The sequence below is a fragment of the Cupressus sempervirens genome, chromosome 10 (genome assembly GCF_028749045.1).
Source record: "Cupressus sempervirens isolate cs-2001-9-10 chromosome 10, ASM2874904v1, whole genome shotgun sequence".
Classification (NCBI taxonomy): Eukaryota; Viridiplantae; Streptophyta; class Pinopsida; order Cupressales; family Cupressaceae; genus Cupressus; species Cupressus sempervirens.
Window position 1 is genome coordinate 24,717,157 of NC_143127.1, and position 72,089 is coordinate 24,789,245.

Sequence of the window (72,089 nt, forward strand, 5' to 3'; positions counted from 1 at the left end):
GAATGCAATAGTATGTTGCCTTTGACAAGAACTATTTAAAAAAAAAAAAAGAGTTTTTACATTAATCCTTTTTAGTAAAACTTTTGTACTATAAAATAAATAAAATAATATACAATATCACTTACCAAATCTCTCTCATTACATACTTAAGGGCTAATTTGGAAACTGGAATTATACTAGAATAGGCATTTATAAATTCTTAAAATTTCTAATCTTTTGTTTGGGTGCACCAAATTGAAATTGAGAATAGGTAATGTGTTCCAATTTTGGCCAAAAAATGAGCATTTGTAATTCCACCTAATAAGTGGAATTGGAATACATATTCCTATTCCAATTTTACCTTTTCAAATTAAGAACTTGGTATAGGAAAATAGCAGGCACTCGTTTCTATTTCAAGGGCGATGAAGTAGAGAATGGACCATTGGAATTAGATGAAGCATTATTCTTTTGTTCTCCCTACGATGCAGAGGGCCGCGAAGTTCACACAACCTCCATTGCAGGGGGAGCATTGGTAGATAATGCAAATGCATATGGTTTGGGGAGAGACACAACAAGGGGAGGTGCTCCTGGTGCTCGCATTACCATTTACAAATCATGTTGGTTCATCCTTTGCACCAATGTTGATTTGCTTGCTACTTTCAACGATACCATAGATGATGGAGTTGATATCATCTCCCTGTCAGTGGGCTCTGGTCTTCCTTTGCGGCCCTACTTTGAAGATGTTATCTCCATTGAACTTCACTTCTACGTCTACTAGAAACAATGAGCTATCCTATTGCACTCTATCCTACACCATTTCTGCTATATAAGTTTCTCATCTTCCATCGGTCGAAGAGCAGTTTCACAATGGTTGGGTGTCTGATTGAAGGAGCTATATTGGGGGTTGTCTTTCAACAGACATATACATGAGGTATGTGTTTATCTAAGTTTTTAGAGGTTCTCCTCATAAGGAATTGAAAGAAATCATGAAGAAATTGTTGCCCGCTATTCAAGAGATATGTGACGTGGGTTTGGAAGTGCCATCGAATTTCTCATACAAAAATTTCAATTTTGTCTAACCAAAAAAAATAAGAATATGTTTTCTCCTTTTCTATTTAAAAATAACAAATCTAGAATACCTATTCCTATTCTCCAAGCCAAGCGGACTGTAAGTTTGAATATTTTCTTTACACGAATAGCCATTCAATACAATTAATTGAAACGAATGATTTTCATGGAAGATCTAGACCTATCTTCATGAGTACCGGTCGAATTTAGCAGAATAGACTTGTTACGCACACAGTACATGATTATCACAGCCATAGAACCGGGCGGATTCACCATCACAGAAAAACTCAATCATTTAATTCAGTTGCAAGCATTTGTGTGAAGATGGCGGGGCTCGTTGGCAGGAGCACGCTCTTCTCCTCGAAAGCAGCCATTATCTCTTCCACCAACAAATTCCACTCAGTACGAAGACATTTTGCTGTCGCCCAAACGCAGGGTCGGCGAAAACTGCTCCTCTACAGCAAAAAGGGTTGCTGCCTCTGTGACGGACTCAAGGAGAAATTGCATTCCGCATTTCTCATGGGTGGTCCTGATTCACTAGCCGATGTGCAACTAGAGGTAATTTTCCTTATATTGTACGTAATTAATTCAAAATTCCACTAGAAAAACGTTTGTTAATTAGTTCAATTAAACTGCATTTGCAGGTGAGGGACATTACTACTAACCCCGACTGGGAGAAGGCCTACCAATACGAAATTCCTGTGTTGGCTCGACTCCTTGCCGATGGCTCCGAGGTAAAGTGTATAGAAATACATACCCTGATTCAGTTTTTCCTTCTCTTCCTGAAAATTACAGAAATCAATTCTTATTTTTCTAAATAGCAGACGTCCAATTCACGTTTTATTGCTCTAGTTTAGTACGAGCCCTTTTTTGCCAGTACTCAATTTGGTCTAATTCGCAGGAAACCCTACCCAGAATGTCACCTCGTCTTACTGCCGATCAAGTTCAGAAAAAACTGGCATCTTTACTATCATGATATGCTGTTCACAATTTGTTTTTTGGATTTCTAATTCTTAATGGCGTTTGTAATTTACTTCCACATTACATTAAATGTGTTGCGGGCTTATAATTTAAAAATTTTGAAGCATGGATTTTCGGGGGCTAATTTTAATTTTTACCAGTTCTCTGTTTATCCAAAGATAAAAAAGGCTAATTTTCTAAATTTGCCCAAACAAAGAGCTGGTGGCCGGTTTCTATTGAGTTTGTTCAAGTCGAGTTTAATGGTAGATTCCCTGTTTTTATGGATATCTTTGTGTAACTCTTTTATATATTTTACGTAATGTACATCAAATTTTCGATAACTATATTTTTTACAAATAGTCGAGGCGTTTATATAAGTATTTAACTGTAAGAAAATAAAAGATGACCCCTTATGTCCCTACAACAATCTAGATCTAATTGAACTGTTCAAACAATGATAACAGTGAATCTAATCGAGTGTAAAGATCTGGGTAACTGATGCAATTGAGGACCAATAAGTTGCTTAACTGTTTTCCGCATGATGTCAATTTGACTTTGTTGATTTTCTGATACACTACTATAAATTATTAGGATAGAAATTCAGTTCAGCAGAACTGCATAGAATGTCGCTGCTGTCTACAGGTCTACGTGGTTTAGTCCTGGACCATGTTGCATTTGTGTGGATTAGTCCATATGATGGAGCCTGGTCTTGCTGATATAGTCCCCAAAATTTATTTTCTTGTGCTTCTGATCTGGTTTGGAATGAGTTTATGCTTAGAAGCTTAGTGGGGCTTGCTTGCAGTGACGATGAGGGATCTTTAGCTTATCTTGTTGGCAGTCAAGCCCTTAGAGATGAACATTTTGCTGCAGTATTGCCAAACAAGTGAGGCACATGCAAAGTTTGATGAACAACTGTGGTAATATGCAGCTTTGAATGCGTGATTTGATTTGATGCTACCTGATTTCTAATGATCTAAGAATGTTTATAAACAAATGTTCATAGTTGCTCAATACTCAACCTAGCGGGATAATGGCTAGTTTCCAATAGGGTTGTCTTTGAAATTTTAATGAGGTGGAATTGGTTGTGCCGTGTGGCTTAGTTGATCTGTTGGGTTTGACACATGCCTTAGTCTAGGGTGTTTGGCAATTGAGGGATGGGAATTCTAGGTTCTCTAGGCTCACTTGCGATTCTATAAATCTACTGAGGAAAAATACTCCCAGTGACATGTCAAGCACATGTTGAGTGAAGATTTCTCAACAAATTGCAAGTAGAGTTAGGTCAATCAGCAAGACTTGCTGAAACTCTTCTACACTTAGTTTCCACTAAACTTAGGAGGGTATTCCTTTGGATCTGATCGGAGAATTAAAAGAGACAAAAAAAATGCATTAAACGAAGGCTAAACCTGCCTGTGCAAAACTAATCCAAATTTTGTTGCTATCTATCTTTTGTGCTTGCTATTATACAGTCTGAGGCCCATTACAACAAACTTTGAATCGAATAATTATTATTATGATTTATCAGATTTGATTAATAATATTTGCCACAAATTCATGATTGTGCATCCTCATACTGACTAACAGAACAATGGCTAGTTGCCAATAGGGTTGGCTTTCGAATGCAGGAATTGAAATTTTAATGAGGTGGACTAGATTCTACCATGTGGCTTAGTCGATATATTGGGGCATGGCCTACTCTAGGGTGTTAAAAATTGAAGAATGGGGATTGCGGTGGTCTAGGCTCACTTGCATTTCTCTACAAATTTACTGTGAAAAATACACCCAGGGACATGTCAAGCATGTGTTGACTGAAGATTATCAACAAATCACAAGTGGATCTAGGATAATCAGAAAGACTTCCTGCAACTCTTTGTCTCTTTAGGCTTTGCTAAACATAGGAGGGTATTTCTTTGGATCTCATAGGAGAATTAAAGAGATACAGAAAAAGCATTAAACAAAAGCTAAACTTTGGCAGCACAAAACTAATCCAAATTTTGTTGCTATCTATCTTCTATGCTAGCCTTTGTAACTGTACAACCAGAGATATATTGCAACAAATGTTGAATCAATGATTAAAATCATCAGATTTCATTAACAATTGTAGACATAAATTCATCATTTTGGTACCCCACACTAGTCAGTATCGGGCAACAAAGAATCATAATTTATTAGAATAATTTTCTGTAGTCTTGAAGGGTAATTATTTTCTGCTATGAGGAGTGACTTACCTACTAGCAACATTTCTCTGAGTTCTCAGCAAGGAGTTGTGCACATACAAAAGTTGTACAAAACTGAATAATGAATACATAATTGAGAACACAATACAAAAATTGTTTAACAATTGTTGTAGAAATGAATTATTTACAACATTAAATATAGGCAGTAGTCTTCCACAATCCATTGAATTGTATGCTGTTACTTCTGGAGACAATTGTATATTCTTTTTTGCATTGACGTTATGGATCAGACTCAGTGATCCATCACCAGGATTACTGAGTGTGGTCTTCCGGAGATGATTGTCTAACCTAGTGTGATCTTTTGGATATGATTATGGTTTCTCTTTTGCATCAACGTATCGGATCACACTCAGTGATCCATCATCAGGATTACTGAGTGTTGGATGGATCATTGAGTGTGATCCGACATTTTGATGCAAAATATAACACACAATCATCTCTAGAAGTAGCAACATACAATATTGTATGAAATGATTCTTTAATTTAACTAGATGAGAAACTGAACTAATGATAATATAGAAGACATTCATCCTTTGAGCAAAATTCAAGAAATAATTTGATATATCACTCACATGCACACACATACACAAATTGTGCATTCACATTGCTCAAAACTGAATAATGAAGACATGATTGAGAACAAATTAATTGGATGAGAAATCAAACTAATGATAATATAGAAGTACACGAACATTCATCCTTTGACCAAAATTCAAGAAATAATTTGATAAATGTAAGGTGGTATACAGTAAGTAATTCAAGTGGACAACTCAAGCCACCTTTAAATATATCACCCACTCCTACATTATAGTGATACAGTTTAGCTTATTGGAAATAAAAATCTTCCTTTAATAAAGTCATTACATATATTTACAAAAACTAGGCATTGAGACTCATTAATCCTGGGCAGCTCCTTATTCATAATACTTCTTTGTAATGAATAACTTGCACAATGGAAGAGATAATATGAAATATTCTATAAATACTTGATAATAACTGAGAGTAATGGGCCACTTCGAGGGGGCAACCTCCAAATATCTCCAATGAGAACACACTTCACAACATGATGTGGAGATAAGACTCACAACCTCCTATATATACCTAATTATGCTTAGGCTGAATAGACACAACCCTACATAACACCTAGGCCGACCTACCTACCTAAATAATAATATAATAATGATAACATGACTTAATTAAGGATTAAGATAGCCACAAGTTGACTATTCATAACCCTATATACACCAATATTAAGGGCGTAGCATGCCCCCTTTCTTCAAAGAAGCATTGTCCTCAATGCTAACCAAGTGTGGATTCTTTTGAATGAACTCCTCATCCTCCCACGTGGCCTCTTCAACTAGTAAATTCTTCCATTGAATGAGATACTAGGTAGGGTTCTATTCCTCAGCTTCTTCGTCCGTGTTTGAAGAATGCAATCTAGTTCCAAAAATTTTCTTCCTTCTTCATCAAGCTTTGGTAGTACTGTTTGAGTAGTAATAGTCTGCCCAATTACCTTCTTCAAATAAGAAACATGAAAAACTGGGTGTATCTTTGTTGTTTGTGGCAACTCTAGCTTGTAGGCAACACTACCAATCTTTTGCATGATTTGGTATGGTCCATAATATCTTGGAGACAACTTATTATTCTTTTTCTGTTGCTTCATTGAGATTTGTTTATAAGGCTGCAATCTCAAGAAGACCCAATCCACAACTTCAAAATTTCTTTCACTACAATGTTGGTCTGCCTGTTGTTTTATTCAATTTTGTGCCCTAGATAAATTCTCCTTGAGTCCTAAAAGTACTTTTTGTTGATGAAGCAAGTGGTCCTCTACTGCCTGAACTCTTGGCGACAATTTTAATGATGATGTGATGGAAGGAAGATGAGATCCATAAAGTGCCAAAAATGGAGACATATTTGATGAGCTATGAAAAGAAGTATTATACCACCATTTTGCAAGAGGTAGCCAATCTACCCATTGAGACTGTTTCTCTGAAGTGAAACAACATAGATATCCTTCCAAACATTTATTAACAACCTTAGTTTTGCCATCTGATTGAGGATGGTATGAAGAACTATGAGCCAATTGAGTACCCAAACATGAGAATAAATCTTTCCAAAAGTGACTAGTAAAGAAAGGATCACAATCACGATCACTAACAAGAACCTTAGGTGTACCATGTAGCTTTTGGATATTCCCCAAAAAAAAATTTGCCACTGTACTTGCTGTAAAAGGATGTGATAATGCAATGAAATGTGCATATTTAATGAGGTGATCAACTACGACCATGATGACATTATGACCTTTAGATTTGGGAAGCCTTTTGATGAAGTCCATGGATATCTCTTCCCAATGTTGGCTAGGAATAGATAAAGGCTGCAAGAAACTTGGTGTCTTAATTGTCTCCCCCTTATTTCTTTGACAAACCAAACATTCAACCACAAATTTTTGAACACCACCTTTTAGCCCTTCCCAAAAAAAATCTTGCTTGATCTGGTGATGTCTTCAAAAATCCTAAATGACCACCAACTAGAGACTCATGTAGCTCTGTGAGAATCTTGTGTTTAAGAGTGGAATTCTTGTAGAGATACAAGCACTCTTTATACCAAAGAATATCCCCTTTTAAACAAAACTTATTTGAATACTAGGGTTACTTTTTACTTGTTGCAACATCATTTTGTCACTCTGCTTTGGCTTCTACCACCCAATTTGCTTGTAATATTGAAAGGGCACACGATAAGGCTTCATCTTTTTCATCCTTCCTGGAAAGTGCACTGGCCATAATATTTTCCTTGCCTTTCTTATATACAATCTCAGAGTCATATCCCAACATCTTAGTGACCCATTTTTGTTGCTCTTCCAAAGATAGTCTTTGTTCCAAAAAATATTTTGGGCAATCATGATCTATCTTAACCTTGAAGTGTCAACCCATTAAATAAGGCCTCCATTGTTTAACTGCGTGAAGGATTGCTAGCATTTCCTTCTCATAAATAGGTTTGAGTTTATTTTTACCTTTTAATTGATGACTCTCAAAAGAAAATGGTCAACCCTCTTGCATGAGAACTACTCCTAGCCCATTTCTAGAAGCATCACGTTCCACAATGAATTCCTTGGTGAAGTTCGGAGTGGCAAGCACTGGAGTTGTACACAGCCTTCTTCAATTGCTCAAATGCTACATTAGCAGATTCATTCCAATGAAAAGAATCCTTTTTCAATAGAGTGGTGAGGGGTGCTACTATATTACCATAATTCTTCACAAATCTTCTATAGTACCCTGTCAATCCCAAGAAACCCCTCAACTTCTTAATGGTTTTTGGAATAGGCCATTCCATGATAGCCTTAATTTTGTTAGGGTCCACTTTTACTCCTCCATGCGAAACTATGTGTCCCAAATACTCTACCTCCTTAAGACCAAAAACATACTTGGATGGCTTAGCATAGAGTTAGATCTTCGAGTAATTGTAATGCTTGATCTACATGCTGCAAATGGTCTTCCCAAGTCTTGCTATAAAGCAATATATCATCAAAAAATACTAACACGAACTTTCTCAAGAACTTTTTAAAAATGGAGTTCATCAAACTTTGAAATGTAGATGGTGCATTAGTAAGACCGAATGGCATCACCAAAAATTCATAACGACCCTCATGAGTTCGAAATAAATTGTCTTACAAATATCTTCCTTCTTAATCCGAATTTGGTGATAACCTAATCTAAGATCTAACTTGGTAAAATACAAAGCTCCATTTAAGTCATCTAGCAAATCATCAGTGACTGGAATAGGAAACTTATCTTTGATGGTGTACTTGTTGAGCACTCTATAATCTGGACACATGCGCCAAATTTCATCCTTCTTACGCACCATCGCCACAGGTGAGGAGTAAGCACTTTGGCTATGCCTGATAATTCTTGCCTCTAACATTTCCTCAACAATTTTTTCTATCTCATTTTTTTGCGTGTGGGTACTTATAAGGCCTGATGTTTGGCGGCTGGCTTCTTGGAACTAGTTGTATGGCATGGTCATGATCCCTCTTAGGAGGAAGTCCTTTAGGCATATCTCCAAGAATCACTGAGTGACGATTAATTATTGCTTGTAAATCTAGATGAGTAAGAGCATTAGATTGAGAGACTTCTAATGAACATAGCTGAGCTACAAATCCATCCGCTCCTTTCTTACGAAAATTTTGCATTTGATGAGAGCTTACCATCTGTGGGGATTTTGCCTTCAACCCCCTTAGCTCCACTACCTTTCCTTTTGATTGAAATCTCATGAATAGTTCTTGGAAGTTCATCTCAATTGTTCCCAATGTAGTAAGCCATTGTATTCTCAAAACAATATTTGTTGCACCCGTGGATATCACATACATTGGGGTATCAAGTTGATAATCTCCCATGGATAATTTGATGCTATGACACTTCCTTGAACAACTAATTGTACCCCTATTTGCAATCAAAACCTGAAACTCTGGGGCTAGATATATAAAACAATTTAGAAGAGTTGCCAACTTTTTGTTGATGAAATTATGAGTACTACCTGAGTTGATCAACACTGTTACTCTATGATTCTTTAAGAAACCCACTAACTTGAGAGTTTGTGGTGTAATGAAACCTGAAAGTGCATGACAAGAAATGATTGGTTGAGAATCATGTGATTCCTCACCTGACTCCCTATCCTCCTCTAATATGGGTTCATCCTCTTCTTCCTCACTTGGACCTTCAATAAAGAACAATTTCTTTTCACTACATTTATGTCCTCGACTGTATTTGCTATCACAATTGAAACACAACCCTTTGGCTCTTTTCTCCTCAATTTGTTGTGGAGTCAACCTAGTAGGTTGAGGAAGAGAAAGTGTTGAAAATCCTTTTTTTGTTGTCACATTAGCCCCTTGCTTTCTAGGAATCAAGAACTTCTCCTCTACCTTGCATGCCAATATAAAAGACTCATTTATTGAGCTAGGACCAAACATGCGTACCTCATGTTGAATGTGATCCTTGAGACCACTCATGAATAAATCATTCAAGTTCTCCTCTGTGATTTTATCCACTCTTAAGGATAGATCTTTGAATTTTGGAATATAATCCTTAACTGATCCTGTTTGTTGAAGCTTATTAGCAAGTTGGCTAAAGAAGTTGTCTGTCACACTATTTCTATATTGTGTGTGGAGTTCTTTTGTAAAAATTGACCATGATACAATGAGACCCTTTTTCCTCCGATGAGTACAAAGCCAAAGATACCAAATGAATTGATCTAGTTCTAGATATAAGGAAGCCATTGTGCCGTTTTGTCCATATGGGGTTTGATGTACTTCAAAAAAATTCTCCATTTGGTTTATCCATGTTAGAGGATCCTTGCCATCAAATTTGCGCATATCCACCTTTGGAAAAAAATTCCTAGATCTCGTAGGAGTATTAAAATTTGTGTCATTATTAGTCGACTTGAAGGTTTCACCATGATTGCTTGAGAACTCCTTCCTTGGTTCATTCATATAGGTACTTAGCATGCTTTGTATATCTGATATATCGCCTTGTAGGTCACACATATCCCTCTTAACCTCTTCCTTGAACTTACTTATTTCCTCATTGGGATTACTATCCTTTGTTGTTTCCCAATCCTTATTAGAGAATTTCCCCGGTATGGTAGCATTCTTTTTGCCTCTTGTTGGAGGCCCCTTTATGATGGAAACCAATATTTTCGAAACAAATCACATAAATGAAATGTAAATTCTCTGATTTTTAAAATTTTTTTACTATAACTTATTAGGGCCAAGATACCTTTACTCAGAAAAAATCCAAAAAATTAGCAAATTTTGCTGCCTTGAAAGTGAATTTTCACTAATTTTGCAATAACTTGCTTATTTTTGCTTCAATTTCTCCAAACTTTGAAATGTAGGCTCCTCTACTATGTATTCAAAAACCCAATACAAGTTATACTCCAATTCAGCAGGATGTGAGATATGTAGATCCGATTAAATTGTGTAGAAATAGTAATTCTACAATAATTTGCTCAAATTTGCTCCAATTTTTCTGAAATTTGGACTATAGCGTCTTTAATATGGTCTTCAAAAACCCTTTAAAAATCTTTAAAAAATTCACTGAAATCTGAACATTATGCTCTTTCCAAAATTGCCTCCATTTTTGAGAAAAAAGCTTGCCTCTATGGTGCCAAGAGCATGCTTTAATACCACTTGTAATGAAATAATTTGCACAATGGAAGAGATAATATGAAATATTCTATAAATACTTGATAAAAAGTAAGAGTTATAGGCTTCTTCAAGGGGGCAACCTCCAAATAACTTCAATGAGAACACACTTCACAATATGATGTTGAAATAAGACTCACAACCTCTTATATATACCTAATTATACTTAGGCTGAATAGACACAACCCTACATAACGCCTAGGCCCACCTACCTAAATAATAATATAATAATGATAACATGACTTAATTAAGGATTGAGATAGCCACAAGTTGACTATTCATAACCCTATATACACCAATATTAAGGGCGTAGCATTCTTCAAAACCTTGAGTACATAAACTTGAAGCAGAAAATAAAACAAATCAAAATACCAAAATGGTAGATGTGCTATAGCCTGCTCGTTTTTTTAATCTAGGCTTCATTCTTGCCCATTCCACAACCATGAAAACTTTCTGTGTGTTGTATAACACAGGCACAAAAGCTTTGGTTAGTGACCAAAAAATTGGCTAGAATTAACTGTTACATCCTTCTAGAAGCTCTGGCCTGATAACAGAGGGATGTCTAGGATATTAGGGACAACTTGGCAGGGGTTTCTCTTTGGAGGAGTTACTTGGAGACATTCCCCATGTGGAGTAGGTTTCCCTAAAACTCTCTAAAAAATTTATAAAATTAAACCAGGATTGGGAAAGGATGTTTTATCCCCTTCTCCTTCACTCGATATCAGCTCCCCACTTAGAAATGATAGATAACAGGTGGGGACATTTGTGAACACTTCTTATTGGGAATAGAGTGAAGATTAACTACATTAAAAAAGGCAAAATAAATTCTTTAATTTGAACCAAAACATGCTTTACAGTATAGACATTCTTGCTGTAAATTCATTTCAAACATTGAACAAGAAATTGAAAACATCAAGTAGAGAGAAATTTCATAATGATACATAGACAATTCGTTATGTCAAGAAAAGTAAATTTACATGTGGGAAATTAGTTCTTCACAAGGTTGCATGGGTACGTGGGTACGGGAACGGGAACGGGTACGGGAGCGGGTACGGGTACGCATATTTTTCAAAATAGAGGACGGGGGTACGTGTGTAAGCCTAACTTTTTCTATATAATTAATATTTTATAGAAAATATAAAAATCAAAATATCTGTCATGAGTCATGACATTGAGCATTCAAAACAAGAAATTTGAAAATATAAGCCATAAGTCAAATATATATATATATGCTATTGCTGAATGTTTAAAGTATTTTTCATAATTGGGGACGGAGGTACTTGGGTATGTCAAACTTACTTAAAAATTACACTTTTATATTTATAAAAAATCTGATTTTATGAGTCATGACAATGGTTTTTCAAAACAAGAACAGTGATAAAGTTTGCAAATGTAATGTACTGTTTTCAGTTTCAGATTTGCTATATGTTTGAAATAATAATACATGATAAATACTTAGATGCATAACAAAGAAGGCAGACTTTAAACATGAACAAGAAGATCCTAAACCATATGACAATGACATATTGCAAATGATAAACTTTTAACTTGAACAGTGATAAAGTTTATTGTTAATGAGTATCAAAGTTTCAAACTGATTTGGTATTGAATTAAGTTTGATAAACAACAAGCTAATACAAAAACCAAAAACCAAAAAAAAAAAATCAGAATCTTAATCAAGGTCCTTAGCTATGATGCTCTCCACCAAGTACCCGGTACGTGGGATACGTGTACCCGGTACTTGGGTACGTGGGTACGAGTACCAGGGGTGTGGGTACGAGTACCCATGCAACCTTGGTTCTTCATTGTAGAGAATACATAAAAGTCCAAAGCTAATCCAAGCATATAGGAACTCAGAAATTGGGACCCCAAGGCTACATAAGATAGGCTTGCCCTAAAAACACTAGCATACCTCTGAAGTATTCATCTCAGCTAAGAGGCTTCCAATTGACTACCTTTATAGGAAAATGCATGCATATTTCCTTGTGTAAGTAGCCAATTAGAATAAAGCTGAAAATTGTAATAACCCTCAACAGGTGATAGCTTAATTGGACGCCAATTTTTCTTCACAAGATTAGTGGTTTGACATTTTGTCAAACACTTTGCATGAAACTCTATCTTGCTGTCCTCTATTTTCAGATTACTTCTGCTTGCTTGTAATGGTTCAAATTTAGATTAGATGCTTGCAAATGGTTATTAGATGTCCAAACAAAGAAGGTGAAGTACAAATGCAATCTTTTTTGAACATTCAAATACATACATATGATTTCAGCATGTGAAATGTGCATCTACAGCAAGTAGACATTTCCTACAAACAGTTTGCATGCAATCTAATGACTGAAACACATGACTACAACTTGGCCTTTTAACAAACAATTGTTGTGCAACCTTATAACTCCTTATTTCAATACCAAACTGTTTACAATGGACCACAAATAATAATGTCAATATGAAACTATTGATTCACAATTATAGACTTGCAAATTATTACTACAACTCTCATGAAATTTGCAATTAAATGAAGAACCTATAGGTGACTGTTGTAGGTGTCAAATTGCAGCAGATTTCTATGTATACCACACCCAACTCTATACAAATCACAGCTCCAAAAGAATCGCTGCCGGTAATGAAAAGAGTAACACTGTTGTAGTTGAAAGGCAGCTAGTTAATTTGGGACGTTGCCAAATATGCAGCGTGGCGTCCAGTTCTGGAAGTAATAAATGCCCAACAACAGCTCACAATGCCAAGGTAAAGCCCATGCTGAAATCTCAGATGCTAAACATCCCAAATCAGTAATGATAAACTTCAGAATTCAAATGCAAACAAATAATAGCTTCAGCAGTAGCAAAGTCTTCCTGACCATAGTAATCACAGAATTGGAAGACACAAACAAATCCTCTTCTCAGCCATAGTAGCAACAGTATGAGAAGACACCAAAATCTCAATCCAAATCCATTATACTTCAGCAAAGGATTTAATTCACCAAACTTAGTCAAAACCGTCACCAAGTTATAATAAAAAGGCAATAGACAATTGGATGGTCTATTTGCTTCATGAAGCCACCTTTTATAATGCATTTGTTTTCACCAACACACCATTAATTAGAAGCTTTCATTAAATTCTTTTATTAAATAAATAATCTTTTTTAGCACATGGCTTCATGAAGACGCTTTTCACTTAAGAGGCTTTAACTTTTAAATATAACAACTCCTTGCACTTTTATATTTAATACTTGACTTAGGCTTATAATTAATTAATAAAAGGCCCCTTCCAATGACAACTCAACCCTCAACTTAAGTGATATTATAAAGTTAAATTATAACTTTATAATAAGCTATTTAATGATTTAATAATAATTTGGCCACTAAAATAATAATAACTTCCAAAATACTTATCCTTTAAATATGTCATCTAAAATAGGAGTCACTCCTATTATTTCCCTATGTGACCAAATGCACTTTCCAAAAATAGAAAACGTTGTTGGAAGCATGAATGCTGATGACATTCCTATGGGGGAGTATTATATAAACTTTATTTTGATGATATGTTATATTCATGACTGTGTTTGTTATTTATGTCAACATAACAGTTTTCTGTGGTATCTGATAGAAGAACAGCAGTAAAGATCAAGTTGGTGCCTACAGATCATTGAGTATTTTCACTAAGCGAGGTTAAAGGGAGATACTACTAAGTGTCTAGTGTATGCAGCTAATCTCGGGAGCAAAAGATATCGAGTCTAGAAGAAGTTATGCAAGTTTTGGTGAAGACTGTTTTGAGATAGAGTTTACAGAAGCATGTTCTAGTAAACTTGTTATATCTCTTAGCAGAATTGTTATTCTGAGAAGCAAGGCTAAAGGCGTGTAGAAGACATCTTGGAGATGACGTGGCTAAGTCGCTCGTCATAATATTAAACGAACAGAAAGTTATTCAAGTTACAAGGGTATAGATTAATGTTATCGCTAAATATAACATGTTCTTAATGAGGTCCTATAATAATCAATTGAGAAGGTGTAATTGTTTTATGGATTCGGTATAAAGGAAGGACATTTTCCTTTGTTATGTGTGAATGTATGAACGATTCAAAAAGCACAAAGAGCGGAACAAAAGAGAAACAAGTTGATATGCGAGGATAAGTAGAGCCAAGCGAAGTTGGTGAAAACTTCATTGTTGAGGTTTTATTTTGAGATGCGAAGTTTGGTATTTGGATCCGAGGTTTGTGACCTGGTCTACAAGGTCTGACAGTGATTGGTCTGGTTGACAGGACAGAGGAAATAGGTTAAAGCATAGTAGGAACAAATATTCTACAAGGAATAGTTGAGAGATCAATTGGACAATGAAGGTCAATGGTCTTGCCCCAGAAGCTGTTTGGATAGTGGGTCCTTCTAGCTTCTACAACTCCTAATAGGGTTGAAATCTCCTAACAGGGATTCAAAGTCTCATAACAAGGACTTTTATGTATTGAATGTGTTTATAGACTCCTAACAAGGTTTGTCCTCTAGCAAGGAATATATATATATCTTTGTGGGCATCATTCCCACTGGGACTTTCCCTCTAATCAAGGATTTCCCTAGTTAACAAATCTGGTGTAATTGTGTATGTGCATCTTGTTATGGTTGTTTACTTTGATTGGATGGTTAAGATTAATTAAGGTTAATAAATGTTTTAATTGGATAACTGATTCACCCTCCCCCCCCCTCTCTCAGTTATCTTGGTGGACTATTATTTCTAACAATTGGTATCATAGCATCAGGTCCTTGAAGATAAAGTTTAACAGTTTTGGGAGATCAGTGGCAAGTTATTTAAGAAAAGATAGTCCTGAGTCTGATGGAGAAAATTTCGACACTCAGAAGATGGAGCTTCTTGGTAAGAAATCAAAATCGTGTATAGATTTGAGCACTGAGTTTCTGGATAGAGGCACAAGTAAAGATAGATTGAGATCCAAAGAAGACATAAAGATCAAGGAAGGTATTGATCTCCTCATGAAAAGAGAGCCAAATGGTATGAAAGTTTTTTCTTGTTGGACATGTAATGAATTTGGTCATTTTTCATCTACATGCCCTAAGAGAGTAAGAAAAACTAGAAAGAGTTCACTTTCTGATGATGATGAAGAATTTAAAGCTAGTATGGAAAGATTCTTGAATGATTGTGATAATGAACTTGAATTGGTTAAGGAAAAGGAAGTAATATAAGAGATAGCTTTGGTAACTATTATTGATGATGATGAAGAAGAGGATAATTCTGGAATTGATAGACAGAATGATGAAGTATTCTTTGATACTAATAATGATTTGCAGAATGAAGGTGAGCAAAGACAGGAGCAAAGTTCAAAACCTAGAACTAAGCTAAGAGTTGAGATAACAACTCCTACTTCTGGTAAGAATATGACAAAGAATCATCCACCAGAGCATATCATCGGCAGAAGAGATAAAGGTGTGATGACAAGAAGCAGAATCAATGAAGAATTGTATCTGATAGCTCAAGTAGAACTAGAGAATGCAGATGAGGCATGTAAAGATGACTATTGGAAGCAAGCTATAAATGAAGAATTGGATCAGATAGTGAAGAATGAGACATGGGAATTGGTCCCTAGACCAATAGACAAGAATGTGATAGGAACAAAATGGGTATTCAGGAACAAGATGAATGAACAAGGTGAAGTTGTAAGGAACAAAGCAAGATTGGTATGTAAAGGTTACTCACAATAAGAAGGAATAGACTATGATGAGACCTATGCTCCTGTGGCAAGAATTGAAGCAGTAAGGTTATTCTTAGCCTATATAGCACATAAAAAAATCAAAGTGTATTAGATGGATGTCAAGTCAACATTTCTGAAAGGAGAACTCGAAGAAGAGGTATATACATAACAGCCTAAAGGTTTTCCTTTAACAGATGACAAGGACATGGTATGCAGATTGAAGAAAGCATTGTATGACTTAAAACAAGCACCCAGAACTTGATATGCAAGGTTGGACAAGCATTTGATAAAACTTGGATTTAGCAAAGGTATGAGAGACAGTAATCTATACTGGAAAGAAATATATGATGGATTGATGATTTTGGTAATATTTGTTGATGATATCATATTTGGAGGAGATGATGATGAAAGTGACAAGTTTGCAGAAGAAATGAAGAAGGAATTTGAAATGAGTATGATAGGAGAGATGAAATACTTCCTAGGATTACAGATTGTGTAGGATAAAGAAGGAATCTTTATTTCTCAGACTAAGTATTTGAAATATTTATTGAAAAGGTTTGGTTTGGAAACATGTAAACCAATTGAAACACCTATGATAACTGGACACGAGTTTTCTACAAAAGATGAGACACCTACTGTTGAGTAGAAGAAGTACAGATCTATGATTGGAGGATTGCAATATCTAACTCACACAAGGCTGGATATAGCAAATGCAGTTGGAATTGTTGCAAGATTTCAAGTTGATCCCAGAGAAGCACATTATGTAGCTGTTAAAAGGATATTTAGATATCTGAAGGGAACACCTGAGTTCGGATTATGGTATGACAGATCTAATGATTTCACTTTATATGCTTATACTGATGCTGATTGAGCAGGCAATATGGATGACAGAAGAGCGCCAATAGTGGAGCATTATTTCTTGGAGGAAGATTGGTTTCTTGGCTAAGCAAAAGTGGGATTGTATCTCACAGAGTACAGCAGAGGCAGAATATGTTGCAACAACAAACAATTATAATCAAATTGTTTGGATGAAGTAGATGCTAAAGGATATAAGGATAGAATTCAGTGAACTTGTTGTCGTACATTGTGATAACACAAGCACAGTGAATATGCCTAAGAATCTAGTGTTGCATTCTAAGACTAAGCACATTTCTATCAAATATCACATGTTGAGAGAGAAAGTTGCAGAAAAGGAATTCAGATTGGAGTATGTAAGAACCAAAGAGCAAATTGCAGATATTTTCACCAAGCCTCTTCCCAGAGAGACTTTTGAGTATTTGCAAGGTATGCTACGAGTTATGCCCCTACCTACATTAGAATAAATGATGCAAGAGTGTGTCAGTCCAATGATACAGAACACTATTGTTTGTCCAGACTGAATGCTGATGCTTCCTGTATGGGGAGTATCTGTGATAGGACAGAGTCATCTAGGACTCTTGATAAATGTTGTTTTGAACAGTGTCTTTGGACACTTGAGCAGGTCAGAGACAGTTGTTGCAGTGATGGATGGTTGGTGAAACCTTTGATATTGATGTCAATGGGGGAGAGATTACAACATGAAAAACATTTTGATATAGAGAACATTGAGGTATATCAATGGGGGAGAATAATTGATGAAGAGAATTTGAAAAGAAAGGATAACAGTCTTTAACAGTTGGTATTCTTGGAACTAGAGGTTTTTAATCTATATTGCCATCAATGCCAAAGGGGGAGATTGTTGGAAGCATGAATGCTGATGATATTCCTATGGGGGAGTATTATAGAAATGTTATTTTGATAATATGTTACATTCATGACTGTGTTTGTCATTGATGTCAACATTGGAGTTTTATGCGGTATTTGACAAAAGAGCAACAGTAAAGATGAAGTTGATACGGACAGATTGTTGAGTATTTTCACAAGGGAGGTTAAAGGGAGATACTACTAAGTATCTAGTATATGTAGCTAACCTCGGGAGCAAAAGATATGAAGTCTGGAAGAAGTTATGCAAGTTTTGGTGAAGACTGTTTTGAGATAGAGTTTACAAAAGCATGTTCTGGTAAATTTGTTATATCTCTTAGCAGAGTTGTTATTCTAAGAAGCAAGGTTAAAGGCATGTAGAAGATATGTTGGAGATGATGTGGCTAAGCTCGCTCATCATTTGGTATAAAGGAAGGACATTTTCCTTTGTTATGTATGAATGTATGAACGATTGCAAGAAGCACGAAGAGTGGAATAGAAAAGAAACAAGTTGATATGCGAGGATAAGTAGAGCATAGCGGAGTTGGAGATAACCTCGTTGCCAAGGTTTTATTTTGAGATCCGAGGTTTGGGATTTGGATCCAAGGTTTATGACCTGGTCTACAATGTGTGACAGTGATTGGTCCGGTTGTCAGGACAGAGGAAAGAGGTTACAGCGCAGTAGGAACAATTATTCTGCAAGGAATAGTTGAGAGATCAATTGGACAGTGAAGTTTAGTGGTCTTGCCCCAGAAGTTGTTTGGATAGTGGGTCCTTCTGCCTTCTACAACTCCTAACAGAGTTGGAATCTCCTAATAGGGACTCTGATGTACTGAATGTGTTTATAGACTCCTAACAGGGTCCATCCTCTAACAAGGAATATATATATATATATATATATATATATATATATATATCTTTGTGGGCATCATTCCCATCGGGGCTTTCCCTTTGATCAAGGGTTTCGCTAGTTAACAAATCTGGTGTAATTGTGTATGTGCATCTTGTTATGGTTGTTGTTTACTTTGATTGGATGGTTAAGATTAATTAAGGTTGATAAATGTTTTAATTGGATAATTGATTCACTGACCCCTGTCAATTATCTTGGTGGACTATTATTTCTAACATGGGTCACTCTCAATCATCATCCGACTTGCCATAAATAGCAGGTGCATGAAACTAAGCCCAAACAAAGTCCAATTTGAGTCAAACGAAGGCCAAAATGGAACATACTGAATCATGAAGAAGACAAAACCCTCTCATAGCCAAGCCTCTGCCTCAGAAAACCCTCTATCCACAATAATTAGCCTATGAAGATCACAATAATAAGCTAATCCCTCAAACTTTGATGGTGGCAAAAATAAGGACATTACAATCCGCCCTCCTCAAGATTGCTTGTCCTCAAGCAATCATCAAAACCAAGGGTTCGTTTGGTTCTTGGAAGATGACAGGAATTGGCTTTTTCAAAACTTGGATTTGAAAATTTGTGCGTTTGTTTCAAAATTTGCAAAATGGAATTAGTATACGGGACTTCCAATTTTGCCTCAAAACTAGGTTTTCCAACTTCCTAAAAAAAGTAGGAATTGAAAATCAAAACCTGGTTTTGTTTTTTAAGGAGTGTAAAAACAATAGATTGGAGTACTTTTTGAAATTTACCTTCAACTTCAAGCTTACGCATAAAAATGTGTCTTCACACACATCTTCCGAGTGAAACAAACAGTTTCAGTAAAATCCCAAAAATCACAATGAAGATTTAAAAAACCTTGATTTGGCTAAACCAAGGTTTGTAGAGATCCAGGTTTTTTAAATTCCACGAACCAAACGGACCCTAAAGGCATATATCAATCCACCCAGATCCCAAGGAAAAGAACTTGTGATGTCGTTGGCATCATATGCAAACTTTTGTGATAATAATTTTATCCATAAAGCTATCCTGAGTATACTGTCACCATACCAACGATGGCGTCTCAACCAATCTACAGTGCTAAACTTGTCTCCACTTGGATCCCCATAGAGACATAACTCACATTCATCCATAACAAAGAGAAGTGGATATCCAATATCACATGCTAGATTAAAAGTCCCTGTAGACCCTACCAAATTGACATTAGTATGAAGCCTATTTGTGCGATAGGAACTAGTACTCCCAAAAGTATCTGTGTCATAACGTTGATATCTATCCACTGCAAATCCATCGTGGATATGTTGACTCTAGAAGTAGCATGTTACTAACTTGCAACTACCAACTCTATTAACTGCAGATGGTGCAAACCCATCCCATAGAGGATGGTATGGAAATCAAGCCAACCCACACTTGCATGAAATCAAATCCTCCTCTACCTGTGGGTCAAAAGTAAAATGATGAGCACTCAACACTGTGTAATGTTAGTGAAATGCCCCAATCTCTGTTAATGGCCAATTGGTACCAAATTGGGAATCAAGAGACGACACCAATCTTTGACTCCGAGCTACTGGTCGGGCAAGATCTTGGTCAATCCTCTCAACAAACCCAACTATGAAATCCTTGTGGGGAAGCATGGTAGACAAGTTCTCTACAATCTTTCCCACCAATCATCGTATAGCATGAGAGCCCCGAATCAGAGTACCCTCAGACACCCTGTACGAATCCTTCCACAAATCTGTACTCAAGTAAATACTCCATGAATGACTCAGTGCAGTAGAAATTATATGAGGAAGTATCAACTTGATCCCTCGCGATCCACAACCGATCCCTCTGAAAATGCAGCATTGCCAACTGCCCAATGCTACTAGTTGGATGAAATGAAGAAATAGATTTGTTTTTTACAGAAGGAAGCAAATCACCACGAGAGCTTGTCTCCGTTGATGCTCTCACCTCCTCTATACATACTACACCCCTATCTTGGACGAATGTGTCTGTCGCACCATCATGTTCATCATCCCCAACTGTAGAAACAAACTCACCACCAACCACCACAATATGCAACTGAACTGGATCTAAGGCTAGTGTTGATTGTACCCGCTCTAACTCTACAACAACTTTATCCAAACATGACTATGACTCCTTGAGAGCCAACTGTGTACACTAAAGAGAGTCCACAGTCACCTCAAGCTCTTGGGTGAGCTTAACCACCTCCTCCTCTTTCCCTAACGATGCCTCATAATAGGTGCTACCACACTCCATAAGGAAATCCATTTCAGCAACTAACTATGAATAATTACGCTTTAAGATTCTAACAGCCTCTCAAAGTGCATGAACCTTTGCAAGGGAAAGACTACCATCATCGTGCTCAACTGACATAGGAGCATACCAACCATATGTGGCTAACATCTAACAAATCTCTATTGAAATCAACTATTCAATTGTATATTGTCATTGATGTTACACAAATGTCAAGCTTTAACTGAGTACAATTAGTGTAAGTCGATCTTAGTAGGCCACCAAAGGAGATTCTAGTATCAACCGAGCAGAAGTTAGTGTCAACCGAGTTTGGTCGGTCAGCAAAGCAGATAGTGTTAACCTAGTTGGGTCGGTCATCAAAGGAAGTTCAATATTAACCGAGTGTTCAATCCAGTGTTAGCCGACTGACAACAGATTACTTTTGTTAATTATTTGGTTAATACAAGCGAACTAAATGGATGTTTATTGATATTTTGAAAGGGTTTTCAAGTCAAATTTTCCTAGCTTATGATATATAAGAAAGGTCAAGTTGTGAGGACAGTATGTGTATCAAGTTAGATATGAAAGAGATGGATACGTGAGCGAAGGCAAGGTAGAGCAGGAAGTGTGAAAGTTAAGCTGCAAAGAAACATTTGGTCAGAAAGGATCTAAAGGTCAAGTCGGAACACTAATCTGAATCTGCAAAGTTAGTTACTTCAACAATCAGGTCACTCTCTAACAATTGTAGTAGTGAAGAAATCTCTTAATAGATTTGACTTAACAGTCATTGTGTGAATCCTCTAACAAGGTGGCATTTCTTGATTGAAGTGTCTAAAGACCTCTAACAAGGGCACTCCTAACAGGGTGATTCAAATCCTCTAACAGGGTCACACTTAATCCTGTATTTTGTAACCTTTAACAGGGTTGGCTCCTAATAGGGCTCATTTCAGAAGAGTGAAAAATTGTAACTAGTTGCATTGGTGGTTTTCCAAAATTGGGTTACCTCGTTAAATCTTGGTGTCTCATGTGTTCATGTTATTTGCTTTATGGTTTATGATTCTGCAACTAAGTTACTAAAGGTTAATAAACATTAATATATTAAAACTGTTTTGTTAACCGAGTTACAGTAAATATCTAATTCTAACCAAGCAGAGCAAGAATTTGGACTGTTAAGTAAAAGTTTGTGTTGACATCTAAGGGACTTGGATTTGTTTTTGTGGTAATTGATTCACCCCTCCCCTCTTAGTTACTCCTCTTACATTTCCAATAATCAAATCATAATGTTGAAATGCTAAAGAGATGTCACCATCACTCACCTTTAGACTCAAAACCCTCACCAAGACATAATAAAAAGGCAATAGACAATTGGTTGTTCTATTTGTTTCATGAAGCCACCTTTTATAATGCACTTGGCTTCACTAATATACCATTAATTAGAAGCTTCCATTAAATTCTTTTATTAAATAATCTTTTCTAGCACATGGCTTCATGAAGATGCATTTCAGTTGAGAAGCTTTAACTTTTAAATATAACAACTCCTTGCAGTTTTATATTTAATGCTTGGCTTAGGCTTATAATTAGTTTAATAAATGGCCCCTTCCAATGATGACCCGACCCTCAATTTAAGTGATATTATAAAGTTAAATTATAATCTTATTATAAGCCATTTAATGATTTAATAATAATTTGGTCACTAAAATAATAATAGCTCCCAAAATACTTATCCCTCAAATATGTCGTCCCAAACAAGAGTCACTTCTATTATTTCCCCATATGACCAAATGCACTTTCCAAAAATAGAAAGGGTCCCTCTCAATCATCTCTTGACTTGCCATAAATAGCAAGTGCTTGAAACTAAGCCCAAATGAAGTCCAATTTGAGTCAAACAAAGACCACACTGGAACATATTGAATTGTGAAGAAGACAAAACCCTCTCATAACCAAGCCTTTGCCTCAAAAGACCCTCTAACCGCAATAATTAGCCTATGAGGATCACAATAATAGGCTAATCCCTCAAAGTCTGATGTTGGCAAAAATGGGGACATTACAAAAATAAAAGATGATTATTATGAACTATTAAAATTTATTTTAAAACCATGCAAACCATTGATGGAACATGAAGTGGATATGCTCTTGATTTTAATGATCACGTTTGTTGCTCATTTGGACATCTAGTTGCTCAAAATTAGGATTGAGGATTGGGATGAAATTATGGATTTGATCTAAATATATAGAATTTTGATGAGACAGAAAAGTGGATAAGGTTTGATCTTAAATCAAGAGTTTATCCCATTAAAGGTAGACGGAATGCGGGGAGGTAACATCTATCATTAGCTAATCTGATCAATGAGTTAATTGATTTGATTCACTGTTTTACTTGATTTTTCTTTTATAAAAATCAAGTTAAGTTGATTGGTTGATATTGTTAACTATATTGATCAATGAGTTAACTGATTTGATTTATCATGAACTATATTAGATTAATGGATTTGTCATAAGATTTTGAATACTCAAAGTTTTGTTTTGGAAAAGGGGGGTAAAAATTTATTGAAAGAGAAAGAGCACAACAACTACTAAAAGCACTAACACACAGATGATCTAGAAAGGGCCAGAACTAATCCATCATGTCATAAAACAGTCCTATAGGGTACACTCCTGTGGTAAGACAACCTCTCCCCTAGTATTCCAGCCGGCCATCCTCTTAGAAGCCCACTTTGTCAAACATTCAACTACCGTATTCCATTCACTAGGAATATAGTTGAAGGAGACTGACTCCAAAGAGTCCTTTAAACTCAAAATTTGTCTAACTATGACTGCTAGATGCCAATCAACATCTTCCAAATTCTGCCTATTCAGTATATCCAGAAAAACTTGAGAACTTGATTTGCAACTAACATTGTTCCAGCCAAGGGCATACCCACGTTCAACAGCATAAATAACAGCTAAGGTCTCCATTAGATTATTAGTCTGCTGCCCCTTAATTAATAGAAAAAATAAAAAAATAAAAACTCCCAAACTATCTCTACCAATACCGCCAATTCCCTGGGTTTCCTTGAGAAGAGCTGTTAAGAACACCCAGGGGCAGTGGAGACCACTTATGAATCCATTGAGCCTTGTTAATGTTTTGCCCAGAAATAAAGATCCAAAATGAAGAACAATAATACACAAAGAGACACACCAATTTGTTCTAGGAAAACCCTCCAACTTGAGGGAAACCGAGCCACACCAGAAAATGTCCCGTTTATTTAAAATAATAAATGTCCAAGTAGAATGTTGTCTTTTAACTGAATACAATACTTATGACACAAAGCAATCATATATATATATATATATATATATATTTTTTTTTTTTGAATTGAGAGACTCTTCATATCATAACTGAAAAGCTCTTCATTTTCCAAATGCAAGTCTCTTCATATTTCCAAACGCATGTCACTTTGCATGTTGCATATCTCTCCATTTAGTAAAATGCCACATATTTAGGATGAGATACCTAGCACACCTTGAATGCCACATCATACTCACTTGGTTATACAGAAATATGATCATAAATCTCTTCTCTAGCAATATCAGAAGTAAAGATCTCTATCGCAACAATATCTTCACCACTCCCTCTTAGCAAGATAAATCTTTAGTATAGCAGGCACATATAGCTGCAACCAAAAATGTCAATAACGATTTCTCATCACAGATTATCTCAGCATAACACTATTCACCATAGCTACTTCTAGAGGGTGAAACATAAAAACATAAGATTAAAGTCATGGAGTCATACACGACTTTTAAGATGCCTACTCGTAGAGGGTGGATCCACCATACCTACTCGCGGAGGGTGAAACAGGGGATTTCACCTTAACTTCTCCTTCATAGAGAAGAACTTATTAACAATATGTATAAGAAAGTCTCATCAAAGTCTCCCTCTCAACAAGAGCAATACTTTCACAATAAGAGAGTTGATTCCAAGTTGACCAAATAGGGAGCTTTAGTAGTCAAACTACAACACAAGCTTCCCAAGAACTAGGCATTCTCTCTCTATCACACAAGCTCCCTCTAAATCCGATTTGTGCAGTTGAATAGTCTCCCTTTGAATATCATTTCTTCCTCTTCAAAGAAACTAATCATAATAACAACTTGTATATGATCTTCCTCTTTAATAAAGATATGTACCATCAATTTAGGCTCATGACTGCAAGCAGCATTCCTAGGTTCATTTCTACAGCCTCCATGACTTTGCATGTAATCTCTCATCATGTCATTGCTTCTCAATCTATCCTGCAATCAAGAGAGATTAATAATAATTCATAGAATCAACCTATCATGAAGAGAAATATAGAGATCAATGCTAAAAGCATACGCTATTCCTAGTGATATAACAAAAATCATGATCAATGTTCAAAGGTATAATCATGTAATACTTGTCTCTTTGTAATCCAATTCTTAAACCTATTGATATAACAAAAATCATGATCAATGTTCACAGGTATAATCATCTAATACTTGTCTCATTGTAGTCTAATTTTCCTTGAAAAGATATCAACATGCACACAATTATGGATCATAATCTCTTTTAACAATATTGAACAATAAACGTATACCAACATTCATATGATGATCATAGCACTTGCTAAGCTGAATGTGGCCATAACATAGAGACTCATGAAAAACAAATTGCATATATATGTAACAACAACAAACAAAAGTTTGAATACGTAACACTTGATATATAGGAGTATAAATATATATCACCTAATTACACAGGAGGTCCTTTATCTTCCACATATTGAGCTTTCTGTCCGCATGAGCACAATAGAGAAAATTGCCGTGAATGCTTATGAACAAATCAAAAAATAGTGATAGAGACTCGAGAGAGGTGCTCCATATTGCAAATCAAAGATAATAATCTCTCTTGGAAACATCACATATAGTATGTGTGACCATTTTAGTGAAAACATTAAACGAAAATATTAGGGAACAAAGGCAAAGTCGGAGATGATGAGGACTAATTGTTTCATGTTTCCTTGTTCTTTCAGTTCCCAATTTCACTTACTTGAAGCTGATATTCTTTGAGCACCGCATCATTCTGTTCATCCCATGTGACCTTGATGGATAGAAGAAGGCCTTTGAGTCCAAGGATGCAAAGTTGTCTGAAATCAAAAGGATCATAGCGGATGAAAGCAAGAATATCAAGAGCCGCATCGTATTTTCTAGATGCAATGAGTGTTGTGTGTTCCAAATGGCCAACAATGATTGCCCATGAATTGCCATCAAAACCAGTTGCCTGTAGGGCATAATAATACAAATGATGCAATTAAAGATAACTAATTTGGGGTTGGGTAGTTAGGTAGTGAGGGGATGTGTTGGTTGATCTTCCTAACCAATCAACCACTATTTTAGAATATTGGAACATGAATGATGTACTTGTTATTTTTGGTAATCAATAAAATATATTGGATTCCCTCACCAACCTTGGTACATGTGATATTGGTAGGAAATGCTTTGTTATTAGTAGAATTGAATACATGCTTTATTGTTTTGGTTGATAACCATTCTTCATTTTGGTGTCATTGCCTAAGTTCGATCCTGGAGGTCATATAATGGAGTAATGGGCAGATTGTTTCTACCACGAATACAAGTAACAAATAGTGTCGAAGAAGAGGAGGAAATAACAAGGGAGGATTAGGTGACACGAGATCTAGAGGTAGCCTGGGAAGTCTCTCTCGACTAGTACGTGCAAAGGGAAGCCCGAGAGAGCAATTCCAAAAAGCACGTTACAGGACAAATTTTCAATACCATCTGTGATGTACGACCTTCTTGGACAAATTGCTTGGTTGTTGGCAAGGAACTTGGTATGTGTGGAGGAAGAAAGAGTTGAAGTACAAAGAGAGTGGGGAAGGCAACAAGTTCACCAACAATTGTCTTAAAGAAGTACATGAGAACTTTAGGAGCAAGAAATTCAAGGATAAACAAGCAATAGAATAATTCATGCCCGTACTTCCAAATAAGGACCCAAGGTGAGTATGAGAAGAAGAAACTGGGGGGGAACTGCCTTGCGGCGGTTCCTACAAAATAGGGAACAAGAAGAAAGACGCCACCACTTAAGAGAACTTGTTAGTCAATCCCAATATACAAATAAACTTGAAGAGAATTTAATTGAAAATACAATAAAGGGCATCACAAATTTGACAATCTTTGAAGAATGGGGAAGGAAGGAGGGGTGGATGGACCTCGAGACCTCAACACGTGGGGAACACCGTCATACTCAAGAGCAAAGCTCTAGTCACGGAGAGGAGGAATTAGGGGGAGAAGGAGAAGTCTTTAGACTAAGCACCCAAGAAACCCTCCCGATAGGAGGGAACACAGTTTCAACAGGAGGAAATAGTCGAATGAGTGGGAAAAGGATGGCCATAGAAAAGCAAAAACTTTTGAGATTCACAGGAGAAGGAACAAAAGACCCTGCAAGACATTGTAAAACCTGCATAACTATATGGCAGACGAATGGAGAAAATGAAACCGATGAATGGGTAAAGACATTTCCTGCCACTTTACGAGGGGGTTGGGGTATGGCTATTGATTCGCACACAAACTTGGAGGGTGGAAAGAAGCCACATGGAAGGATCTTTGCACAACCTTCGAGAAAGAATTTAGACTCTTATGGGATGATGATGAGAGACAAGGGAAAAAGAATCTGTAAGAGCATATAGTAGGAGGCTGAAGGACTTGATAGGGAAATTGGATAACGAACCCGTAGATGGGCTAAAGAAAAGGTGGTTTATTGAAGGGTTAACCTCGTCCCTACAGAGAAAAATGAAAATTGTCTCGCCATCATCATTTGTTGATGCGTGATGGATATAGAGAGTGAGAAAAACCTCTAAAGGAAGCAGGCACGAAAGCGAGAGTGAGAGTTTTGAAGAAAGTGGGGATGAATCTAAAACCATCCAAGCATTGCGAAAAGACATGATGAGGATGATAAAGGAAATAACAAGAAGCAAGGAGCAGAAAAGAGAAGAAAAATAACTATGGTGTACAGATTGTGAAAAGGAAGGACACATGAAGAACACTTGCCCTGGAAAGGCATTTTGTGACATGTGTCAAGTAGTGGGGCACACCATCAAGGATTACCCCTATAATTTGAAAGCACACAATGCCCAGGTATTTTTTACTCAAGGAGAAGCATCCACACCTCCCTCGATTCCTCCCATGCAACACAAACATGCAAGCATCACCTGGAGAATACCGAGACAATAGCAGGGGTAGTAACAACAATAGTCATAACAACACACCAAGGAGCCGAATTCAATATGACTCCAGGGGACGACCCATGATACAATGTAGGAGATGTAACGAATGGAGACACTTTGCCGGTGACTGTCGGAGTGGAGGACAAAATGGGGGGATGCTCTACAAATGGTGCAAACCGGGTAATCATGAGGATGCCAATTACCCCCAAATAGAAAACTGTGAACATGTTGGAGGTGGTAGAGCCAAAGGAGGAAGTATTAGCGATCACCCAGATGTAAGCTAGAAGACTCACATATCCGGATCTAGGTATGGAAAAGGAGAGGTTGGAAGAAGCCAAGAGGGAGATTTAAGATTTCATGGATAAGGAAGGAGAGGTAAGTCTCCTAAGCCTTCCTCCACCAAGTCCATCTTGGAAACTAACATCATGAAGCAAGTCCTGGAGACCACTATACCAGTAAAGATTGGGGATCTATTGGAGACCCTACCGCACTTAAGGGCGGTCATAGCATAGGAACCAAGACAAATGAGGAACCAATAAAGGAGGAAGTAAAAGCGGGGAAAGACAATAACTCTATATTTACTATAGGGATGGGAAGGACACCTACTATTCTCTGTTCTTTATCTCTTCAAATAGGTGTTGAGACAAAGGAAAACCAAATATTATAGGTTTATATAATAACTAATAACTATAGGAAGTTTTATGTTTCTCAAAAGACGTTCTGACAGACATCTAGAGTTGACAGCATAAACCCCTCTCCTTCTCTTTGGATATCCCACATGCACCTTTGAAACAAGTTATTTTGAAGAAGGGAGACCAATATCGAGGGTCAAGGAGCAAGTTTCAGGTTAAGTATAGAGACATCCTTATTAAATCTTAAACCCCAATTTTCTACAATATTATCAATATAGACATGTGTGTGTGTGTGTGTGATGTATAATTAATCAATTTCAATGTAGCTGTTGGCTATAGTAATTGATTTAATAAGCATTTAAGAGGTCAGTTGGGGTGTTATGTGACACATTGACACTTGTTTAAAAAGGTAAAGAAAAATTAAAAAAATGCTGTAGATTTGGCAATTAAGTGTAGTTATATAGTCTGTTTACGGATTCCTATCTAGTCAAACATAGTTTAAAGTTCAAAGATGTATTCAGTGACTTAGGAATGGTTGCATTAAAATTTGGCATGTTGAGATACAATCGATTGGGTTTAATATTTTTATATGAAGATTTTGTTTGATGACTGCACAAGGTCTGGTGATGAATGAATCAAAATTTTCCTGATTTTCATTCACATTATTTGCAAATCCATAAATTCTACATTTTTTTAAAAATAAGTTCTTGGTAAACTTTTTAACATGATCAGTGATGTTGACACAAGATGCTTGCTGGGTCCACGTGAAATACTTTTAACCTGGAGCTATGAACCAGTGAGGCCACAAATGAGGGACTTCATCCCATTTAATAAAGCTGAGGGCCAAACCCGTGAGCACATTGAATTGACGAAAGCACACGCCCATGATCACAATTGCCTAGCGGAGGTTTTGATGAAGTACGGCTTTGATACCACTGATGAAGTACTGTTCTGATACCACTAATGAAGGTACGCTCTGATACCACTGATGAAGGGCCGCACCACCCTTACCAACTCACAACCAAGAATGCAAGAATAAGGAAACAAAGAGATGACAAAATACTTCCCAAACAATTTTATTATACTTGACAATCCAATAGCAATTACAATAACATTTCTACAAGATCTCTCAAGATCCAATCCAAACCCAAGCTAGTCCAAATCCACACTCTGGTAGAAACCTCTAAGTTCTCAACTTGTGCTCGCAAGCCACCAAGCAACCTCCTTGTTTCTAAACCACAGTCACTAGCTCTTCTCCAACTTTATCCAAGATCCAAGTGTAAACTGCCTCACATTCGACGCTCTATCTACACTCACAACTCCACCACAATCCTGCTGTAAACTGCCTCACATTCGGCGCTCTGTCCACAGACTCAAGAAAACTCACTCTTCACTTCCTCCTTCTCTTTCACACCTTGAAGCCTTCCAAGCTTTCCAAGCTTCACCTTTCACAACTTCTACTTCCCGAGCTTCTCTTTCTCGAGCTTCCACTTCTCAAGCTTCCCCTTGAGCTTGATTAGAAATGCTCATATGCCTTGCTTAAATAGGCACTTACCACCCAATGCATGACTTATCCACAACCTTCTAGAATTCCTCCACAACCTTCTACAACTACCACAACTTTCTACAATATTCATAACTTTCTAGAATTCTACCCACACACCTCGATAAATGGAATGACAACCATTTTTATTTTTTATTTTTTCTGTTATGCCACCTATGCACCTCAAAAATAGAAATCCCCTTTTCCTTTCTTTTCTCCTTTTTTCCCCTTTTTATATTTTTTATTATTTCTCCTCTAATTTTCGTCACTTTCTCTCTCCTCCACAATTTTTTTTCTTTTTTTTCTTTCAATAATTTTCCCATGCAAGATGCTCCTGCATCAGGTTTGAACTTGGGTGGGGATAACAACACCACCACTTAACTAATATACTAGTGGTAAACCCCATAAATTCTACTTTGTTGGAAAGATATTCCGTTTGTGATTTTTTTTAACATTAGCATATTGAGAATTAAAAAATATGATGAAAGGATTTTGAATTAAAGCATCTTGTGCTATATAACTGACTAGTTAATGTGCAAGACGCAAATATTCCTGGTCTATTACAATCAGTCACAAGGGCAACATAAGTTCTAATTGTCTATCCATCAATGTGGTCTGAACATGACTTTCTTCTGTCAAAATAGTAACTATACTGGCCATTTATGAGCAATAACATACTTTGTAACCAATAATAGAACAGAACTCAGCAAAAATTGTGGGACAGTAGTCATTACTTCCAGTTGCTTGGATAAATACCACCTTAAATCTGTGGTATCTGTGTAATTTATTAAAGTTTCTTCGTTTTCCTTAAGCGAGATTATACAAAAATGTTTTTTAATAGTAAATATATTCATGATTTGGTCTGTGTCGTAGATAGAATATATTCCATTTGATAAGATTATTTCTTTAATTGTTTTTCTTTTGAAGTACTCTATTGTTGGGATGATTGTCTCTTCAATATTATAAACAATCTTTGCATTTTTATTGCACTCGTTACATGCCTAGTTTTGTGTATCTTGCACTCAGACTGCAATTATTGTGATGATATTGAGTGTTATGATCTGAATTGCAGTGACGAAGTTATTATGGACAACTAACTATTTAAAACCCTAATTCTCTTGATTTAATTATTATTCTTGAGCTTTCCGAGGTTTAATCATTATAATTGCAATGCTTTATAAGTTTCAGAGGTTTGATGATTCAAATAGCAAATTTTTCATACATTGACAGCACTGTAATTTATCATAATCATTAATATATGTGAACTGATATCTCTTGGCCATGACTTCTGTTATAGTAGATAATGCTATATTTGTGGAAGAATAATGTTTTCTGATTTTTAGTGGCTGTGAAACGATGAACCATATAAGACCAATCCCACTGTTGGATATTGGCTATAATGTCAAATAGACTGGAATAATTGGTTTTGCTTGATTGAAGCTGTGTAGTTTACAACTGTAAAATAACTTGTGAAATTTGTCAGCATGGCATTGCATGCTTTTGCCACCCTTATAGTTTCTGTCTGTTTCCTTGGATTTTCAGTGTGATTGTGGGCAGGGTATGTTATGCCCCTAATCCTATAATGTGTATTATTTGGCTTGTGGCTACCTTAACTTTTGAATAAGGTACACAAACATTATTATGCATTTAGGTCGTTTTAGCCTTTAGGAGCCATGTTTATGATTTAAGGTGGTCTATAGGTGGTATCCAAGGTGTAATATTGTATGTATAGGAGGTATAGGCTAGTTATTATCATGATGTCGTGTATTGAGTTATTATTCACTACTGTTGGAAGGTATTCCTTTGAAGTGGATTAGGAGGTTGCCCCCTCGAAGTATCATTTCATCAACTATTGCAACATATCTCCTATTATATTATCTTGTCCAAGTTATTTGATTACAAATGGCATTGAGAATTATCTTGGCACTATGAAGCTAAGGCTTGGAGGTTATTATGGAAATCACACATCTTCAAAAATTCATTCAAATTTGAAAGATATGCGAGTTCTTAATTAATCTCCAAAATTGATGAAAAAGCCGTGTGTTCATGGTGCCAAGAATATGCTCTGGTACATCTTGTAATGAAACAGCTTGCACAAGATGAATATAATACAAAATATGTTGCCAATGCTTGATCATAATATGCCACTTCAAGGGGCAACCTCCTAATCCAATTTGAGGGGAATGCCTCCCATAGTTCTCAATAATCAACATGATGATAATAACAAACCTATACCTCGTATATATGCCATGTTATACCACCTAGGCTAATTTAGATACTTAAATATGTCTCCTAGGATGACCTAAATACACATGATTATAATAATGGTTATGCGCCTTATTCAAGAGTTGATAACCACAAGACAGCGACTTATAAAACAAGACACACTATAGGGTTAGGCGCGTAGCAGGATACTGTGCAATTCAATAAATGGATTGATGTTTTTCCTTTTCATTTAAATGTGTAACTCTTTGGCTAATCTCCAATGTTTCCACGTTGTTACCCCTTCCTAATACTTGTAATTTTAATCGAGAAAAATGCACTTAAAAGAACCTATTTCTTGGGGTTGGAATAAGGAGCTTACTAAACCTAAAAGCTATTTTCATTTATAGATATTTGATTTGAAGAAATTATCTGCATAACCTGCAACAGGGTAAGAAAGATTAAAGGGGGTTGCACAAACTTCAGTGCATGTGATGAGCATGCCTGGAGCAAAAAGTTTTGGATGCTTATTTTTGTTCCATGGCACTCCTTTTCAATCCTCCTCTTTTGCTGCACAACAAATGTCTATGCTTCTACTTCCTCCTTTTTCCACTTTCTATCCCTAGGATAGTGATGATTTTTATTCCATTTTCATCAATAATGGGATTCTAGATATTCTTCTGCAAGTTAAGTTCTCTGAAACCAAGAAATCTTCATCACATATGGGCACCACAGATCTTCATATCTGTTGGAATTATTTCTCTTAAGTGAATCTAATCCACTACTATAACATCTTGTCCCTCCCTTTCTAATAAGCTACATTCCTCTTCGTTGCAGTCTTCAAACTCTTCCTCCTTGTATTTGGTTATCTTCAATACTTCCCCCTTCCTTGGGGTTGCACAACTCAACAGCTTCATTGCTCTCATCCTCTCTATCTTCGTCCCATTCATCCAATTATGTTCACTGTAACTCTTGGAAGATTGGATGTAGGTGTTGTCTTATCCACTAACAGTTATGCCAACCCTTCAAGGGATTTCAACTTTTCCTTGTTTTAATAATTCCACTTCCGAGCCAATCCTTGATCAAACGACTTCCTCTCTAAGAATGACTTTCAATTCTTATTATTATGTCTCATGCTGCTCCAACATCCACTACAAGTCTTTCAATGCATGCTCTAATTTATCATCGCTCTCCATGACAATACCATCTTAAGATACGCATTCTTCATCAACCCTCTTGACTTGCAAAGCTTAACTGCACGGTTAAAATTGTTGGATAAGCATTTTGCTGAGGCTAATTTACACCCTTGATAGAATACCTGAATGAGATGGAAATTATTGTGCTACAATTTTTGATCATTTGACGTAAGGTGCAAGGCATATTCAGCTAAGATTGTTCTTTTTCAAAAACCTCTGACAAGCATAACATTCAATTTTGTATAAAGAATACATAATCATTTAAAGTAATAAAGAGGTAGAGTGATCATGCTAGAAGAGACCCAAAAGGTGCCTTAGATTCCCTGTTGCAGAACTATTAATCTACGGTAGCTCTTCTTTAATTAAAAATTTTTCTTCTACAACTACTTTTGCTTTCTTGATGAAAAGCTAGGTAATGGCAAGAAACTTGGGATGGAAATTTAAAGAATGATTTCTAACTTATATTCTGTATTAATAGTTACAAACAAAGTTAACTGTAGCTTCGATAAGAATTATTCAACTTCACCAATAGACCAAGAGTCCATTGACAAACAACCATTTTTCTAACTTCCTCCTTTAAAACTCTTCTCCTCCTCAATTTAGTTAAAAACAATCATTTGTACACTCCCACTGTAGATAGTCCTTCAGAAATACTCCTTTCGATCATCCTCCCTTCCCCACTTTGAGTGTGTCCATGACAAGAGAGAAAAAATAAGATCAATTTCACCCTTCTGATAGTTATCACCATTATTCTCTCCACCTGTTGTTTAATGAGTTGAAATTTTTCGACTGCTCAAAAGACTACCGGTCTTCTTCCACATCACCGCAACACCTCTGGCTTTGTCGGTTAGACCACTTGGTCATGGATCATCTCCCGGGTCTTACCAAATCGATTTTATTCAACACGTTGGATATACGATTGGTGTGACAATAGATAAAACCCTAGGAATAGAAAGATACTATTGCACACAACACTCCTTGGTAAGTAGGAGATGATTTCCACAGCTAGTCAAATTGTGATGTGAATATCAGGATTTAACTGTGTGATTTTGAGTCAAGCTCGATGACCCATGTTTCATGAGTAGTGATTTAACATGAATCCATCTCTCATGACAATAAATGGAACACTTAGCACTCATTGGATCTAGGTGATGCTCACAGGGGTGAAGCCCCGGGACTTCCCGAGAGGTCACCCATCCCAGTACTACTCCAGCCTGAGCGCGCTTAACCACGGAGTTTCCTCCACAGTTAAACCCAAAGCTTGCAACCCCACCCCAGTTGCAAGCTTTGGGTTTAATTGTGGAGGAAACTCCGTGGTTAAGCGCGCTCAGGCTGGAGTAGTACTGGGATGGGTGACCTCTCGGGAAGTCCCGGGGCTTCACCCCTGTGAGCATCACCTAGATCCAATGAGTGCTAAGTGTTCCATTTATTGTCATGAGAGATGGATTCATGTTAAATCACTACTCATGAAACATGGGTCATCGAGTTTGACTCAAAATCACGCAGTTAAATCCTGATATTCACATCACAACTCTTCTTGGTGTTTAAATATTGGAAAATGTGGTTACAAAATAAATTTTAATAATATAAAACATTTGGTTATACACACGTTCACTAATCGAGGAGGAGCTTGGATATTGTAAACTAATTAGTGTTTCTGCGTTTAGTGGAATCTGTCAGAGGCCTCTTTGAGTACAAATGAATTCAAATTCACGAAAGCTTGAAGTACCTTCATTTATATTTATAAAATCATTTGCAGATCAAAATATGCTCTACTTTGGAGTCATTTATTAGATAGAGTGTATAGTAGGGGATTTCATCTTGCCAACTGAGTTGTGGCAAGGGATTTTACTTGATACGATTCTGACAAAACACAACTTCCACACAATTTGGATCCAGCAGCTGCATGGGTAATCAGGCGATGACATTGCGAGCTAAAATACCTTCGAAGGTGATGCCGGGGCCAAAAGCCAAAATCAGTCCCCATTCATTATCCTCCTCTTGAGCAGCCGCCTTCTTCAAGCTCCCCGCCCGCATGTTCTCCAGCACGTAAACAATCGTATTACTGCTGACATTCCCGTAGTCCGCCAGAGCCTGCCTGCTGCACTTGAGCTTCTCAGGAACCAACCCCAACTTCTTTTCCAACCGATTCAAAATAGCCGGCCCACCCGGGTGCACGGCCCAGAACAGATCATTATACTCCACATTGGCCAACCCGGTCTTGTTGATGAGCTTCTGGCAGAATCCTTCAATATTGTTCTCAATAATCTGAGGCAGGTCACGACCAAGCCTGAAGATGATACCCTCCTCTGTAAGCCTCCCATCTATGGTCTTATCAGTACCCGGTAACAACTGCTGCACGGCCCAGTCGAGCTCAAACGACGGCTTCTCTTGTGCAATTGGGTCCGTCCCCAATATCATGGCCGCGGCTCCGTCTCCGAATAGAGCGGCCCCAACCAGGTCATATGGTCTCTCTGGGTTGGGCGGGCGGAAACCCACCAAAGTGGTCTCTGTTGTGGCGAGCAGAACTCGGCTGCCCGGGTTGTTCTCGGCGAGGTCCTTCGCCACACGGAGACCGGTGACGCCACCGGAGCAGCCCATGAAGTAGACCGCCACGCGGCTCACGTCGGGGCGGAGGCCAAGGCCGCGGGCGAGAAAGAGGTCACCGCCCGGCATTCTTACCTCGCTCGATGAGACGTAAACTATGTGGGTTATGTCCGAGGCAGGGCGGCCCCACTCCTCTATGCATTTCTCGGAGGCTTCCACTGCCATGTCTGTGACTGCCTTGTTGGCGATCTCGAGCCTCTGTCGAACTGTTGCAGCCCCATCAACTGTGAGTTCTGGGTACTTCTCCAAGATCTCGTCCGACATTACCACGTACCTGTTCTTCACCGTAGTCGTCTTGCCTGTACAGTAGATTTCAAATAATTAGCCTATATACCCAACTGGGCGGAGTTTGACATTCTCATGAAAATATCATATTCAAATAAGGAAAAGGGGAATTGATTGTGTTACAGAGACGGTCGAGTTTCTCTCGCAGAGCAGGGTCGTTGCAGTTGGTGTTTTTGAAGTAGCCGTCAACGAGGAACTCTTGCATCACCAGCTGGTCCGGAAAAGCCTTGCCGAATGCCAAAGCTGTTGCAATGCCTGGCCTAGACTTGGGGTGAGCCTTGGAATTTGGGACTGATGAGCCGTTGCTTGCCATCCTGCCTTTGATGAATTCTGGTGATGAGCCGAAGAGTTTTCAAGAGCAGAAGATCGTCGAAGCAGCTGAGTTTGTATCGAGCTTGTGTTGGGTGGTGTGTATAAGTAGTCCTTTTGGAAAGGCGAGACCAGTGGTTCATCCATGCGCGGGTTATGGAGGGGGAACTCAGAGAGTAGCTATGAATTTGGTTGTCTGCGCATTGAGCGTGATCAATTGACAGATTGTTTGTTTGGTGTTTGGTTTCCACGCGAACGCTGTTGTGAGAATAAAGTGGTCGACATCATGATGTGCCGTGCCTCACATCGTCAGTGTGATCTCTTCTGGAAAAAAGATTTGAGCTGCTCTGGAAATACCGTTTCTCTTACTATGAATTGTATTTTGGCTCTGAATGCAGAGGTTGGTTTTGAAAAGACATAAATCAAGTTTACCGAAAACGACCATGTTGAGTGAGGATTACATAAATTTACCATGTGTACAAATCTAGGATGAAATTCTCCTACTCAGCCATTGTCACATTCTCCAAAATGTTCCTTATGTCACTTTGGTTCAAACTTATAGTTATAAAATTAATTTTGAGAATATTCACGCTTTAAACATTTAAATATCAAAATCTAGACTATATGTTAATGTGAATTTAATATCAAAATCTAGTCTAATATATGTTAACGTAAATTTAAGTGTTATGTTATTTATAAATTTAAAAAATTATGATGCATGTTGGCATGAGCTTATAGTACAATGGTAATTTGTGAGCCTCTTATATAGGAAATCTTGGATTTGAGTCTACTTAAACTTAACACATAATAGTAATAAATTAGAAGCATCATTGACTATTGATTATCTATTGTTTTGGCTCTTTGTTCATTACCATTAAAAAGTTCATGGGCATGAACATAGTAGAACAAACACTCTATCTAACAAGTTAAATGACAAGTAGGAGATAATTTCTTAGTAAGTCAAATTGTGATATTGCTATCAAGATTTAACTGTGTAATTTTGAGTCAAACTCATTGACCCATGTTTCATGAGTAGTGATTCAACATGAATCCATCTCTCATGAGAATAAATGGAACACTTAGCACTCATTGGATCTAGGTGATGCTCACAGGGGTGAAGCACTGAGACTTCCCGGGAGGTCACCCATCCCAGTACTACTCCAGCTTGAGCGTGCTTAACTACAGAGTTTCCTCCATGGTTAAACCCAAAGTTAAATGACATCTCAAAACCACTACATAATAAGAATTACACCAAGTTGAGGCAAGTCTCTCTTAGTTCAATCCTATAAGTCAAGCCGATTTATTTTCATATGCAAGGTTCATTCTATAGTTGTCAACCTCTATTTTGTAGACACAAATATGAATAAGAGGAACGCATAATCATAATCACAATGCATCTTGTAATGGTTAGTTGTTGCTTTGTTGTTCTTGACATCATGGTTCAAACTCATTTGTGACCTCCCCTTTTAATTTTAATATACTCGGAGAGTAGCGAGCCCACATTCAAGATCTTCCAAAGCTAAGGCTTTTGACAAAGTCTCCAAGCAATTTGATTCTTCGAGACATTATCATTCCATGGCCTTTTGATCACAGGTTTGTGACTCATCTAGCTTCAAGAAAATGGAAACATTTGATTTTTTTGTTGAAGTTTAATAACTATGAGAGAGAATATCTACCTGAGATGATATGTTGTCGTTTCTTGAGATTCATGTGTTGTTTTTATACAAAGATGTGTCATGCAAAGAGACACATGTTTGGTAATATGAGAAGGCATGCAACATGCAAAGAGATGTGTTTGGAAGTATGAAAAGATATGCAACATGCGAAGAAATGTGTGTTTGGAAATATGAACTCACATTTGGAAAATGAAAAGAATTTTGACTATGAATAAAGAGTCTCTCAATTCAAGATATATATGATTGCTTTGTGTGATGAGTGTAGTATTTGGTTCGACGAGTTGTACTCAAACCTCTAGTATTTAATAAAAAATATAAGTATATTTTGTTGTGGGTGGGTTTTTTCCCTCAAGTTGGAGGGCTTTCCCAAGATAAATTGTCATGTCTTTTTATGTCTTAGTGTTATTTATTTATTTAGTAATTGTTTATAAGAAAAACATTATCATGGTATCAAAGTAGGTTAGATAACAACAAATAAAAGGAGTTCCTCTTGTTCATTAGTTTGTGTACCTATTACAGATTGCAATGAGTATTTTGTAAGCAATTTGTATGAAATTGTAGCTTAGAGATCATATTTACCTTAAATGATTGCTAAGAATTCTCAAAGATTCTTTTACTTTGTTGGATTGTAAAAATTAAGTTGGGTGGTTATTTCATGTTCTTTTTTATATATCTTGTTTGTGAGTTGCTTCTTTAGCAACCAAGATATTCTCTGCCTCGTTTTGTTCAAGTCTCGATATTTAACTCTTGTCATGTTTGGTTGAAGTTTTAATTGTTCATTGTCCATCAAAGACATGTTGTTAACCTTTATTATGGTCTTGTTGTATTTTGTTGTGCTCAGACTATCTGCGTCGTGCTCTCTATGAGGGCTATGGTTGTGTGGTGAAATCTTTGTATTTGCCTCTTTCACTGTCAATGATGCCTTGTCTTGTATCTTTATTTGTTTGGCCTTCTTTGATAAAGTTTCTTTGTTGCTATTGTGGGTGCATACAAAGAAGCATGATCGACTCTTGGCATTCTATGGTTGCTTGGATTATTGTAACGATTTATACATCTTAGTTACGCAATGTGTGTAGAGATAAATTGAAATGGAGATTGTATTGGCTTCTTCATCATTATCGGGGGTTATTTTTGTGGCATTCACTATGGAGCTAGAGGCTCAAGTGACTCAATAGGAGGCTCTCTTGCTCAAGGGGCTTAGTATCGACTAGAGGGTGTAAAAAGATAAGTGTTTTATGATTATACTTTTGAATATTTAGCATGAATTCTATGTAGTTAATTCATACAATAACATAGAGAATAGTGAATCATGAATGCTTCTAGTATTTACTAGTCCCTCTAAAATGTTTTCTGAATGGATTGAGAAGCATAAAGATGATATTGCATTTAGAGGGAGTTAAATTTTGAGAATTTAAGTAAACCTAACAAAGGGATAAAGCAAAGATAGAAAATATTTATTACATAAAAGAAAAGCTTAATGAGCTAAAGAAGGATTTCTTTAGGCTCATTAAGATTCAAAGGAAGTTTATGTGGTAGATAAAGAGTGTCAAGTCATTTGCAAAGGATCAACAACTTCATGTACTAGTGTGATGACAAAAGATTCTTGTTTGGTCAAGAATTGAAGTCTTATGTAATTTATTATGGTAATTTAGTTATGAGAATTCAACCCCCTGATGAGAGGGATTCTCAACATTCAGTTGTTCTTATTATGTAATATAATGAGTTCTTCTCTATTAAAGAGAAGTTTAAAGTGTGATCTCATGTTAATGATTTTCTTCTCTGTGAACAAGGATTTTGAAGTATAATCCCTTGTGAATGAGTTCTTATCGAAGAAGGAGAAGGTCGAGGTGCAATTCCTTATTAATGAGTTTTGTGCGAGAGAAGTTTGAGATGAAAGCCCCTTGCTAAAGAGTTCTTCTTTGTGAGCTAAGTTTGAGGTGAAATCCCTTGCTTCGTCTTTGGTAGTAGCTATGATGGATACATCCTTTGGAAGTAGCCATCGTGAATTCAATGCTAAGATGACGATTCTATGTTGCAAAAATCTGTTCTATTATGAGATTTTTGTAACTGATGTTTTTTTGTAGCTTCTTATGTTTGTTATAATAGGTATGACAAGGCATAAGTGTTGACATAAGTGATTGTTGATTGTAGTGATGAGATGTTACAACATTTGATAGTTATTGGATCAATTATTGTGTTGTCATTGATGTCAACTTGATGGTTGACTATTTATCAAGAAGCTAAATTTTATAATGTGCAAGTGACAATTCAAGTGCACAATTGATTTGTGTGATAAGTTATAATGTGTAATGGGTATGTGGCACTTTGAGATATCTCTAGTTGTATATGCAATTTTATGTATTGTACATAAGTATTTAGAAATTTATGATTGAAGTGAGACCTTGCAATTGGGTAAATCAATTTATGACATATAGTGAATGATTTGATTGGTTAATTAAATCTATGATTTTTCAAGAGATGAAATTTTGGTTTTATGATGTTTACTCAGTTGTTAAATCTTGGTTAGAGTTGTGTATGATTTGGTTTACATGAAGACATGTTTTGGATTGATTGAGGATAATTTAGGAAGGACAATGAAGAACAAGTTGAATGTTTGTGTTTGATCTTGAACTTGTAACATGTAGGCCATTTTTGGTAGATCTTTTACGATGATAAGATGGTTGATGATGTGGCAATAATGTGGAACAAATAGTTTTGATGGATTGGTTATACATTGGTAGTTGCGATGGAATTTCTTGGAAGTATGAATGTTCATTGGTAAAAGTGATATTGATAGATGTTCTTTGTTGGATCAATGTGTGATTCAAAAGGATGATCAAGTGGTACTAGATGATGATAGATTATGATTTGGTAATACAGTTTTGTTAAGCTATGGTTGATTTCAAGTGTAACACATTTAGGTTAAGTTGGTCGATGACCTAATGGTGAGATGTATATTTATATAGTAGAATGTTATTTTTGCAAGTGTGACAATGGATAGTGAGATTGTAAAGGGTTGTGCAATCAAGTTGGCAGCTAAATTTCTACAAGCAGATGCAGATGGTGAACTGAATGGGATTTGCATGAGCTATATGAAGTGTTAATCCTAGATCACTTCTTATTTAATCCTAACAAGTTCTCAATTTTAAAGCTTCTAACAAGGTCACTTTTAATAGGGTGAGCAAAATCTTAATAGGTGTGAAGTTAATTCCTTTAATGGGGTGGCTCATTTAGAGAATCAGTTATATAATCAAAACAAATTTTATTTACCTTATTAATTCTCAAACATGTGATCAACATAAACAACCATAAGAAGATAACCATACACAATAACACCATGTATGTTAACTAGGGAAATCCTTTATTAGAGGAAAAACCCCAGTGGGGATGGTACTTGTTAACCAAAAGTGCCCTCCGGCCAGAAAATCAATTTCAAATAATAATCCTTTGAACAGTCACCTAGGGTTTGTATGAAAAAATATAACATTGGCTATATCCTTTATTTCATGTCATGTCTTAGAACATTTCAAGTTGCGACCATGCGATTCATGTGTTTGTGGGCAGTTAAGTGCTAACTAAAGTCAGAATGGTGGAGGCACGATTGCTTTATGTTCACATTGTTGCAAAGTTAGTAGGCTTAACTAAGGTCAGGGTAACAAAAGCACGCTTTGCTTTGTTTTCGCCAGGTCACAAGATTATATTAACATGTTATGGCTTAAGTTGCGACAATGTGAAAAGGACAAGCCTTTAGTGTTTTAAAGATACATCTCACACTGTTAGATCTTTCAGATCTACAACCAGTTAAGAGGAGGCTAAGATTTGAGTTGTGATCAATCGATTGTCTTGTGTTTCGCTTGATTGCAAGGATAAAAGGTGAACCTGGGGTCAAGGTGGCAAACACACAATTACCTTGTGTTCACTTGGTCACAAGGATAAGAAGTGAGCCTCGGGTTAAGGTGGTGACAATGTAGATGTGGTGAGGATCTCAGTCTTCACAGGGCTGCGGTGATTAATAGAAAATGCTAAAGGCGGGTTGCAAAGCAACGATAATCAATGAGTTAGAGTTTCGAAAGTAGGAACTATTATTAAGGAAAGGTGGTGGCGAGGTTGCGATCATGGGTGGTGAAAAATAAGATATAAAATTGAATACTACCAGAATGGTAAAATGGTAAGAGATGTTTGCTCCACATGTCAAGGCTTGATGGATAACTCTAGTTGACCAAATAACATGGTTGATTTGGCAAGTTCATGGCAGTGGAAGTAGTTCCTTGATGATGAATCCAATCTTTCTAATCTCCTATAACCACTTTCATCATTCCCTAGGCCTGATAAATGCGAAGATACACTCCACCGCTGCCTGTGATCCATTCTTTTAGACAGAAGTTAATAATCGTTGTTCCTGACCTCTCAGAGCTTTGTTTGGTGAGGAAGTGATCTTCTTGCGTATGGATTTGTGTTGTGATCAGATCTTTTTCAATTTTGCAGTGATTATTCTCTGTAGATTTGATTGTAGTAGTTGAATTTTATCTTAGAATGGAAGTTATCTAAGTTATGTTGCACTATAAAGGCAAATGTTGTACTCTTTCTTAGGGTCAGATCTTCTCTATTTATCTAGCATTGCCTTGGCATGCTACTGTAAATTCCTTCTTTGCCTTTGAATTATATGACATCATGTCTTATCTCTTTCACCCGTCGATGTACTATACAAGCTTTGTTTGCCTCTCTTCGAATTGATCCTTACAAGCAATAAAGAGGCACGAGAATACATTAGCATCATGGAACAAGGCCCCAAAAGTCCATCAACAATATAAATAACTAGCCTTGGAAGTGTGTTGTGGATCCAAGATATCATATTATGTCACTATCAAAAATGCGGGAAGTGATAACACAAAGTGTTAACTTGCCTATGTACACATGTAGAATTGACCCACATGGAAAAGATCAGATCTGCCTCAAAAAGTGGTGGACTATTGATGAAGACATTTCATTTGTGGCTCAAATCCTGCAAAAATCTCCTTATGAAGAAACTTTAAAATCTATCGATTTCCACATTTCCCAGTGGATGGTGGAAGAAACAATAAAACATTTTGGTATTTTGTTGGCTGCCAAAAATGACCCCTAGGAAAAATTGAAATAGGTTAACCTTTTGCCACTATCGAGTCACTTGATAAACCATAACAAGAACACTTCACTGAGAACCCCAAATTAGAATACTAAGTCGTTTGGAGAAAGAACACCGAGACAAAAAACCAAGCCACTTGGTTAAATGTATACCAAGGCAAAATCAAGTATCTTAGTGAACCAACACGAAATGTTAACCGCAAATCTAACATGTTAACCCACCATAAAGAATCCAACCCATTGAAGATCTCTCATATCAATTATTTGTGATGGGTTGAATGGGGGCAAAAATAGCCAACAGTTCCTAGTAGAGCTAGTGGTAAATCCCTTAACTGGGTGACTCATAACATAGTTTTCTCTTAACCAGACATCATTGTAAGCTCTCAAATGGGCCAAGCCTTCAACAAGGCACATTTTAGAAGAGTGCAAAAGATTTGTGGGTATTAATTCCCATCATGGCTTTTCCTTTTGACCAAGGGTTTCCATGATAGTAAGATTAGTGTCATGGGGTTACTTATATGGATTCTTTTATTAGTTGTCTTACAAGTTTACATTGAATGCATGGATACGTGTTAGATTTGATATTCACTAATCATTTTTGTGAAGTTGTGGTTAAAGTTTGAATTTATTGAATAACTAATTCACACCCCCCCCCACCCCCATGCATTTCAAAAATCTAGGACCTTGGGTTTCTTAACAATTGGCATTATAGTTTTGGTCCTCTTTGTGAAAAGCCTAACACCTTGAGGAAAAATCAAGATGATGAACAATGAAGGACCTGAATTTTCCAAGTAGAAGCTTTTTGTTTGGTGTGATGGACCACAATACTAGACACATGTGGAGAACAAGTATACAAGACCAAATTGGACACTAAGTGTTGATCAATTGAAGGCAGAGACAAAAAGCATACAAACCTCGAATGCAATTGTAAATACCTTATCTAAATATGATTTTGTTTATATTCGTGAGATTAATAATGCACATAATGTTTGGGTTCAACCCAAGTTAGTTTATGGTGGAGACGTTCATGTTTAAAAAGCTTGAGTTGAAATATTGAAAGGTAAATATGATGACATAATGACGGTTGGAGATGAAAATTTTGCTCAATATGCTCATAGGTTGAAAAAGGTAGTTGTTACAATCATAATGTCGGCAGAATTATGGATTGTGAAATTGTGGTGAGTAAAATGTTGAGAACCTTAATGTCTATTTATGTTATTAGATTTTTGCAATTCATGAATTAAGAACTTTTTGAGAAAGTTTCCATTGACGGACTAATAGGTAAGCTTACTACTTTTGAGATGAACAACTATGACAATAGTATTCCCAAGGTTGAAGCTTCCTTAAAAGCCTCCTTTTTATTGAATCTAGGAAGTAAAGGTAAGGAAATTGCTAGTCTCAATGATTTTGATTCATTCCTTGATGAAGAAAGGAATCAAGATGAATTTGAAGCTCTTCTTGCAAAATATTACCTAGAGGTATTAGTATGTATAAGGGAAGATTACCATTGGTATGTTTCAAATGCTATGTTATGTTGTAGTTAATGATGAAGAGATTGATGATGATGAATCTAATGAAAATGATGGAGAGGAAGTTTCCTTTGTTGCATTCAAGAAGAAATTATAGATGGTGAGAAAAATCTTGTTTCATATATGGATCACAATCATGAATGGGTTATTGATTATGGTTGCTCTCATCACATGACTAAGATAGAAGCAAGTTCATCAAGCTTGAAGAGTTTGATGGTGGTACTGTGACATTTGGCAACAATACTCCTTGTAAGGTGAAAGGTAAATGATCCATTTCTTTGAACATGGTAAGAATAATGTTGATGATGTATAATTTTTTGAAGGTCTTAGAATTTTCTCAATGTTGGTGAATTGAATGATAGCATATAACATCTAGAGATCAAGGGAGGTGTATGTAGGATTCTAGGAAGCTCGATAGATTTGATTGTTACAGAGAGATAAACAAAATATAACTTATTCCATAATTGTTTATTTGAAAAGGTTGACGATAGTTAATTATGGCATTGAAGATGTCTCTATGTAAACTTTGACAGTTTGATAAAGAAACAAGACTAATGCAGTTAAAGGACTGCCTACTTTAGTGAGACTAAACAATGTTATGTGCAAGGAACGCCAACTGGTAAGTTGATTAGTAAAATTCATGTAATTATTGATTTTCCTATTTTTTACGTTATGATGTATACATCTCTTTGGTCTAGTTCTTATTATTTGTACATAGTTGCTATGTGGCTAGGAAATAAATAAGCCATAATCTACGTCGGGTACATATTCCAATCTCAAAAAATATAGCTAACTAAAGACATACACGGTGACCATTAATTCTTTTTAGAGTTGGCATGCATATGTCATCCTCAAGAGTTCTCAAACGCAGTATCACCCATTTTAACACTCATTCCTTTCCTATTAAGTTTACAACGAACTATTACTCTTGCCTACAATTGTCAAAAGACTTTTAAGCTCAATTTCAAAAGCATGTTTTCAAGCTAAAATATATATTTCATTTGACTTCCAATATAATTCCATAGTTGTAGGCAAAGTGGTTTTGGTTCACCTCATATTTTAAAAAAATCAAGCATTGAAACTTCACTTACTGAATGTAGGTGAAGAATAAAATTTCCAACTTTAAGATCAATAGACAAAAGTAGCAACTACAGGAAAATTGGTTTAGTTAGTAGAATGTTGAGGCAAGTCACTTGTGATGGTTTTAATGGTGCTTTTTAAACTCGATCTGACTTTGAATAGTATTCTTCTTTTCAAACAAGTGCCACATAGTGGCCTATATTTGCCTTAAGTTATAATAGTTTAATTATTTGTATAATAGTAAAGTTAAAAAATGATAATATTTAATATAATTTTATTAATATTTTAATATTTGATTAAATTTTAACATTTTTAGATGGTACTTTTAATTTTTAATTTAGAAAGATTAAATAACCATTATTATATTTCAAATATTTACATTTTTTTTATTAAATATAAGGAGTTCAAAATTACAAAAAGGAATCGTAGAGTATCAAAACATAATCACAAGAGGCCTAGCTTGAATTTAAATAATATATTTAGTAATAAAAAAATTATAATTAAAAATAATTTCTAATTAGTCACATAAATGTCATCCTACTATTATAACTAACTAAGTTGTATCTTAGAATATCAATATTTTATTTAAATTATAAAAAACATTATATAAATATTACACATTAAAAATATAATCATGAGAAATACCAAGTTAAAATTTAGAAATTTTGATCATTTTTACAATATTTTAACCTAATAATAAAATAGTTAAGAAAACCATATTATGCATAAAATATTTTTGCATAATAAAATATTAATACTCTTTCACAACAAATATAATAGTATTAAGTATTATAAAAGATAAACTGTAGAATTATTTGTCTTTGAAAAATCTTAACTTAATAACAAAATATTTTAACCTTTTCATTTATTTATGTATACACTACTTAATAGTCCTCTTCTTAGTTAGTGGAGTAGTGCTTCCTAAAAATCTCATCCTATAAGAGTCCAAATATATGAATTAATGAATGCAAGTAATTAAGTTTTACAAATTAAAAATCTCACAAATAAAGAAAAATACTTACATCTAATTAGTTGAAATAGAAAAGATAAATTAGGTGATTTCTTATTATTTGAAATTATAACTAAATATATCTATTTATGATAAATATTTAGAAAGATATTTTTGCAACTTAGAAATTGATTAGAAGTATTTTTTAAATAAAAAATAGAATTTTAATTGAATGAAATTAAAAAAATAAAAATTATCAATTACAATTATAAGATGTGATTAAATAAATAATATTTATTTTAAATTGAGATGTAATGAAAAAATAATTAGTTTTTCAAATTTCTAACTTTGATAATATCTCACATAATGGACTTGTAATTGTATAAGAATCACATTGTAATAAAATATTTATCCAAATTGAAAACTTAAAAAGCTGTACATATAGATTCATATAAGAATATAATTTTACATCAAAATAGAAAATATTAGATTTGGGTTAATTGAAATTATTTTTTAATGAATAAATAACTTTAAAGAGGTGTGAAATGATGCAATAACAAAGTAACTAGTATTAATGCTTCTACTCTCTCTCTCTATCATTTCTATATATTGAAATGATTCAAAGTTCTATGTATGTGAGCATATTGGAACTACAGCCTTTATAAAAGAACAAATTTAAACTTAAAACAAATAGTCAACTCTTGTGTGATGTTTACAGCAAAGATGGCCCAACTGCATGCACGTCCCAGCCGCCTAGTAACACAAGCGAGTTTTGAAATGGCTAAACAAACAATCTGCCAATTGATCACATTCAATGCACGCACAACCAAATCCATAGCTACTCGCTGAGTTCCTCCTCCACAACTCGCGCATGGATGAACCACTACTCTCACCTTTCGATACGGGCTACTTAAACCCACCACCCGACACAGCTGGACACACAGTCGGCTGCTTCGAGAGTCCTGCTTTTGAAAACTCTTGGGCAGAATGGCAAGCAACGGCTCATCGGTCCTAGATTCAAAGCCCCACCCCAAGTCAAGGCCGGGCATTGCAACAGCTCTGGCATTCGGCAAGGCTTTCCCTGACCAGCTGGTGATGCAAGAGTTCCTCGTCGACGGCTACTTCAAGAACACCAACTGCAACGACCCTGCTCTGCGCGAGAAGCTCGACCGTCTCTGTAACACAATCAATTCCCCTTTTCCTTATTTGAATATGTTATTTTCATGAGAATGTCAAATTCCACCCAGTTGGGTAAGTAGGCTAATTATCTGACGTCTACTGTGCAGGCAAGACGACCACGGTGAAGAACAGGTACGTGGTAATGTCGGACGAGATCCTGGAGAAGTACCCGGAACTCACAGTCGAAGGCGCTGCAACAGTTCGACAGAGGCTCGAGATCTCCAACAAGGCGGTCACAGACATGGCAGTGGAAGCCTCCGAGAAATGCATAGAGGAGTGGGGCCGCCCTGCCTCGGACATAACCCACATAGTTTACGTCTCATCAAGCGAGGTCCGAATGCCGGGGGGTGACCTCTTCCTCGCCCGCGGCCTTGGCCTCCGCCCCGACGTGAGCCGCGTTGCGGTCTACTTCATGGGCTGCTCCGGTGGCGTCACCGGTCTCCGTGTGGCGAAGGACCTCGCCGAGAACAACCCGGGCAGCCGAGTTCTGCTCGCCACAACAGAGACCACTCTGGTGGGTTTCCGCCCGCCCAACCCAGAGAGACCATATGACCTGGTTGGGGCCGCTCTGTTCGGAGACGGAGCTGCGGCCATGATATTGGGGACGGACCCCATTGCGCAAGAGAAGCCGTCGTTTGAGCTCGACTGGGCCATGCAGCAGTTGTTGCCGGGTACTGATAAGACCATAGATGGGAGGCTTACAGAGGAGGGTATCATCTTCAGGCTTGGGCGTGACCTGCCTCAGATTATTGAGAACAATATTGAGGAGTTCTGCCAGAAGCTCATCAACAAGACCGGGTTGGCCAATGTGGAGTATAATGATCTGTTCTGGGCCGTGCACCCGGGCGGACCGGCCATTCTGAACCGGTTGGAGAAGAAGTTGGGGCTGGTTCCTGAGAAGCTCAAGTGCAGCAGGCAGGCTCTGGCGGACTACGGGAACGTGAGCAGTAATACGATTGTTTACGTGCTGGAGAACATGCGGGCGGGGAGCTTGAAGAAGGCGGCTGCTCAAGAGGAGGATAGTGAATGGGGACTCATTTTGGCTTTTGGCCCCGGCATCACCTTCGAAGGCATTTTAGCTCGCAATGTCATGGCCTGATTATCCGTGCAGCTGCTTGATCCAAATTGTGTGGAAGCTGTTGTGTTTTGTTAGACTCGTATCAAGTAAAATCCCTTGCCACAGCTTAGTTGGCAAGATGAAGTTCCCTATCCCTGCTATACACTGTATCTAATAAATGACTCCAATGTAGAGCGTATTTTAATCTGCAAATGCTTTTATAAATATAAATGAAGGTGCTTCAAAGTTTAGTGAATTTGACTTCGTTTGAATAAAAGAGGCATTTGACAGTTTCCACCAAACGCAGAAACACTACTTAGTTTACATTATGCAAGCTCTTCCTCGATTACTGAACGTGTCTACAACCAAATGTTTTATATTATTAAAATTTATTTTGTAATCACATTTTCCAATATTTACACACCAAGAATAGTGTTGTGCGCAACAGAAAAAAGTTTTTATCTAAGAAGTGTGCCCGTGGAATAGTAGTCTCTGGCTACTCCCAGGGTCTTGTCTGTTATTACACGAATCGTGTATCCAACTTGTTGAATAAAATCGATTTGGTAAGACCCCGAAAAAAATCCATGGCAAAGTTGTTAAAGTAAATTAATTAATTTTCCATTAGTATAGTCCGAGAGATGTTTCCAAAACAAGCATTTAACATGCCATCCAAATAAGAAGTTTCAAGATAATGTCCAGAACTGTCCATAGCCACCTGCAGTCGTATTTTTTAACTACTCTCATTAATAATACACCAAACAACAGTCTAGATATTTCTGTTCATTTATTACAATTGCTGTTATAAATAGAATGCATGAGCCTGATGTTTTCAGTGCTCAAGTTTGGAGCAATCTTCTCTATGTTTCATTTCTATGTTCTTTTTCATGGTATCAGAGCCATGATTGAAAGTCTGTGATCAGTGTGGAATCTTGCTTTGAAAAATGCTGGTTGATTAGAAGTGTAAAGAAAAGAGATTGTGTTAAGGAAAATCGTTGCGAGAAGGCTGCCCCCCATTACAAAGTTGCATTGGAGATTAGTGAATACCAATCTGCACTGTGAGCTGAGGGAGAATTAAACGAATCAAGGGAAGTGCTGAAGGTATGTTTAATTTCAGCTAAACATGTTTTTTGATGAATAGATATGTGTGTTGGTGCAGTTGGAGAATAGTTTGACGTATGAAATATTGGAGGAATAAGTTGTTGTTTGAGGCAAAATTTTACTATTTGCTAAGCTTCTATATTTTGCTGAGATTTTTAACACAGTTTGAGTGTCGCATGCTTTTGTTATTTTACTAATATTTTGAGATACTATATGCGGTTGAGACTATTTCTTTTGAAGATACAAATTGTGTGTGTTTAATGGTTGTTTGGTGATATAGTAATCAAGTACATTTGAAAGGTATTATTATAAAGAGCACTTTGAAAGATTTGTGTGGGAAGTTGAAAGTGGTAATTTTGGAAGTCTTTGTTTTGATAGGTTCTTAAGAAGGCCAATATCAAGGCATTGTCTTTGCTAGATGCTTGATGCTTATGTGATTGCGTGCATGTGTGTTGGTAATTGATTGGAAATTTAACTATGGCTAGTGAGATGTCTAATCTTGTGGTTAGTGAAAAATTGGATGGTTCAAATTATGCTAATTGAAAATGTGAGATGGAATTAATTTTACAAATGAAAGATTTATGGGAAGTAGTCACAAAAGAACCTAAGGATCAAGATGAACTTAAGAAATGGAATAAAAAGGATATGAATGTAGGTGCTACACTTTTGTGGCAAATTAGTCTAGGGATTAGGCCTCACGTTCAAGGTTTAACAACAATAAAGCCAAAATGGGAAACTTTACAAACAATGTATGAAAGAACAAGTTTAAAGTAATGGATATTAAGAGGCAATTAACTCATTTGAAAATGAAAGGAGGAGATAACATGAATGATCATATTGCTAAATTGAAAAACTTAAGAAATCAGCTTGCAATGATGAAGGTTGGGTACGAAGATGATGAAATCATAGAATTTTTAATTAAAAGTCTTCTAGAGGAGTATAATAATTTCATTCGTACTTTATAATTAACTGACAAATCTGAAAATATAAAACTGGAAGAAGTGTATGGTGCTTTGTTAAATGAAGAAGAAAGACTTCACAAGTTTACAAGTGAGTCTAGCAAGAATCAAGCATTTGTAGCTAGAGGGAAATAAAAGAATTATAATCAAGAAAGAACATATCAAAATCAAAGACCTAATCAAGGGAATCAATATAGAAATAATCATAGACAATGGTCTCAACAAAGAGATAATCAAAATAGGCAAAATTATCAAAAGCCACAAAATGAAGGGAGAAATTACAATAATAATCTCAAAGGAGCAAATACTATGAAATGTTTCAAGTGTGGAAAAGAAGGGCATAGAAGTGATCAATGTTTTAAGAAATGGCAAAAGAGATTTAATCAAAGAAGGCAATCAAATTTTGTTCAAGAAGAGGGTGATCATCATATAATGATAGCTTCTTTGGCTACTCAAGGTGATTCAAGTAACACATGGTATATTGATTCAGGAACTAACCAACATCTGACTCACAACAAAAATATCTTTAGCTCTTTAGAAGCAACAAGAGGCGCAAAAATATTTCTTGGTGATGATAGTTCACATGACATAGAAGGAATAGGTACAATTTCAATGAAAGGTAATGATGGTAAAAAATTAGAAATAACTAATGTGAATTTTGTACCTAGGTTGGCCAAAATCCTTCTATAAGTGAGTCAAATAACTCAACATGTATATAAGGTGGAGTTTTGTTCAGATAAGTGTTTAATCAAGAATATTAATGATGGATACAAAGTAGTGGCTAGAGGAGTTGAGAGCGATGGACTATATAAATTTCAAGCTAGTGCTGATAAGAAGGCTTATATCACTACAAGATCATCCGTAAGTGAGTTATGGCATCAAAGATACGGTCATTTAAATTATCAAAGTTTGGCTATGCTTCCAAAGATGAATATGATTGATGGATTACCTTGGATAAAATTAAATACAAATGTTTGTGAAGGATGCATGGTTGGTAAACAACATGGAGACACTTTTGAGAGGTCTACATGGAGAGCAAAGAAAAGTCTAGAACTTATCCATAGTGATTTGTGTTGTCTTATGAATCCAACATCAAAGGGAGGAGCTAGGTATATCTTGACATTTATTGATGATTTTTCAAGGAAAGTTTGGGTTTATTTCTTGAAGCAACAGGATGAAGTGTTTAACAAATTTGAAATGTTTAAAGCTCTTGTGGAAAATGAAAGTGGAAATAAGATTAAGAGAATTAGAACTGACAGTGGAGGAGAATATGTAAACAATAGGTTCAAATCATTTTGTGAGCATCATGGGATCAAAAGAGAGATGACTATTAGATACACTCCTCAACAAAATGGTATTGTTGAAAGGAAGAATAGGACTTTAATGGAAATGGCACATTGTATGCTACATTCTAAGAATCTTCCTTTGTTTCTATGGGTTGAAGCTATTAATATTGCATCTCATGTTTTGAATAGATCTCCCACAAATGTTTTGCAAAACATTACTCTTCAAGAAGTTTGGAGTGGAAGAAAACCTAATGTTAAGTATTTTAGAGTGTTTGGATGTGAAGCCTATGCCCATGTACCAGATGAGATTAGAGAAAAGAAATTTGATAAGAAAAGCATTAAGTGCATCTTTGTAGGGTATGATGACCAAAGGAAAAGATATAGGTTGTATGATCCTAGTGTGGAAGATGTGTTTACAAGTAGGGATGTCAAGTTTAATGACGGGTTTGATGATATGCCAATATCCACTCCTATTCCACAAGTGACCATTGAGAATCATGAAGATCCTAATGATTTTGAAACTGGTGAAAGTTCTAAGGAACCCTTTGACATGGATGAAGAATCTAGTCCTCCTCCAAAGACCAAGAGTATTCAAGAATTTTATCAAAAGACTCATCAAATTAATTATGCTTTAATGACCACCATAATGAAGACTAATTATCCTCAAACATATGAAGAGGCCAAAGGAAAACATGAATGGGAAGAAGCTATGAAAAATGAGTATGATTCCTTGATAAAGAACAACACTTGGGAATTGGTAGAGTTGCTAAAAGGTATGAATGTGGTTGGGTTTATAAGACCAAGTTCAAGTTAGATGGGAGTATTGAAAAACATAAGGCAAGACTAGTGGCCAAAGGGTATTCACAAAAAGAAGGGATTGATTACACAGAAACTTTTGCCCCAGTAGCAAAGATTAGTACTGTCAGAGCTAGTATAGCATTAGCAACTCATTTTAAGTGGCCTCTACACCAAGTGTATGTAAAAAATGCATTTTTGAATGGTGAAATTGATGAAGAGATTTATATGACTCAGCCACAAGGATTTGAAATTCAAGGGAAAGAACATTAGGTTTGCAAATTAAGGAAGTCTTTATATGGTCTCAAACAGGCTCCAAGGGCTTGGTATGCTAAAATTGATGAATATTTTCAAATTCAAGGCTTCCATAATAGTCCTCATGATCCAAATTTGTATGTGAAGGAATTTGATAGTGGTGATATCATAATCATTGTGCTTTATGTCGATGATCTTATTATCACAGGACATAGCATGGATAAAATCAATAACATAAAGTTAAGCTTGCAAGATACATTTGAGATGACAGATCTTGGTTTTCTACACTATTTTCTTGGTATACAAGTATGGCAAAAGGATGATGGTTTTTATCTTTCTCAAACTAAGTATACCCTAGACTTATTGAAGAGGTTTTGAATGACAGATTGTAAAAGTGTATCTATTCCAATTGCTCCAAGATTAAAGTTAAGCAAGGACATGGAAGGTGAAGATGTTGATTCTACCTTATATAGGCAATTGGTTGTTAGTCTTCTATATTTGACACACACTCGTCTTGATATTTTGTTTGCAGTTAGTGTGGTTTCTAGATTTTTGAGTTCACCTAAAGTCCCACATTGGATAGTAGCTAAAAGAATACTAAGATATGTGAAAGGGACTTTAACAATGGGCATCTATTATTCATCTCATGGAGATATTTCTCTTATTGGCTATTTAGATTCTGATTGGGCAAGATGCGTGAATGATCGTAAGTCCACTACAAGTTGTGTTGTCTATCTTTGTGCAAGTCTCATTTCTTGGTGCAGTAAAAAGCAGTCTACCATTGCTCTATCCATTACAGAAGCTGAATATACTATGGCAAATGAAGCAGCAAAAGAAATCACTTGGCTACAAACTATCCTCTCAGTCCTCAAGCAATGTCATGCAGGGCCTTCTCTACTTCATTGTGACAATCAAGGTGCCATCTCATTGTCTAAGAATCCAGTGTTTCATGATCGTACCAAACATATCGAGGTCCATCATCATTATATCAGGCATCTCATCCAACAATAGGTGATTCATCTTCAAGATTGCAAGATAGAGGACCATATTGCTAATATATTCACCAAGGCCTTAAGTGAAGCCAAGTTTGTATCTCTTCGACATCTTTTGAGCTTAAGAGCAGTGACATAATTGTCTCATGGTTGTCATTTAGAGGAGATTCTTATGAATTCCAACCATTATATTTAGGAGATAATTGATTGTAAATGGGTACCTAACAAGGCTTTAGGACGGGACCCATCATATGTAGATTATGGGGGGGTATTTAGATAGTAAATATTTAGTATAGCTATTGTAATTAATTTAAGGGGGATGTTAAAGTAAATTAATTACTTTTCCATTAGTATGGTCGGTAGAGATGTTTCTAGAAACAAGCATTTAACATGTCGTCCAAATAAGAAGTTTCAAGATAACATCCAAAACTGTCCATAGCCACCTGCAGCCATATTTTTTAACTACTCTCATTAATAATACACCAAACAATAGTCTAGATATTTTTGTACATTTATTACAATTGTTGTTATAAACAGAATGCATGAGCCTGGTGTTTTTAGCACTCAAGTTTGGAGTAATCTTCTCTATGTTTCATTTATGTGTTCTTTTTCACAAGTGGTCTAACCAACAAAGTCAGAGGTGTCATGGTGATGTTTGTTAGGAAAGCAAAATAGTGCGGAAACATCCAAATGCTGAAATAACAAAGATATGTGCAAGAACTAAACCACAAAGATGTACAAGTAGATATCATAAACAAGACACAGAGGAGAAAATACAAGATTTAATGTGGGAAACCCTTACGAGAAAAAACCCACCACTGAAAACTATGAGAAAACTATTGTATTACAGTAAACAATTTACATACAATAACTTTAGATTTTCACAGGCTCAGACTTCCTTTTACAATGAACCCAATTTTCCACCTTCAACATTTTTAACGAATTCTTGTAGACATTAAAACATATTGCAATTCATTTAAAAATTTAGTACAAAAACGGTTACAAGCAAAATTGTCTACCAACTGTCAGTCACACAAAATCACCTGTGTAACTGGCCGTACGTAGTTATGTGAGTTCATCTCCGTAAGATATTCACCTCACTAGATCCTTCACCAGTACTACCATGAGGCTTCACTATATGGGTTGTACGGATCACACATGGACTCCACCGTATGGCATGTCAAAATACATAGTGTCACCGTACAGTGAATCACCTTTAATGTACGGTGCAATGAACTCAATAGTACGGTGAGATTCATTTCCACCATACAGTGCCTCACTTAGTCATTTTAACAATCTCCCACTTGACAAAGTGAAGAATCGCTCAACACGACTAACAAGAGTCAGGGGGTATTAAGCCCCATGGAACTTGTGCACCATTTGAACTTAGTTGTGTCCATTAGCTTTTTCAATGCATCTACAACATTCTCTCGAGTATCAACCTTTTCATGATTTACTTTTCCATCTTTGACCATGTCACATACAAAGTGGTATTGTACATCAATATGCTTTGTTCTGGCATGGAAAGTAGGATTCTTCGCCAAACATATTGCACTCTAACTATCATAGATAATTGTAACTTTTCATGCATCATAGCCAACATCCGAACATAAATGCTTAAGCCAAACTGCTTCCTGACATGCACACACAGATACCATGTACTCTGACTTAGTTGTTGATAGCACAACTACACTTTTTCATTTTCTCATCCAACTGATAGCACCACCATTCACCATGAATACATATCCACTAGTGGATCTTCTCCTGTCAATGTCCCCAACCCAATCTGTGTCAACATAACCTTGAATGCTAACTGATCTGTTAGATCCCACTAAGTTTCCTTGATAATATAACGCATATTGTGATGCACCCTTCAAACATTGCAAAACTCTTTTCACAACATCACAATGTGACTTGCCCAGATTCGCCATAAACTAACTCAATACTCCCACTGCTTACACAATGGTGGGTCTCATACTGACCATTGCATACATGAGGCTTCCAAAAACACTTGCATAAGGTACCTGCTTCATGTCTTCAATCTCATTAGGAGATTTTGGACTGTCATTGACCGACAACTTCATTCCATGCAACACTGGAACTACATGTTGCTTGCAGTCAATCATATTAAACCACTCCAGAACATTTGTAATATATTTTCTTTGGCCGAGCCAAAAATTTTTGCCAACCTTGTCCCTTTTGATTTCCATCCCCAAAAATAAAATTTTCCGACCCTAAATCTTTCATTTCAAACTTTAGGGACAACTGACATTTTAATTCTGAAATCATTTCCTTACTATTTCCTATAAACAACATAATGTCTACATATAGAGCAATAATAAGTATCTGACACCTTCAACTTTATAATACACATAGTGATCTGATTTAGATCTCATAAAACCCAAAGACAAAACATATGTATCACACTTTTGGTACCACATTTTGGGTGACTGTTTCAAACCATACAAAAGACTTTTTTAGTTTACATACCAGGTGCTCTTTACCTTTTTCTACAAAGTGCTCTGGTTGGGATGTGTATATCTCTTCTTCAAGATCACTATGAAGAAACATAATCATCACATCCATCTGCTCAAATTTCAAAGTCATGCACTTGTGCAAGTGACAACTGAAATCTGATAGGTCTTAGCTTAGCTACAGGATAAACTATTTCTCGATAATCAATCCCTTCTTTCTGAGAATACCCCTTTGCAACCAATCTTTCCTTGTACTTGTCAATCCTTTCGTCTGGATTGTACTTCTTCTTAAACAACCATTTACATCCCATAGGCTTTCTACCCTAAGGCAAAGGTACTAGATCCTAATTTTCGTTCTTCTCCAAAGATTTCATTTCATCCTTCATGGCTAATAACCAGGAATTTGAATCTGGTATATTAATTGCTTCTTTGATAGTCCTAGGCTCATCAATATCTGTAAGCAAAGCATAGGCACAATAACATTCAACATAGAATAAATAAACCTCTGGTGAATAACCATACCTATCAAGTTGTCGCCTTTCCCGAGTAGATCTCCTCACTTCTTGTGGGGAAACTTCATGAGTATCAATATGAGGTTTAGGATCATGTTATTCTTCACTTGTATGATCGCTTAAGCTCTCCTCATCCTCACTCTCAGGTAATTTTGGATTCTCATTCTCAGCTTCATTTGGAGTATGAAATACCTCCTGTCTGGAAGCTAAAGGGATTTGAACTACTTGCTTTCTCTTCTCAGTTTTCTTTGGCTACTGTAGTGAGTTAGGTTTCATCTCACGAAATATAATACTCTTGTTTTACAACACCTTTTCATTGAGAGGGTTCCACAATTTATATCCCTTTGCACCAATACCATACTCGATGAAGATGCACTTCACTGCTTTGTTATCCAACTTCGACCTACTCACTTTAGGTACATGAGCACACGCCTCACAGTCGAAGACATGCAAATGTCTTAATGACAACTTCTTACCATACCATGCTTCCATAGGTGTCTTATCAACACTAATACATTTGGCATCGATTTGCGACAGCTATGTGTCGCAATTACAACAGAAATGTGTTGCCACTACAACAGTAATAGACGTCATTGTTTTTTAGTCGCAAATTACAACGTCTATCCTATACCGTTGCAATTACGACGCCTATCTATCGTTATGCAACCACTTTATTGTGACATCAATACCGTTACAATTCTTGTGGCTGACGTCGCAATTGCAATGAAAACCCCAAAAATTGTGATGACAGTTGTCGTTGCAGCTACAGCAACCCCGTCGCAATTCTTGTGGCAAACGTCGCAATTGCGATGGACACCCAGGCAATTGCGATGGCAGATGGTGTCGCTGCTACAACAACCCCATCGCAATGCTTGTGGTGGATGTCGCAATTGCAATGTATACAAAGTAAAACAAACAAACAAAAATTCCTCGGTTATATTCAATTGTCAATACCTGCCCATACTGACCACCCTTGTCAATCAATTGTCAATACAATTATTTTTCCATATAGGCAACGATTGCTAGGCTAGATTGAATTGAGAAAGAAGGCACTAAAAACACATTACAAGAAGAGTTGGAGTGCAAGATTGATAACATAAGACAAAAAGTGGAGTTATTTGTAGTCTTATCCAAATCACAACTTAGAGCTATTACAATTAGATCCTTCTTCTTCCTCACACACTTTTCACTCATCTCATCACAGTTTTATCCCTTGGGATAGAATCCTCCATCATCATCATTTGTATTACCACATGTTCATTCCTTTGCATTTTTCAGAAGTCTTTAGATCTCAATAAATACTTTGCATCATAGATTATATGTTATCTCATCTTTAAAAGGTCTTAGAACTCATCTTGCACTTTGCAATTCCTATCACATCATCTTGCATACCACCCTTAGGTGCATCATCATTTCATGCCACCCACCACACATCAAAAAAAAAATAAAATGAAGAAGAAAGACATGGATCTAAATCCTAGTATTGGTGTGGAAAGCACAAAACTCAGTCCATAGACCGTCCTAATGATACCTGAACCACCTCCCTAATAGATGAATGAATTGAGACCTATTGCATCAATCTTAGAGGTTTTCATGAACCAACTGAGAAACAAAATCCTTATCAATGTCATTATTTCCACTTGGCCCATGGGGATTACCACAACCAAAAGGGAAGGCGAAAACCCTCCCAAGTAGAAATCCTTTCATGCTAATATTCCAAGCACAACAACAACCCCCAACCCTTCCATGAACAAATCATTTTTCGCCCATTACCGGTTATTTTTCCATGCCTCTCCTAGAAAGTAACCAAAACATGCTACCATAGCAACAACCACAAATGGGGGAAGTCCCTTATATGAATTACTTTGTGGCATTTAACACCCAAGTACCATCTTATGTAGGAGCACATTCATTCTATGTTGGGTAGAGTGTGGCTTCCTAAACCATTTCACTGACATATCAACCCCCACAACCATAATAAATGTAATCACAACATCAACATATACAAGCACAATCAAAAGGTCACCCACTTATAAAATAATCAAACAACTATCCTCCATAGAAACATCCACAATACTAGAAGCAATTCACCCTACAAGTGCAACATTATGTCCACCCACCACTTCAATAACTTCCAACCCCTATCTAGGTAACAAGGAAATCAACATTTCACCCACTGCAATACTCACATCCATACTCACCTATTGCATCAAATACATACCATGCATTGAGGGCACCAATATTGGGGGCACCAACTACAACACTTGTAAACCTAGAGTGGCAAGAGATGAAGAGCATCCTCAAAGCACTAAAGGATAGAATAGATTCTAAAGCCTTCAAGTTTGAAAATGTATACCCATATCCATTCAACAAGGCTATAACAATGACATGATTCCCCAAATACTTTTAAATCCAAAAATTTGACAATTTCAAGGGGAAGGGGGATCTAGTCACACATGAAAGAATTTAACATGCATTTCTAGGAGGTATTCTACAATGGCATTTTTCTTATATGTCTCTTCCCAAAAAGCCTTGGGGACCTTACCCTTAAGTGATTCTATTAGATACCCTATGGGATTGTAAATACATTCACATAACTTTTAAAAGTCTGTGTTGCACAATATGCTCACCATGTTGAAACATAACTAACAATAATGGATTTAGCCTACACAAAATAGAAAAGAGGTGAAAGAACCATTGACTTCGTACATAGATGTAAAACCCTCACAACATGAATATCTCACACCTTACCAAAATGACACCTCATCAACATGTTCATTAGCAACACACACCCTAAGCTCATACATCATATGTACATTAGCTACTTGTAAATGTAAAAAGACATCAAAGAGAAAGGCATGGGCCTAGATCAAGGACTTATTGACAATGGAGTCATAAATATATATAAGGAAAACACATAAGAGTGGGGTCACTAAAATGATAAAACATGATACTGGAAAAAAGAGAGTAATTGATGGATCCATAGATAAATGACATGTCAATGTGGTTATTGTAATGCCTAACACATCAAACCCACCTTATCAACAAACATTCTAGCAAAAAAAACCTATAAAAAATAAACCATGATTTATCAACAACCATATCAAAAAAATGAACAACAACAATATCAAAAGAGGCGCATATATCATTCCACCAAGAACCAACAAATCAAATGAATTCCATAATATTTGTACTTGGGTAAAGGCCATGTATCCATAATAAGCCAAATAGAGTCTACACTCCCTTAGAGGAACCACTTGATGTCATTTTTTACAAATTCATCAAAGACAACCTCATTATCTATCCGTAGACCCAAACATTAGACATTGGTCAACCTAAGGCCACATGGTAAAATGAAAATGACTTTTGTGGTTTTCACTGTGTTAAAGGACATCACACCATCAAGTGTATAAAAGTTAGGAAATATGTGAAAAACCTCATAGATTGCAAATAAATAATAGTGGGGGATTAGAAATTTGGTCAACAAATTATAATAAATTAAATCAAATATAAGATTCCTAAATGGGTCAATACCTACCCATACTGAGCCAACAGTAGCAAATCAGAAACACAAATCCCATGTTAGTTTTTCTTTTTCAATTTCTTCAATTTCTGATGTTTTACATTTCTAGAGAGATTTCAAATGTATGTTAATTAGATATTCAGTCATAACATTTTTGAAAGAGAAATGCCATTCTAAATACTAGATTTGCCATATTTGGGTTTACATGTATCTAACTAGACTCCTACTAAATATCATTGATAAGGTCAACCTCTTTATGAACTCTTTTGATTTTTCATTTCTTCCTAATCAACTAGCAATTTGGGTACTTATTATCTTCATACTAGATTTATCTTCAACCTCCTTTAGAAATATAGAACTATACATCATGAGTGATCAAACCTTTAATTAGATTTTGGTACTCCCGTGTAACCTCTCTAATCACTTTCAAATGGGCTATTTTAGATGTTGGTATTAGAAATAGTATGGATAGACTAATCCAATTCCCAAATATTACCAATTAACACTGCTCAAATAAGAATGAGATTCAATTAAGTCTTACATAGATTTGAAATTACTTGTGAAGAAACTCTGAAGCCCTGCTTTTGAAGAAATTACTTGATGTCCATCTTTGACTCATTGTGGTAAAATGCTCTGTGCAATACATCCTGCAGTGCAACGAAAACCCACGGGTGAAATTAAAATTCTTAGTTAGGCACAAGAAAATGAGTTACAATGATTACCCAATGTCTACAATCATCAATCCCTTCATCTTAGCTAACATGTCAATTCTTACCCCAAACTCTTTCTTGCCAATGTTTATTTATGCACAGATGGGTACACCACAACGGTAGATGCTTCCTCAAGAGGCAAGAAATATTCCACATGGAAAAACAAGCAACCAAGTTCTATGAAGGGAGCCCTGAAAAATAAAAATTTCAAGTGTTCCTTTCAAAAGCTCACCATCCCTTCCAAAAGCCACCCCCTCCATATTTTGACCTCCCTTTACCCAGCTGGAGAACCGCTCTGCGGGTGGACAACCCTGTTTACATTTATAAAAATTAATTATAAAATTGTTAAGATTGAAACAACATATAATCGTTTTTCTGTATGGGCTAAATATGATGATATCAACATATTCTAATACTAAAGTTGTTTGTCAACAACTATATAGCTAACCTAAAAACCTACGTGAATACTAAATAACCTGAATTCATGCATTGTTGCAACTTACATCATATAAGACAAAGGATCTATTATATGGTAGGACTCAACCTATGCATCATGGAAAAAATTATGCTACTTCATAAACAAGATAATGTGAAGCATTTGCATGACATAACATGTCCAATGGCTTGTGCTAGTTATTTACCACTAGTTTATGTGTGCAAGGCCTTTCATACCAATGGTACAAAAGGTTTAACTCTATAATTCTAACCTCTCATATATCAATCACCATTGGACTTGGCATTAATGTAATGCATATGAAAATTTCCATGCTTAAAACTGTATGAAATATATCCAGAATAAAATAGAAATAGTAATAAGCTAAAAAGATAACGAAAACATTGATATTTATGTTTATATCCACATTTGATTTTTTATGTAGATAAATGCCGACATCATGCAAGGTCAGCTTGGATGATGGGCAAGCCTCTCTCTGACATGAACTACACTATAAATGCATGTATATTCATGGACGTGTATTTCCCTCTAGTTAGGGGGTCAGAGACCCCAAAGAGAAGCATCATGCATCCCATAAAATTACAGTATTGTGATGCTGAGAGTAAGCCAATGCTAGTTAGAGAATGATAATAACCATCAGGTGTTAACTATAAGAATAGGGAGCTCTTCTAGGAGGTTTGCAATAGTCACATTCTTATCCTCATAATTCTTAAGGAAAAGAATCTTAGTAAATGAATTCAATGTAGAGTTTCTATTGGGATTGAGTAGTCCCATTACATTCAACATTATATATAAATTATAATCCCATAGTATCTCTTTTGCCCAAGTACCTTAAGTGTAGCAAAAGTGATCCTTTAAGACAACTTTATTTCTAAGCTACAATTATATTTAATCGAGGCAAAGCTTTAACAATTCAATTTTTTAATGGTTTTTCCATATCCTATAATATTGTCAAAACAAAAAAAGACAACATAATCAAAGATGTTAAAAATTATGTAAAAATAATTAGATCATAAATCCACATAGCTTGGAAGTTCTATAGATTTTTAAGTATACAAATAATTTTATTAGTATAGCTTTGAAACATACCCATCCTGTGGCCATGATGGGATCAGAATACTTGCACACCCAACGGACCATCACAGTTCCTATAGCCATGCTTTGAGTTGCGAGAAGCATCCACCACTCTCCACTGCCCCAAAGAGATGAAATATTTTTCTCAAAAACTACATTTTGAGATGCCACTGTTTCAGAAATATCAATACCATGAAGTGCGGGAACCTGCCAATGAAACAAGTTAAAAATTGGATGGATCTAAATAAGTACAGATAGAAGTTAAATGGTCTACACAGTTAATGCTTTTAGATCTATTGTTATGTTCTTTAAGGTTCATCAATCTGTGTGATGATATTAACTGCCTTGCTAAATAACTAACTGCCATGACTCCTAAAATATTGTGTAAAGCAACAATGTGAAAAACCAGATACAGTGGAGTGATAGCATCATTTTATTTCAGAATCAGCTCATTATTGCAAAATGATGTCTTACTAAAGAATGCATAGAATGAACCACCTTTTGTGCTTCAAGCATGATAAATAGCTTCACTATTAGGTAGCCTTTTTAACATTTCTAACTCCTTAACAATCCCTATAGAATAGTTGAGAATGTTAACAGTTGCCTTCTTTTATATAGTGCATGAGAAAAATATTAGATGATGACACATGGAATAGTTTTCTTGCTATCCATCTGTATCCTCTACTGCTAAATGAATTCATAGTCTGAAATAGAGTTTAACAACAATGTCACTAACCCAATTGAAGTTGGGTAGCTATCATCAGGTTTCTAAATATGATAGTTCTATTCGCATATCTCGAAATTCCTTTTCAGCCTAATGATATTGGATGGAGAGCTCATAGCTAACATCAGATCCAGTGGCACTCAAATAAGGCTTCTCACATATTGCAAAAACTGTTGGAGAATATTATATTAATGTAGGCTAATTTTTTGTTTACAATTTAGATTAATAAAAAAATGAATAAATTGTTAGTTGTTGGGAAGTTAATTTCCTATAAGGGAGATTTGGTAGTCATATGGAAAATAATCGCTTTATATAGCCAATGCACATCATTGTAAAATCAATCCATTTGAATCAATGGTTTGACCACATTCTTTCTATCTTGACTCTACCATTTTAAAGATGGTATCAGAGCTTTTATGGTATAAGATCTGTGAAGAAGAAATGAAGACTCCTCGCAAAGAAGTGTGGTATGATATACATTCTTTCTTTTCAAATAGCATGTTGCTATATCAATTATACAGTCACAATAAAACTACCACCTATTTTTCATTTCTCAACAAAAATTTAAACTTCAAAATGTCTTGGAAAAAAGATGAAGAGTAAATTATAAATGCACAAATGGTTTAGAAAATTAATCAGAAGTTTGTGAGTAGACTGAATAGAAGTTCAACGTGAATTGGCATTTGTTGACTTAGAGAAAGATTTGGAGGACCAGTTTAAAATAAAATAGAACTTTAATTATCCTTTATCTTGCATTTAAAGAGCAATAATTACTCTTATGTGCCAGTGAATGTGAGACCAGGAAGATTCGATTGATACATTTTGGTTTGGTTGGCATCATTATTGATTTTTTCTCCAAAGGAAATAATATGATAGATACATTTATATATGAATGTGGAGGATATTCCTGAAGCACAGACCAGCACTGAATAGGCATGAAGATTGTGCTCAGAAAGGAGGAAACAACAACATGAAAATGCGCTAGATTTTTCTTCATCATATTGTGTAACTTTCAACCTTTCATTTGCATAATTTATTGCCATCTGTTTCAAAGAAATAAATATCTTGAAAACAGTATGAGATACAAGTGGTTTGAAATAAAGAATTAGAAAATCAAGTGGTTTTATATTGAAAAGCTAAGAGTTTATGGTAGGGTTGCAGTCTTCTTCAAAAACAAAAGTGTGAATGGCTTTAAAAAAATTATGTTAAAGATATACCTAAAGTAACTAGATGAAAATATTGTTATAAAGGTAATGGTATATGATCATTTGTGAAGTCGTGGAAGGGAGTTATCCCAAATTTTAATAATACTATACTAGCTAACAGAGGTTTATTCACTTTTGAGGTCTCTTATCAGATCTTTAGTCAAAATCCAAAATTTCAATATAACAAGTTTGTAATGGTTGCATTCTCATTATCGCTGCACAAGGAAGGATAACAGATGTTGAAGTTAACTAAAACCATGATATCAAATAATTACATGAAAGGCTGTGATTTTGTTTCAAGTTGCAACCTCTCATATTCATGTCTCTTCAACACTATTAAAGGTATATCATTCACTCCTTCAAAGGCATTGATCAAGATCATTTTATATACATCACAGACTAAGCACTCCAAGAGCCTTATAGCTGCCAAAAAGGTGGAATTATTCAACCATTGGCAAGAGACAAAGATCACATGTGCATCTAGCATCAACAAGAGATGGCATCATAATAAGTTATCACATGAACATGAGAGACAAGGATCAGGAACAGCAACACATTATATCGTATTGCAGATCATTACAATAACGGTTATACTTGAAATTCATCCAATCCATGAAAGACTGACTCACAGACTCATCAAGCAATGATATTACTAAATCAGATTGTAAATTCTAATTTTCTATTTGTTAAGTGTTATAAATTTCAGCCACAATTTTACTGTCGTCCCTAAGTAGTTTAAATTCCTTCTCGAATGCCTTATATAAATTTTACTATTTATCTGTGTGCATTTGATGTTTCGATACAATGAACTAAATGTGATGACACTAAATAAAAATTTATGTCAATTAGTATTTTATTATTTTATGAATATCCATGACTTGATATCTTGTTAGTCTAAATCTTTTCCATAGGTCCTCCTATTCGAATAATTTATAAATAAGATTGGTAAAATTGATTGTGTTTTGCAAATCATATATAGGAAATATTTTAATTATTTCTATTGACTTGAATTATGATCTTTTGATTATGACATTGTCTAACTACAATCTATTGGCATGAGGTGGATGCTGGTCAGTCTTTTTCCCCTCTCGCTTGTTGAGTTAGGCATCATCTGGAAAAGGGAGGCTGATCATGATAGTGAGGAAATTGTATTGTAAATTTTAAGAACTTGTACACATGCATCAATCGTAAGTTGATTATATGATAATGCAAGGTAGACATGCAAAGGTTTTCTCAAGTGTCATCACAAGTATCTGTACTCTCATTGCCTTTCTATTGTTGCATGAGATCCAATGAAACATAGGCACTCTTTGTTTCCCTAGTTAATTATGATAATCGTATCATTGGTGATAACACAGTCCCAAGACAGTGCTAAGATCCAAGGATGCAATAAAAAGAGTACAAGTTTAGAAATTCATGACAGTTCAAAGCATGAAGCCTTAGATGCATAGGACAAAAGTCTCAACATAGGACAAAATAGAGAAATATTTAGTATCTTATTGAGCTTCACTTTGTTTCAAGAATAGTTTAATATTCTCTACTAAACAGGGCCAACCACGTGAAGGTAGAAGCTCATTTAGCCACACCCCCCTCCCCCTAACATCACTCTACATTCCTCGTTAACATCTAACATTCATTCATTCTTTCAACCATTAATAAAATGTAACATTCAATCAATATCACATGATAACATTCATTAACACATTAGATTCGTTAACATGCAACATTCATCAATATTCTGCATTAACACATAATTCATGAACATTCATTAGCACATAATTAAATTCATTGAGACATAAAATTCAGTCATGATCAATTAAGGTATGTAGATGAAAATCATTTCTTTTTTTTCTTTCTATTTCTTTTTTCTATGTAAGCTCTAAGAGGAGCATCAATGTCATGATCAATTCCCCCCTCATCAGTTGTTCTGTTCTCTGTTCTTGATGATCTCAAATTCCTATGCTGTTGCAAAGGGGGGTCCTCTGCAATAACAAATAAAATAGTTAAATTAAAAATAATTTATTATAATTGTTACAAGTATTTAATTATTTTAAATAACATAACTGTGGCACTCTTTACCTAATTTGACCACATCATTTTGTTTGGACTCAACGTCAACACACTCATGAACATCGACCCCTCAATCCTCTACAACTGCTATACAAAATGTTAAGTTAATCCAAACACCAATTGAAATTACATATAAAAAATTTAATAGAAAATGTATACCTCCACCACTGGGATGCACATCATGTGAACTTTCAGATACACAGATTGTGTAGAAGGATTGTCAAGTTGCATTCCAACATCCTACGCATTGTTATCATTGCTTGCTTAAAACAGATATACTCACTTTATATTGGAACTTAACATCAAATAGACTAATTGGTAAAGTATTCAATTTGAAATAAATTTCATTTAGCTTATTTACCTGTGGCTTAGATGCATCATTATTAGAACCTTCCACACTGATTTCAACTCGTAGTCGTTCAGCCATGGCTCTATAGCCTTGTTGGAAGCCAATTCTCTTATCCTCTTCTATGAGGCATCTCTTGAACTCTGAGCTCTGCATTTTTGCGTGGTATGTTGAATTTTACTTGCATTGTTTCATCAACCAATGGAGGGTAGTTAAAATATCAAAAGGAAATGGTAAATAGTTAGCAGGGTTTCCAACCCTTGTTACACCTTATTTTGGTCATGTTGGAGTTGTTCTATACTGTCTTTGGTGTTTAGGAGTCCTAGAGGATCTAATTGCACTCTTGGTTGGGTGTGTAGAATAAAGGTCAAGTGTTGCAATCTGCCCTGTGATTGGTAACAACAAGTTTTCCTTAGACCTGATTTGTTTTGGGTTGTGTTGATGTTTGTTTTGGTTTCCATTTATGTTAGAGGGTTGGAGTTGTCCAAAACACTTGGTGTCAAGGTTGGGTGTATGAGGCCTTGAATGGTACAAGGGAGAAGTAACTAGTATGAAGCCTTATGTGATGAGTTGGGTCCATGAATTAAAGGAGTAGTTGTAACAGCAGATTAGTTCCTTGTTTGAAGGTGAATCAAGCCTTGAATGTTCTTGTGGAGAATAGAGGATTGGAGTGATAACTTGAATTGCTTAGTTGTTCCAAGGTGCTAGGATTTTGTTGGTGCTTCCAAAGCATGTTACTCTGCATCATATATTGGTGTGGAGGAACACTGAGATCGAAGTTGAGGATCAGGAGCATAGACAAGCTAGTCTATCCTAGCATTTCCCATCACATTATATAAAAAATTTGATACAATTTTTCATTTACTAATACTTACAACTCATGCTTGAAGTTTCGAAAAACCACCAGAGCCGAGCTTGTGTGTCCCGTGCTTTTCTAGTCTTGCCTTTGTTGCCTTTGATGTGTCAGGCAATCTATGAAAAGTTTGAAATATGTTAGATAGTATAAATATAGAGGTTAATGAGTACATAATTACATTCTCAACAATATCACATACCTTGTTGTACTCTCTACTGGTGTAATATTATTTTTCTTGTCAGCTTTATACTTTCCATCCAAAATCAGAGCCTGCCACTCAGCCTCAGGAACATAGGGCGGATGCTCGTACCTGGGGTTATCCCGTAAATTTTTTCTGTACTTTTCCCTAATATACTTCAAACATAAACCATCTTTTTCAAGGAGCTTGTTTCTCTCAAATGCACGAGGTCCAAAAAGTTGGGTCATGCTCTCTATAAGATCATCCTTCAATGGTTTGTCTTGGTTATTCCACCTTTTAAGTAAAAAAAAAAACATGTTAGACTCATAAATGAAGTGAAGCTACCTTTAATATAGTTCAAGAAATGGATGAAAAGGAAAACTATTCTAGCAATGATATGAAATCAAAATAGTGGTTTGGGGTTTTAGTTGGGATATGATGTTCCACCAGGTACGCAGGGTGGGCCCGAATATTCACAAACACTCATCACCAAGTTTTTCCCAAAAAACATCATTCCCTACAAAACAATCATGGGATCATTAGTCGATGAAGAGTGATCAAAAACTAAATTACAATTATATCACTATAGAATAATAATAACTTTAAAGTACTTGGAACTTTGGCTACTTTTAATGGAATGCCTTCATCGTCGCTGACGATCAATATGACATCCTTCACCGTTCCCGTACTAGGAACATAGGAACATCCAGGAAATGATGCTGCAACTCCTATTGCAAAAAGTTTCATAAGTTTCATAAGTCTTTGTCACAAAGTATAAAAGAACAAATGATAATTGATGTTAAAAAGTTGTAAAAAAAAAACTGTTTGTTGTTGTCATAAGAGAGAAAAAGAGGGATTTGTGTACCAGTAGATGGTGCAATAGTCGATGCTTGTAAGCTGCATGTTGTCGACTCAGTAGTCAGAAAGAGATTTGTGGTTGTCTTGGATGGAGGTGGCATCGTCATAGGATACAATTGATTTGAAGCTGAAGAATAAAATTGTTACAACATGCATAAATATAGAACGTGTGGACTAGCATGGACAAGATTGTTAGAGCATTAAAAAAAAGGATTGTTTAAGCGAGTATTATCAATGATTATGATCATTCCTATATATATTCAGTGGAAAACACAAGTGGGGAATGGAACATGCGATCTACCTGAACCACCTGCAACACCCTCATCATGGGAATGGGACTCGAAATCATGCAAAAAACTCTATAAAGACAACGCCTCCATATTTTAATTAATGCCATAAAAAAGCATAACATAAAAACCATTATTGAACTCTTGTTATAATTAAAAATTTCATTAATACTTACTTTTAAGGTTTCAGAGGTGTGGAACAATTCAGGTCCCCTATCTTTTATTTCCTAAGTAGTAGGCTTTCCGGTTGCCAAACGTATAATTTCTCTACCAATTTTCTTTAGCACCTTTTTAATCGAACCAATCATCGGTCATCGGTCTCTGCTAAATCAATATAGAAAGGGTCCTCCTTAGGGGGGGGCTGCTGATCAGGGACTCTAGGTTCCTTTCCCTCCCTCCGACCACTAGCCCTCTGTGACAACAATAGTATTAGTATTATCAGAATTACTCCAAAAAAATGAAGAAAACAATATTAAAAAAATAACATTTTGCTTCTATCTAGTTTGCACAATTACAATGAGTTTTACCTGCTCATGTGTAGATGAACCGGGAACATCGCCAGCATCCCCTCCGAGCGGTTGCTCCATATTGTGCCCCTGTGTCAAAGATCAAGTATAAAAATGTTAGCCAAAAATTTATTGACTAAATGGTATGTTGGAGTCATTGATTAGAAGTTGGTTTAATAGTATGTACCACCCCCATGATAGTAGCCTCGTTTGTATCTATGCGGTTCAAATTGTAATCAATAAGAAGCTCTTCACCTGCACGTATTGATTTTATTGCACAGATGAGTACACAATTTCTCTCGCAGGCCTCAAATATGCAATTGGGTTGCTTTATAGTTGACCCAAGTCGTGTACTATTTATAAAACTCAAAATATTCCCTGTTGCTTTTGGCCTTCCATCAATGTATATAGCCACACTTTTACTTTGATTATTGTCTTGTTGTATATAATTTGCCGAGAGGGCATACCTATGCATACTTTTTTTATATTAAACAATATGCATCCAACTTTTGTAATCGTAACATGGTCCAACATACTCCATCAATTTAGAAATTTTTTTGTAAGACACCTTTATGCCGTCCATAGAAAATAGGACCAAACCATGTAATGATGATGGTGCTATGCGATATATCCTCTTGTTAACACAAAAATCAATGTTTATTGAAGTTCCTTGGGTACCCAATGTTTCTATAGATGTTGGTACCTCAAGGGCACCTCGATGTCGCCTTCCGTGTCATCATCATAAGAACATGACCCCCCTTGAGCAAGGAAAAATTTCATGCATTTATTGAATTTCCTTCTAGTCCTTTGACCTCTAGTTAATCTCCCTGTTCTAGATAAACTACATGTCTCACTTTCCTCTTCTATTCCTATATTTCCCTCACTCGAGGAAGACACTTCTAACAAATACCTATTCGTTGGTACCTGCAAATGGGAGAGATCTTAGAAGACATCAATCTTACTATTGATAAGTGTATTAAATAGACTGTCTATAAGGAGTATTGACTTATACCTGTCAATCCATGAGACTGTGCGGGATGCTCCTGAAAGGGGTTCAGTTTCCTGCAAATGTAATTCAATTATCGTGAGCATAATCACATACATCATAAGCATCACATAAAAATAAAAAACATTAAAAGGTACACAATATAACACTTAAATCAGGCTCACATTATAAGCCTACTAGGGAAGTAGACCTAGTGAAGGGCTAAAACTGGTTTTTTGTATCAGCTAATGAGTTGAGGGCTTAGTCACCTTGGGGACATGCTATTTGAAGTTGTTTGATGTGAGTGGAGGTGGAGGAAACACCTAGTTAAGGTGAAGTCAAGTTTGGC

General features: G+C 36.0%; 3 protein-coding genes across 6 annotated transcripts; 2 read left to right on the plus strand and 1 right to left on the minus strand.

The window, feature by feature from the left end:
- Nucleotides 1–1,127: 1,127 nt before the first annotated feature.
- On the plus strand, nt 1,128–48,213 carry LOC149532382 (Thioredoxin superfamily protein). Of its 4 annotated transcripts, none has more exons than XM_089807840.1 (3): nt 1,128–1,605; nt 1,692–1,781; nt 48,076–48,213. In XM_089807840.1, exons 1-3 carry the CDS (start codon nt 1,372–1,374, stop codon nt 48,112–48,114), a joined length of 363 nt encoding a protein of 120 aa, XP_089663966.1. In that variant the 5' UTR covers nt 1,128–1,371; the 3' UTR covers nt 48,115–48,213. The 4 variants fall into 4 exon arrangements, with proteins under 4 accessions (XP_089663966.1, XP_089663968.1, XP_089663967.1 ...); XM_089807842.1 differs by lacking the exon at nt 48,076–48,213 and adding an exon at nt 40,469–40,958; XM_089807841.1 differs by lacking the exon at nt 48,076–48,213 and adding an exon at nt 29,608–31,259.
- LOC149532383 (type III polyketide synthase B-like) lies at nt 35,511–37,081 on the minus strand. The gene is made up of 2 exons (XM_089807837.1): nt 36,817–37,081; nt 35,511–36,707 (listed from the first exon to the last, which is right to left on the minus strand). The coding sequence occupies exons 1-2, from the start codon at nt 37,004–37,006 to the stop codon at nt 35,716–35,718; spliced, it is 1,182 nt and encodes a 393-aa protein (XP_089663963.1). The 5' UTR covers nt 37,007–37,081; the 3' UTR covers nt 35,511–35,715.
- A 131-nt stretch (nt 48,214–48,344) lies between the features above and the next one.
- On the plus strand, nt 48,345–49,849 carry LOC149532384 (type III polyketide synthase B-like). The gene is made up of 2 exons (XM_089807838.1): nt 48,345–48,534; nt 48,644–49,849. Exons 1-2 carry the CDS (start codon nt 48,345–48,347, stop codon nt 49,633–49,635), a joined length of 1,182 nt encoding a protein of 393 aa, XP_089663964.1. The 3' UTR covers nt 49,636–49,849.
- The last annotated feature ends 22,240 nt before the right edge of the window (nt 49,850–72,089 follow it).

Coding starts and splice junctions, on each gene's coding strand:
- LOC149532382 (XM_089807839.1), top strand. CDS start 1,372: ATGGCGGGGCTCGTTGGCAGGAGCACGCTCTTCTCCTCGAAAGCAGCC. Junction 1,606..1,691: donor TAGCCGATGTGCAACTAGAG/GTAATTTTCCTT, acceptor CTGCATTTGCAG/GTGAGGGACATTACTACTAA. Junction 1,782..1,948: donor TCCTTGCCGATGGCTCCGAG/GTAAAGTGTATA, acceptor TCTAATTCGCAG/GAAACCCTACCCAGAATGTC.
- LOC149532383 (XM_089807837.1), bottom strand. CDS start 37,006: ATGGCAAGCAACGGCTCATCAGTCCCAAATTCCAAGGCTCACCCCAAG. Junction 36,708..36,816: donor AGAGAAACTCGACCGTCTCT/GTAACACAATCA, acceptor TCTACTGTACAG/GCAAGACGACTACGGTGAAG.
- LOC149532384 (XM_089807838.1), top strand. CDS start 48,345: ATGGCAAGCAACGGCTCATCGGTCCTAGATTCAAAGCCCCACCCCAAG. Junction 48,535..48,643: donor CGAGAAGCTCGACCGTCTCT/GTAACACAATCA, acceptor TCTACTGTGCAG/GCAAGACGACCACGGTGAAG.